General features: G+C 36.4%; 2 protein-coding genes and 2 long non-coding RNA genes across 8 annotated transcripts; all 4 read right to left on the reverse strand.

Annotated features, from left to right (window-relative positions):
* Nucleotides 1-24,442: 24,442 nt before the first annotated feature.
* Nucleotides 24,443-31,024, reverse strand: LOC132626649 (uncharacterized). The gene is made up of 3 exons (XR_009577528.1): nt 26,614-31,024; nt 25,444-25,500; nt 24,443-24,681 (listed from the first exon to the last, which is right to left on the reverse strand). It is a non-coding gene; the product is annotated as an uncharacterized LOC132626649 (long non-coding RNA).
* Nucleotides 31,025-34,687: 3,663 nt separating this feature from the next.
* Nucleotides 34,688-35,760, reverse strand: LOC132621022 (uncharacterized). The gene is made up of 3 exons (XR_009575401.1): nt 35,322-35,760; nt 34,985-35,063; nt 34,688-34,895 (listed from the first exon to the last, which is right to left on the reverse strand). It is a non-coding gene; the product is annotated as an uncharacterized LOC132621022 (long non-coding RNA).
* A 3,270-nt stretch (nt 35,761-39,030) lies between these two features.
* Nucleotides 39,031-45,736, reverse strand: LOC132626650 (uncharacterized). Of its 5 annotated transcripts, none has more exons than XM_060341596.1 (8): nt 45,543-45,736; nt 45,155-45,295; nt 44,984-45,045; nt 42,539-42,751; nt 42,353-42,411; nt 40,538-42,256; nt 39,980-40,130; nt 39,031-39,863 (listed from the first exon to the last, which is right to left on the reverse strand). In XM_060341596.1, exons 4-8 carry the CDS (start codon nt 42,657-42,659, stop codon nt 39,229-39,231), a joined length of 2,685 nt encoding a protein of 894 aa, XP_060197579.1. In that variant the 5' UTR covers nt 42,660-42,751; nt 44,984-45,045; nt 45,155-45,295; nt 45,543-45,736; the 3' UTR covers nt 39,031-39,228. The 5 variants fall into 5 exon arrangements, with proteins under 5 accessions (XP_060197579.1, XP_060197580.1, XP_060197582.1 ...); XM_060341597.1 differs by having other exon boundaries at nt 44,950-45,045; XM_060341599.1 differs by lacking the exon at nt 44,984-45,045 and having other exon boundaries at nt 45,212-45,295.
* Nucleotides 45,737-49,832: 4,096 nt separating this feature from the next.
* Nucleotides 49,833-50,985, reverse strand: LOC132621033 (defensin-like protein 19). The gene is made up of 2 exons (XM_060335191.1): nt 50,882-50,985; nt 49,833-50,255 (listed from the first exon to the last, which is right to left on the reverse strand). Exons 1-2 carry the CDS (start codon nt 50,940-50,942, stop codon nt 50,056-50,058), a joined length of 261 nt encoding a protein of 86 aa, XP_060191174.1. The 5' UTR covers nt 50,943-50,985; the 3' UTR covers nt 49,833-50,055.
* Nucleotides 50,986-72,089: the final 21,104 nt, after the last annotated feature.

Genomic DNA, 72,089 nt, shown 5'->3' on the forward strand with positions numbered 1-72,089 from the left:
ATTACCCAATCTTTCACTTGAAACTCTAAGTCCCTTCGACGATTATCCGCATAGGACTTTTGACGACTTTGAGCTGCTAATAACCGATCTTGTATGAGCTTGACCTTCTCTATAGCTTGCTGGACCAAGTCTGGCCCTATCAATTTAATCTCTCCTACCTCGAACCACCTAATTGGGGATCTACACTTTCGCCCATATAAAGCCTCAGACGGTGCCATTTGAATGCTAGAATGATAACTATCATTATAAGCAAATTCAATGAGTGGTAAGTGATCATCCCAATTACCTCCAAAATCTATCATACATGCCCGCAACATATCTTCAAGAGTCTGAATGGTACGCTCAGCTTGTCCATCAGTCTGCGGGTGAAATGTCGTGCTAAGGCTCACTTGAGTCCCTAAACCCTCTTGGAAAGACTTCCAAAAATTAGCTGTAAACTGGGTCCCTCTTTCAGAGATAATAGATGTTGGGACACCATGGAGTCGCACTATCTCTTTAACATAAAGCTTTGCATAATCTTCCACTACATATGTCGTTCTGACTGGTAAGAAATGAGCTGACTTTGTGAGTCTATCCACAATCACCCATATAGAATCATACTTACGTCGAGAACAGGGTAAGCCTGTAATGAAGTCCATGTTAATCACTTCCCACTTCCAAGTTGGAATTTCTATAGCTTGCAACAATCCGCCAACCTTTTGGTGCTCAATTTTCACTTGTTGACAGTTGGGACATTGAGCTACGAATTCCGCTATGTCTTTCTTCATCCCATTCCACCAATATATAGACTTAAGATCATGATACATTTTCGTTGCTCTGGGGTGGACAGAATAACGGGAACAATGAGCTTCTCTCAATATTTGGTGGCGTAATCCTGCCACGTCAGGAACACATAATCTGCCTCGGCATCGAAGAACTCCGTCTCCTGAAATCTCAAATGGTGACCTCTCCTTCTGAGGGAGTGTATCTCTATAATGCATTAGCATGGAATCTTCGTATTGTCGCTCTTTCACTTCCGCTACTAGCGACGAGACTGCTAAATTCTGAATGGTAGTTCCCCTGCTACCTGAGTCCACTACTCGAACTCCTAAACTAGCTAACTGCTGGAGCTCACGAGCCATTTCCCTTTTCTATGGTCGTACATCACACAAACTACCCATGGATCTACGGCTAAGAGCATCAACCACAACATTTGCCTTTCCGGGGTGATATAGGATATCAACATCATAATCTTTTAGCAATTCCAACCATCGTCGTTGCCGCAAATTCAACTCTTTCTGCTTGAAGATATACTGAAGGCTCTTATGATCTGTGTAAATATCCACATGGACGCCATACAAGTAATGTCTCCATATCTTTAATGCATGAATCACTGCAGCCAATTCTAGATCATGGGTTGGATAATTTTTCTCATGTTTCCGTAATTGCCTTGAAGCATACGCAATCACCTTACCATGTTGCATCAACACACAGCCTAGCCCAATTCCTGAAGCATCGCAATAAACAACATAACCTTCCAAGCCCTCTGAAGTGTCAGGACTGGGGCAGAAGTCAATCTATCTTTTAGCTCTTGGAAACTACGTTCACAAGCATCTGTCCATTGAAACTTAGCTGATTTCTGGGTCAGCTTTGTGAGCGGTGCAGAAATAGAAGAAAAACTTTCAACAAATCTCCTGTAATAACCTGCTAAGCCCAGAAAGCTACGAACCTCCGTAGGAGTTGTGGGCCTTGGCCAAGTCTTCACGGCCTCAATCTTTTAGCTATCTACCCGAATACCATCAGCTGCAACAATGTGTCCAAAAATGTCACTGAGTACAACCAAAACTCACACTTGGAAAATTTTCAAACAACTCTCGAGTTTGAAGAACTCTGAGGACAGTACGCAAATGATCCGCATGTTCTGCCTCGGATCTTGAATACACCAAGATATCGTCGATGAATACAATCACAAATAGATCTAGGAAGGGCCTGAACACATTGTTCATCAAATCCATAAATACTGTCGGTGCATTAGTTAGTCCAAATGACATCACCCGGAACTTAAAATGGCCATATCTTGTTCAGAAGGTTGTCTTAGGGATATCTTTCTCCCTAACTCTTACTTGATGATACCCGGACCTCAAATCTATCTTGGAAAACCATTTGGCACCTTGTAATTGGTCAAATAAGTCATCAATCCTCGGAAGAGGATATTTGTTCTTAATCGTCACCTTATTCAATTGCCGATAGTCAATGCACATTCTCAAGGAGCTATCTTTCTTTCGGACAAACAATACGGGTGCTCCCCACGTGGATGAACTAGGACGAATAAAGCCTTTCTCAAGCAAGTCCTTCAATTGCTCCTTCAACTCTTTCAATTCTGCGGGAGCCATTCTATAAGGAGGAATAGATATAGGCTTAGTGTCTGGCAACACATCAATAGCAAAATCAATCTCCCGCTCGGGAGGAAGGCCTGGAAGCTCTTCCGGGAATACATCCGGAAACTCATTCACTACGGGAACTGAATGAAGAGTCGGCGGTTCAGCTTCTACATCTTGAACCCGAACTAGATGATAAATGCAACCCTTTGTGATCATTTTCCTTGCCTTTAGATAGGAAATAAACCTACCTTTTGGTGACGCAGTATTCCCTTTCCATTCTAAAACTGGTTCTCCCAAAAATTGGAAGCGAACCATTTTCATTCTACAATCAACGTTGGCATAACAAGAAGCCAACCAATCCATGCCCACAATAACATCAAAAGCTACCATTTTTAACTCATGCAAGTCAACCGTAGTATGATGGCCACAAATCACAACTATGCAGTTTCTATATACTAGGCTAGCTATTACCGATTCACCCACAGGTGTAGACACCTCAAAATGTTTGATCGACTCCGGTTCGGCTCTAAACTGACCCGCAATATACGGAGTAACATATGACAATGTGGAGCCCAGATCTATCAAAGCATATACATCACGAGAAAATACCGATAATATACCTGTGACCACATCAGGAGAAGACTCAAGATCTTGGCGTCCAGCCAAAGCATAAATACGGTGCTGAGGACCGCTAGAACTGGGGACTCTCCCTCTGCCTCTACCATGGCCGACTAGCGCATGTGAACCTGGCCCCATAGGGCGTACAGATGATGAAGATCCAGCTACCGGCCCTGAAGGCTGGGTCCTACCTCTACCACCAACTGAGGGGAAATCACGCATAATATGGCCTGGTCGACCACATGAATAGCAAACCTCCGAACCCGATCGGCACTGACCCCAATGTAACTTCCCACACTAGGAACATCATGGTACGGGTGGCCTCGACTGATCCGAATCACCTCTGAACTGAGATCCCGAAAAACTCTGACTCAGCCCGGAATGAGTAAATCTATCGAATCTCTGGCCTGAAAACCGTGGAGGCGCACTAGTCATAGAATGGCTTGAATGCATTGAAAACTGCTGTCTGTGCACGCCTCTATACTCACTCATCGGACCCGAAGATCTAGCCCTCTTGCTATGTCCCCTATTATGCTCACGCTCACTTCTTTGCTGTTGTAGGCTTTCTTCTAAATTCTGAGCATGGGCCTGAATGCATGAAATATCCATGTTGTCCTGAAGGGACGCGGTCAAGCACCTATCCATCAAATGTGGCCCTAGGCCTTTCACAAATCGGTGCACTCGGTCACCTATATCCGCTACCATGGCCGAAGCATACCTGGCCAAAGAATTGAAGCGGAGACTATACTCAAGAGCACTCATGTTTCCTTGCCTCAAATTCAAGAACTTATCGGCTCTAGCTCACCGAACTTCTGGAGGCAGATAATGTCGAAGGAAAGCATTAACAAACTCTTGCCACACCGGGGGAGGCGCATTAGCTCCCCGTGAAGCCATCCAAATCGTGTACCAATGAACCGCAACATCCCTCAATCTATAGGACGCTAACTCCACCGATTCGGTGTCCGAAGCATGTATCAAGCGAAGCGTCCTCAACATTCCATCAATAAAATTCTGAGGGTCCTTATCCGGCTTTGATCCAAAGAATTCCGGAGGGTTCAAGCTAATGAAGTCACGATCCCTTGCACTAACAGCCCTATCACCCTGCCCTATACTTTGCCGCTATGTCTGGGCAGCAACCAACTGAGTAAGAAAATGAATGGCCTCTTTTACATCTTGGCCTGAAGCATCCGGTGGAGGAGCCGGAGGTGCTAGAGCTGGGGCTGAGGCTCCCTCACGCTCCTCAAAATTAGGTACTGACTGGGAGGACTGACATTGAGCCGCATTCTGGGACTCACTTACCTCTACAACTGTTGGCGGTGCTCTTTCAGCCCGCTTTTCTGCCGTTGTCTTGCCCTTTTGGGCTGTCGTAGCCTTTCTCTTTACAGGCATCTCTGAAATACATAACACATGGTTAAGGAGAAAAAAGTTCTTATATCATAGCTCTATCGTACGATCTTATGAAGAAAGAAGGTCAATCATTCCTAAAATGCCCGCAGCCTCTCGTTTATAAGTGTGGCGCGCAACACACCCATAACCAAGACCCTACTGGACACGGCTCGTAGACACACCCTAGGACAGAACTGCTCTGATACCACTTTTTTCACGACCCAACCGGAGGGCCGCGACGGGCACCCGGTGCTATCCCACCCGGGCACCCCTTATCATACATTCTATCCATCAATCATACTAATCCTATTGGACAATCAATACATTTATATCATCATTTGCAACTATGCCCATTCAGTGTACATAAGCCAACGAGGCCAACAAAATGATATCCAAAATATAGGCCGACAAGGCCAAACACATCTAACTATATACACATGTCTATGAGCCTCTAAGGAGAGTATGTCATATCATATAGGCGGGACAGGACCCCGCTATGCCCATAAGTATGTACACAAAAGAATCAATACCAAAAGCTATAGCTCCGAATGAGATGGAGCTCCGCTATGTAGTCCCTGAGAAATATAGCTATGGGTCAAGCCTGTCTCCCTGGCCACCTGTGGGCATGACGCAGCGTCCACAAAAAAAAGGACGTCAGTACGAAGAATGTACTGAGTATGTAAAGCATGATCAATATCAATATAGAAGCATAATAAACAACATAAGAAATAGCATAAGATGGGAGATAGTGGTATCATCGTCATAAGCACTTACTTGCCTTTCATAGGGACTTTCCATTTCTAGTGCGTGATTGTGTACATACATCCGTATCCGTATCTGTATTCATATCCGTACTCATTTACATTCGTATCCATAATCGTATTCATATACATATTCTTATTCGTATTTGTATCATGTCCGTATTCATACTCATATATATATATCCATATCATATATATATCATTTACGTAGCATACCCGACCACGAAGGCTCGATGTTTCACGTACCCGACCATAGTTAGGCTCGGTGATCATACATACCTGGCCAACCAAGGCTCAGTGTTACACATACCTGACCCTACCAAGGCTCAGTGTTATCCGTACCCAACTGCAGTGGTGCGCGCGCATCGTCATATATATATATACATCTATATATTCTACCCGGCCATGTGAGCTCGGGGTTTCATAATAGCCATACCTAGGCACACATACATATAAGCTCATAGGCATCTTTAGCATTATCACTATTATCATCGTCCTCATTATCGTTATCGCTATTATCGTCGTCATCATTATCGTCGTTCATTACATCTATCCTTATAGGATTGTTCGTCATATGAGGAATTTAATACAATCGTAATACATATCAAGAATTATAAGCTTTGTAGCTTTTTGAAGATAGAATCATTTGGAGAGCATCATAGGCTCATAGAAGAATACATATTTGGCCAAAGAACCATGCCTTATGAAAGAAGGGTTAGCCTTACATACCTTTCCGTTCAACTATTCTATCACTTGCACGTTCTCCTCCAATGCTCACGTTTCTACCTTCATTAGAGTTATACTATAATTAGAAAATCGATAGCTAGCATACATGACTAAAGCTAGAGAAAACTGGACAGCATCTCCTTTATTTATACGACTTCCTCCATATCATATATCAACTCCCAAACGACAATAATACATTCACAATATCATAACAATAGTCTTTATTCTCCTACATTATCCATATTCTCCAAATCACTTCAAGTCACCCATATCCATGGTCATAGCACACTATTACATTCGTTCGTATACAATGTCTATCCCATGTTCTTAACATCATTTACAACATGATTATAATCATATCATATCACAAATTATTACTCAATCCAAACTATTACTCAAAGATGACACTATTCCCACATTCAAGACCCATTTCCTATATTCTCTTACAATCGAAGTGTTTCAGCTTTCAAACACCTTAAATAACATAGAAATACCATAAAACTAACCTTAGATGGTGTGCGAATGAATCTTGAGTGGAAATACTTCACTTGAACCAAACCCTAGTTCTCCTCTAATGGAATTTCTTGTGGTCCTCTAACCCTTGGAAGCTTTCTAACACATAAACACTTGATTCTAGTCTTTGATCTTTGTGTTCTCTTGGACTTGAGTGGAATATGTTTAGAGAAGGGTTTTTGAGCTCTCAACACTTGTAGAATATGAAAAATGAAGTAAAAGAACCCAAGGCATCTATTTATACAAACATTGAAAATCAACCTGTCGGGACTTCCACAGACACTTATACGGTCCGTATAGTATTGTACGACCCGTATAAGTGGTCGTGGTTCACCAACTAGCAAACCAAATCCCTGTTGGGAGTTATACGGACACCTTATACGGACCGTATAAAGTTATACTGACCGTATAAGTGGTCGTATATCTCCCCTTCCCTGAAATGGTTTCCGTTGTTTCGTTCGATCTCCAATCCTTATGGAACCTTCTTAATACTTGTATAATACTTCATTAACCATACAATAGGCTCTATATCAGCCCTTTAAAAAATCACCACATAAACATTAGCTCAATCATAGCGGAACCTTTCCGAACACGACTTACGTTTCGCTCCCTTCAACGAACTAAACTTCACATATTCATAGAACTTCAAAATCTTATTGTATGAGCCTCAAGCTATCTAATCTTCGCTTAACCTCGTAGGGATTTCATAATCACCTTAAGCTCACATTAGCCTATCCACAAGGCAACACATACGGAATTTCCGAGGTGTAACACCACCAAACCCTCAATAAATCTGGAGCCTCGACAACTACGTCAAAACGGATGCGACCTTCCATCTACAAAAAAAAAAACACAGTTAGGATTTCCCCATCCCCACAGGGTCAATGGTTCATCACATATGCACTAAATATGCTTTCACATAGCGCACAAATGAGATGCGGTGTTATTCAGGTCATAGACCGTCCGAACACAAGGTGGTCTACCCTAATGAGCTTTAGGCAGGTCTGAGATACCCAAAGCTCGTCTAGGTATGAATGCTCTAGTTCAGTAGGGAATTGGCTTAGCTCTATCCTAGTTTACTAGAGTGGGTTTTTCACAAAAGATCGGAAACCCGAGCGGACAACTTGGGTTGAACCGATAGGGCTGTTGGACGACCACGAACCAACCCCGCCTCATAAAGGTTCCAAAGAAGTATTTTGATTTTATAGGGAAGGTACGACCACGTGCTCCGCGAAGTCTCCTTTGGAACAAAGTGTAAAATAAATGCCAGGAGTGGCGAAGTTATGATATGCATGCAATGACAGTTGATAATTGCGGGGAAGTAAACACATAAATAGTTAAAGCAAATATACTCACATTATATTGGAATCCTTATGGTTAGAACCTTTAAGTCCCCAGCAGAGTCGCCATCTGTAACGGTTCTCACTTTCGCGGGTGGGGTTAGCGCTTGGAAAAGCTACTTCGCAATCGTTGGTGCTCTTTCGAACCTTGTTTTAAAAGAGTCGCAACCTAATTTTTAGGAAATTAGGAAAACCATTTTTGAAGAGTTTATTCATACACCATGAAAAATCCTTCTTAATCCAAAGTTCTAGGTAAGGGTTCTGGTGATCCCCTAGGGAAGGTGTTAGGCACCTTAGTATTAAGGATTCGTACTATACGGTTGACCTTCAAATTCCAATGTGTGAGTATTTGCATGAACTGTTTACTTGGTGTTTATTTTCCCAAAAAAATCTGTCATTTTTTGGATGTCATTTTTTAAAAAGAATTAAATATATTCCCTTTACATATAGGGTATTTAGGTTTGGATTTATAATATCTGGATAAATTAGTTCCTTTCACATGTAAGGGGAATATTACTTTGTAAAGGTAAAAAGTCTTTTAAAAGTTTGGGATAAGTGAAATTTGTTCATGCTTACACTCATACATGGTCTGGGTTAGTCCGTTTAGTACGTCTTTTAGAACACCCTTTTTTAGGACTTTATTCATTTTTAAAGAAAAATAGTTTACATGGATTTGCAAGATTAGATCTATGCAATCACAATTTATTATCTTAATCCGAGAATTTTATCTTAAAAACCAATTAGTTTATATAATACAAGAATGACATTCTTCATGGGCTTAGGCCCAAAATCACGCCCTCTTTTCCTAAAAAAAAATGATTAAATTTTGCTCAATTTTTACCCAAAACATATTTGCTTTATTTTTCTAAAAAAGTTGGTTAAATGGGGCTTGGAATATGACCCTTTTGGTTTGGACCTTAGCCCTCAAGCTCTATGATTTGCCTTAGTTTATTTCCAGAAAAATAAGGCGTGTAGATCAATTAAAATGGATTACATATATATATATATATATATATATATATATATATATATATATATATAGAACCTTTTTTTCTGATTTTTGTTTAAAGGGACAAGACTCGTTTTTATAAAGCATATTATTCACATAGTTTTGAAAAACCATACTTTTGCCTGATTTTAGTTTTACAAAGACAAAACTTGTTTTGTAAAGCATTTTATTCACACAGTTTCGAAAACTCACTTCTTTTCGCCTGGACTAAAAAATAGGACTTTTGAAAAGACTGAAACTTAACTGGAAAAGGCATTTTTCTTAGTTTTTACAAAGATAAAGTCTGATTTGAGGAATAGATGACAACAATGCATTTTTCTTGTAAAGATGGAATTGATCCCTTTTATTCCCTTATTACACTAGCCATTTTTATCCTTTTTTGGAAAATGTTTACACTAATCCGGGTTTTGGAAATCGCGTTGGGGCCTAAGGTTTAACTAAACGACGTATGCACCGTTCACTTAAGATTCCTAATTCAAATTTAAAGGATTCCAATAATAATGTGAGTATATACAAATACAACATTTCAAACTGAAAGGGAAATTTGCAGGCTGAAATTAAAAGGGAAAAGTAGATAAGTTAGGGGTCTACCAAACCCCTTAAAAAGCCATTTTTACCCATGGTTGGGCCTTCGTGCCATTATCACCCATGGCTGGGCCTTCAATAATATTAGCTTCCCTTTTTTAGACTTAACAGTTTGAAAGAATATTCCTATTGGGCCTTTTGGCCCAACAAGCTGGTTGGACTCTGGCCCAAGTGGCTGTGTAGTAGGAGGGAAAAAGAAAAGGAATTGGATTAGTATAGGTTTAGCGGATCTAGTATTATCAGAATTATACATACATATATACGTATACATATACATCCCCCATTTTTTAAATCTATGTTTGATGGACCTAATTCTAACATAACCATACACACACACACACACACACACACACATATATACGTCTATATATATATATATATATATATATATATATATACATACATCCCCCATTTTTTAAATCTATGTTTGATGGACCTAATTCTAACATAACCACACACACACACACACACACACACACACACACACACACACATATATATATATATATATATATATATATATACATATACCTCCACGCTTGATTACAAGTGCACAACTAAGGACTTAATTGTTACCATTGCTTCACTGAAAAACCTCAAATCACACCATACCAATGGAAAAAGGTTGTCACCACCCTTGTTCCCGACACCACACAAGGTCCAAGGGGTTTCATAAACCCCAGGCATGGCTGGATATCGGGGAGTGGCTAAACCTATCCCCAGAAACCACCTCAAAATCTCAAAACAAAACCAGTGTTGCCATAGTATACAACTATAGTCTCAAAGCTGTGCACAAGTATCAACCTATGGGAGGTACTTTAAATATAAGTAGCTTTTAAATGAATTCAGAATCAAGACAAAAGACTAAAACAAGTATTGTAGTGTAATGATATACATTCAATATATATAACACTTTCAGAATACTTAGTCAAATAAGTGGCCCAAACAAGTCATACTTCTTTATTTGCATATACATCCTGTCTATGGTTGGCCTATTTTTGTTATAGGTATACACACAGTATATCCATGATATACACACGGTATGTATACACCAAGTGTATACCACGTGTATACTCCCTTCTTTTGTTAACCTGCGTAGGGTCTATGTCTAACCACACTCTTACACGTCCAACTACTATACAAAAGGCAAAATTAATCAAAGTGAAACTTTGATTTTCATGCACATCAAAATAAATGATTTATCAATTTCATATATTAGGATTTCTTATAGTAGGAAGTTAGAACTTGTTTAAGGTGGTCACGGAAGCACAATAGGAGAGTATAAACAAAAGGAAAGATCCTGTAACTTGTAATTACACTAGAAAAAGAGTTGGAACATCAAAAGGCCTAGACCAAATAACATCAAGGGAAACTGAGACTGTACAGTTTCCTATTCTCAGGAAAGAATACAGAAATCATTATTTTAATATAGCAGTAGCAAGATCATGTTACAACAAAGCTTCATACCAGTTGCCACTTAAGATAGACAGGGAACAGAGTCAAGTATATTTGTACCAATAAATTCCAAAAGAGAGATGGCATAAAGTCCAAAAACCAATATTCACATATTCAAACTTCTTTAAACTCCTAGTAGGGACATTTTATTGCCAATAACCTTAAATTAGTTTATTGATTTTAGAAACAAAACTAAAGACCAACTTCTGGAAATGACCAAATTCATTACTCTTAACCTTTTAAGTGCATTCTAGACCTTTGAACATACTAATTTTCCTAACCTTTTTTACCTTCAAACCTTTTGTAAAATGATGAGATTTAACGAAAAGCCAAAATTCTTCCTAAGCAGGAATGTTCCCCATGGTCTATAGGCTGGTCATAACACCCCTCATTTAGTGGGTAGCTACTATGAGTCAAGCTAGGTGTCACGACCCAACCCGCCATGACTGGCACCCAACTAAATCCTAGTGGGCGAACCAACACACAAGACATCTATCCATTCAAATCCAATTTCATATTAACCAAGGTAATCAGTTATTACTCATTCAAACATCAAATGAACAAAATAAGTCATTCCATAAAATACTGAAATAAGTGCGGAAGTTCTAACTATTACAAAATCCCCAAAATTCGAAAGTCATCATACAGGACTCTAATCTAAAACATGTCTAAGGAGTGAAATCTGACTAATAAATATCTATAATGTCCAAAATACAAAAAGACATCATAAGGAGAAGATCTTCGGGAGGCCTGGCATGGGAAAAGGCTCACCCTAAATCTATCAACAAACGTCCTCCACACTAGATGTGAGGGCGGGTAGCAGTCTCCGTATCACAATCTGTACTCAAAAGAATGCACCAAGGTAGTATCAGTACAAACACTATGTACCGGTAGATATCATAGGCCGACTAAGATTAGTATCATGCATATTTCATAAAATCAATAGAATAAACAAGCCAGTCAACAGACATGAATATCAATAAGCCACAGCAAGTCAACCAAGGATAATCACAATCAAATCAATAAGATGCCAAGAATCAAAATCACGTAAGCCACAATGGAAATAAGTTTACCACAGTAACCACACTAACTATACACACATGCTAACTGATGTCATTGCTCAGTAGTCATGACCTGCAGAGGACCTATGGTGTCCATGTACCACTCGTTCTGGAATACTCCTCGGACCCGACCACAAACCTCTACTCCGGAACGAACCTTGGACGCGGGAAATATCAACGTACCTCTCGTTTCCAGAACTAACCTCAGAACACGAGCCCAAAATCTAGGTCACACATGTGCCTTCCCATACCTCTTACGGAACAATGTTTCTTACCTTCTCAATATCGATACTCAAATCATCATTTCATGTCACAATACCCTCGAGAAGATTATATTAGCTTCTCATAATAATATATTCACTGCAGAATCAACACACAGGAATAGTGGTACGAAGCCGACATAATCACTTAATCACAATCACATAGGAGTTTAGCCACACAATATCATGCATGAAAACTAGGCATGCATTCTTCTAAAGAATTTACAAACATACAATCAACTAATCAAAGTCTAGCTTAAATAGATCGTAACCTATCTCAAAGTAGAGCTGGGAAAACGCAAGTAACTCCACTACAGTCTTTCCTTTCCTTAAAGCCTCAGAACGCTCAAAGTCTAGAAATAGAAGGCTCAATAAGTCACAATTACTCAAATCACAAGTACCAATGCAAGAATACCCTTCCCTTTACCCCATCCCAAGGGTTGGATAATTTTCTAGGTTTTAAGAAACTTATCAAGGGCCTTAGTAATCATTAATCATCAAATTATAACAACATTTTATCAATATTCCCATTACGAACAGTTTTTATGGTCAAGACACCATGTTTATAGAACCTTAGGTCTCCATTCACTTAGTTTATGACTCTAAGAGTTCAATTCATGATTAAAAGAAACTAACCCAAGCCTTTAGATGATAACTAAGGGATAATAACCATAACCCATCATGTTTAGAAGGTTTATTAATGTTCTAGGATTTCTATTTCAATTTCACCATTAAGGGCCCACGAAGGGGATAACAATCATGAAGAAGAATGGAATAGATAGAACTTACCTCTCAAGAGTTTCTTGCACTAGCTTGGAATTTCACCCTAAGCGCTTGTTGAGAAGTGTGTTGGTGTTTTGTGAATAGAGAATATGAGACTAAGTATATTAAAATCGGGCTACTGTTTTCCATCGACCGCTACATCGCTCATCACGCCGCTGCGGCAGTCCCGCTATAGCGATCAAGTGACCGCTATAGCGGACCCAAAGGAAATCTGCTCACCGCTATGGCAGTCGACTCACCGCTATGGCGGTACTGCCATAGCGATCAATCGTCCGCCACAGCGGCCACATGACATATGTGGTAGGCCACTGAGAACGGTCCACCTACCGCTATAGCGGTACTCCCACCGCCGCATCGGTCCATTTTGGGCAGTGAGCTCGACTTGTTGTCCAGTTTTTCCCCCTATCACCCAACATTTCATCCGACGCCTCAAAAACACAACACAAAGATGTACATATACATAAATACGCCCTACGAATCCACCATGGCATCGGAATTCCCAATGGAGTTCTAATTTTCTACGTCACCCCTGGACGGACTCACGACAATCAAGAAAAAACCACAAACAAATAAAATTTCAGCTCATAAACACATGATTTAGTTTCTACTGGCTCGTTCTACCCTTGGAAAAGTTACATTTGGTGGGGTGATCCTATAATTCCCATAACGACTGGAAGGGTCGTTACACTAGGCTTGGATCTTCTCTGCCCCCTCTTTGAGGTGTCTTGAAAAGACCATCCCAAACCAAGTGGCCCATACTGCCTTGAAGAATACCTACCATACTCTCATAATCAACATCAAACCAATTCCAATTTAACACCATTCATTTTAGAGCACAGACACAATACATCAATTATTTCATCCCCCTAACTCTATGTATAACAACATTTTCAAAACACTGATAATATAGAATCAGATATTACTAGACAAATCACAATTTTATTTTTTTTACTTTAAGCTATACTATAATGTTCAGTAAAGTCTAAGTGACAGTCTAGTTTAAGTAACAAAAGACTTTTACTAACTCAATATTAACTAAATATTCATTCCTAAGTTCAGATTAAGATAAGTGCCTTCACATGACCAAGCCCACACATAAATACATCACACCAGTTCTTAAACATGTTTCTCAAGGAAGCAGACAGACAAGCAAATAAGTCAAACTCCAAAAAGGAAACATGAGTTCAGACAACTAAGTGAATAAATTATTTCTTTGAGATTTAGAAAATGGCAAATTTGATGAATCTAATCATGACAAAGGTATGACAGACCCTTACGCCTTTTATTTTAACTCAGTTTTAGGTAACATGAAATTCAAAAAATTTCCCCCAAGGCAAGACAAACCACCCTTGACCAATTTCCAACTCTCACTGAACCCCACAGTCATGAGAACAAGATCTAGGTAGTCAAGGAAGCCTCAGGGTCCTGAAAGAGGAATAGGATAGGGTGAGGTCATCACCTTCCCATCTTTTCCTGGACCTTACTTTCAGTAGAAAGGGATCAAAGGCCCCACTGGTCATCACCTCCAATTCATGCCTAAGCTCACCTTGGGAAGGATTTATAGGGCTCCATAGATGGTTAGTGAAGTGTTAAATAAGTGCCAAGAAGATTCCACAAGGATTAGAGGTCAAACGAATTGACGAAAATAATTTTGGAAAAGGTGAGTTATACGACCACTTATACGGTTCATATAAGGGTCTGTATAACAGTTTTAGTGAAGGGTCATCACTAGTGGTATTATACGGTCACTTATGGACTGTATAAAATTATACGGACCGTATAAGTGTCCGTATAATCACGTCGGGCAGCTTTATTTTCATGTTATAAATAGATGGCCCAAGTTCTTATTTTTCATTTCCCATCTTCTCTACAACTCTGGAGAGCTCTAGAATATTCTACACATCATATCAACACAAATCCAATAGAAATCAAGGATTAATTACCAAGGATCAAGTGAAGAAAGGCTCACTAGTGTTGATAGCAGTCAAGAATTCCATGGGTATTGAAGTTGGTGTTTCTCTCAACTGAAGTATATTCATCCAAAGTTCATCCTTACATGATCAAAGGTGAGTTTTACATCTATTTCATGTTATTAAGAGTATTTGGTTGTTGAATAACTTGAATGAAGGAAGGAAAAAGAATATGAAGCTCAAACATGGATTTAATGATACTCTTGAATAGTAACTTGACTTGAGTCATAGTTCTTGGTATGCCTTGAGTATAATATTGTTGTGGATGATACTAATGATGTTGAGGAAGTATTATGTGAAAATGAATACAGTATTATGTTGTAGCTATGGCTACGAATGACTTTGCAAAGGAGTTTTGAGGATTGAACAATGTTTAACTTGAAAGAGTCTATTGATTATGGTATTATGGGTGTTGCTATTAATGTTTGAGAGTTGTTTATTATATGGAGAAAGTTGTCGAAACAAAGGAAATGCTGCCCAATTTTTGTTAGCTCTTAGTCGCTTTAGTTTAGACTTAAGCATGTTTTAAATGATCTAATTTAGTACGAATTCTCTTGAATGTAGAGTTGTGAGCCTGGAAGGAGAACATTTAGTCGTTAAAGAGACGTAAAGGGTATGTAAGACTAGTCCTTAACTTCTAAAGGCATGACTCTTATATCACCATCTCCTATGTATGTTCTCATGACCTTCTTACATTCCAAAAGTTGAAAGCCTAAGATTATTAAGAGCTTCTTATGAGATAGAGATGAGATGTGTTCTATGATAATAATGGGGATGATGATGATTCCATTTCTAGAGATTATAAAGCTTATGAATTGATGCTATTATGAGACTAATGATCTAATTTTATGATTCCTTTAATGTTATTCAATGTTGGAAATCTCACCTCATGATACTAGTTCCTTCAAGGTGAGACATAGTGACGATGATTATTTCATAATATAATCGGAAGTTACTGACCTTACGTCACTTCGATAGATTTGTAGCTTTCATTTGGGCTCTCATGCATGCTCTATGTTATGTATATGTATGATTACGCCTTGCCTAGTTGGCCGGGTAGACACCACTACGATGGGTGTAGTATGCAGCTTATGATTACACCAAGCCTAGTTGGTCGGGCAGACACCACTAGTGGGTGGCATGAGATGGTTACCCCGGACGCGGGTTAATGATGATCACACCATACCTATATGGTCGGTCAGTTTATGTATGTCTATATATGATAGGATGTTGTTTTAATATAAAAGTTAGCATGCGTGACTCCGCCTTAAGAGGCAATTAGTTACAGGTTATCCCTTCATCTTGTGCTCTCTTATTTCTTATTTATGTTGTTATACATGCCTTACATACTCAGTACATTGTTCTTACTGACGTCCTTTCTTTTATGGATGTTGCGTTCATGCCCGCAGGTAGACAGGGAGACGGCACAGACACCTAAGAGTTTTATCAGCAGATATACAGGAGCACTCCACTACTCCGGAGTTGCCGCTTATTAATATATCCTTTGGTGTACATATTTGGGGCATGGCGGGGTCCTATCCCGTCCTTATGATTTTAGTACTCCAGTTAGAGGCTCGTAGCTATATATGTGTGGGTTGTAGATGTTATGTGATCTCTTAGTGTATATTATCCATTTATCATTTTGTAGCCTCGTGGGATTAGGTACATATATTGTTTGAGAGATATTCGAAGATCATTTCATGATAAGCTTGTGTTGGGAATGGCATACGTTTAGGTTGAGTTTGATGATAAGTCTAGCAGGTGGTGCTCGGTATGCTAGCTCCGGTTACCCGTCATGGGCCTCCAGTTGGATCGTGACCCCCTCCCCCCAAAATGAGTCTCACCTAGACCCCTAATTAATCACATAAATTAACAGTTTCTAGTCAACTTCAGTTCAAAAACCCTACTATGTGAAACCATATTGAACACCTTTAGCCATTAACACTTTAGAAAGTTGAATAATTAAATCACTAAAGAGCTTAAAAATCAAATTGAACATGAAACTTCAGGTTCAAAGCAGTTCATCTCCAATTGATCAAGCATTTTATAGACAGTTAAAGCAACATCAGGACTCAAGTCATCTTTTGAAACTATCTTAAACTTCTTTTGAAAATTCAGACATGAACCAGATAAGAGAGAAAGTCTGATAATATGAATGCATAGTTTGAGCTCTATTCAAATGAAACCAAACATGATACTTAGTCCTGCTAATAGCATATGGTATTCCAATTTATTTCAAAATAATCTCTACAGTTTTATAGACCTTTATTGACTCCTAATGGACCCTTTGACACCTTATTATCTTATGAGTGATCTTGAATCTCAAACTTCATTTTAAACTTCTTTATCCTACTCTAGCATGTTACTTTCTTTAAAATCCTCCTTAGTGCACAATATACAACTATTCAAAATTACTTGACTAACTTAAGCACATTCAAGCAAAACATGGAAAAATTCAAACTCACCCAAATGCAAGCAGACCTCCTAACCCTGAATGCCCTAGACACCTACCAAACACTTCTTGTCACGACCCGACTAGGGGCAATGATGGGTACCCGGGGCTAACCACCGAGCACCACTCATTCTACTACTTATCATACTCATTAAGCGTTCATTCATCCAATTCATACTCAAATCATAGGAAAATCATTTTTAATTTGGAAACATAATTACCTTTATATACATAACCCCTTCGGCTATCAAAATAATACACACATACATATATACACGTGGGAGATCGTGAGACCATACTACCCACACATACGTATCTACGAGCTCCTATTAGAATACTAGACATATAGATGGGACAGGACCCCGTCGTGCCCAAAACATATATCTACATAAAATAGTAAGTCAATGGCACCTCCGGAATAATGGAGTGCTCTCAAAAGCCTGCTTATCGGCTTCTATAAATCTGGGTCGCCTCCCTGTCTACCTTTGGGCATGAACACAGCGTCCAAAGAAAATGGACGTCAGTACGAACATTGTACTGAGTATGTAAGGCATGAATGAAATGAATATAATAGAAAAGTCATGAGACATAAGATGAAGATATAACCTACGTAACTTTTAAGGGAGGATACCTTTCATGCCTATATCGTATATTATATAATCATAGTACATGTATCATCGTAGCGCATACATCATCGTATCATACATATATCATAATACCGTATCTGCTCATACACATTAAACATTCGTATTCGGCCACGTAGTGGCTCGACAATATCACACACATATCTTTCGGGCTTTTCATACATTAGAATACAAAGTAGTATCGTGCCCGACTATATAGGTTCAGTGTCTTACGTACCCGGCTATAATAATGCCTGGTGTTATACGTGTCTGGCCCTACCAAAGCTCAGTGATATCCGTGCCTGGCCCTACCAAGGCTCAGTGTTATCCGTACCCAACTGCAGTGGTGCGCGCGCATCATCATATATCTATATATACATTCTACCCTGTCGTATAAGCTCGAGGTTTCATAATAGCCATACATAGGCACATATACATAAAAGCCCATAAATATCTTTAGCGTCATCACTATTATCATCGTCACCATTATCATCATCACTATCAACATCGTCATCATTATCGTTATCACTATTAACATTGTCATCATACTTATCATAGGCCTATCAAAACCTTATCATAACTTAGAATAGAGCATGCACTTGAATTTAAAGACAATCTATGAAAATCATATCATATTCATAGCATGAACTTTGTAAAAAATATCAGATGATCGGCTTTATAATTTCTAAACTTAGGCTCATCATTACCATTTTCGTATCTATGGCGTATCTCTTACCTTTATCTCATATGAAATCCTCTATGAACGTAGACTCGTAACTTTTCGGAACATTGGTCATAGGACATGCATTAGAGCTTATAGACAATCTATAACAATGTCGGGGTGACATAAGGTCGAGAACCCCCGACTACATTATGGAGCAATCATATTCATCATATCTCACCTTGAAGGAACTAACATTTTAAGGTGAGTGTACACCATGAATAACATCAAGGGATCGTAAGTAGGATCTTTACTTCATCGGCATCATATCTTGCTTTAAAATATCTAGGCTTAAACTTACCATCATTGTTTTGTATTCATGACATATTTCTCATCTTTATCTCATAAGAAGCTCTTTATCAATATTGTCTCATAGTTCCCGGAATGTAAGAAAGTCATGGAGAGGTAGGAAAATAATATCATAGGAATCATGTAAGGGTCATTAGCTTCGTAGGAATATCGTATCATGAGCTTTAGGACTTCTAGACTTAGATTCACCCTCGGTATTGTCATGCTCGTAAAGTATCTCTTTTCTTTATCTTGTATGAAGCTCTTTATATTCGTAGACTCATAATTTCCGATATGTAGGAAAGATATGGAAATATAGGAGAATTCATGCCATAAGAGTCATTCCTTAGAAAGAAAGGACTAGCCTTACATACCTCTTTCGTTTAACAATTTCCATCGCTTAATTGTTCTCCTTTAATGCTCACGTTTCTACCTTCAAGAGAATTTGCATTAACATTAGCTAATCGATTATATGAATGTGCTTACTAAAGCTAGAGAAAATTGGGCAGCATTTCCTTTGTTTATAAAACCTTCCCCATATGGTATATCAACTCCCAAACATTTATAATAACGTTCACAATATCATAACCAACTATCTTCATTCATCTACATTACCCTTATTTCACAATTCCACTTCAATTCATCCATAATCATGGTCATAGTATACTAGTACGTTTTCTCACATATAATGCTTATCTCATGTCCTTGATATCGTTTATAACATAACCATATCACAAGACATCAAGAATCATGACTCAATCCAAGCTATTACTCAAAATGACACTATTCCCACATTCATGACCCATTTTTCTATATTCTTTTACAATCCAAGTGTTTCAACTTTCAAATACCTTAAACAACATGGAAATACCGTAAATCTTACCTTAGATGGTGTAGGAATGAACCTTGGGTGGAAATTCCTCACTTGAGCAAAACCCTAGTTTTACCTTCACTTGGATTCCTTGCCTTGGATGAACTCCAATGAGTTTCTTACACTTGATTTCCTTGGTTTGATGAGATTGATCATGAATATCCCTTGAATTCTTGTGGGAGAAGTGTAGAGAGATGTTTTAGAGAGAAGGGGAGTGAAGGGAAATGAAATGAAATAAGACTTGGATCCCTTATTAATACACAAAATCTGACCCCACCAGTTTCTACGGACCAACATACGGTCCGTATAAATTATACTGACCGTATGTATGGCCGTAGATTTGGTCCAGAGAGGGATGCTAATCTGAGCTGATTATACGGTGGAACATACTGCCCGTATGTTTTATACGGCCAGTATGTTTGGCCGTATAATGCCCAGTTTTCCGAAGCTTGTTCTCGTCGACTCGTTTGAGCTTCAATCCTTATGGAACCCGCTTAACACTTGTTTAACACTTCATTATCAATCTAAGGGATGTAATAACTTTTCTTTAAGACATCATCAAGTCATCATTAACTTGGTACCTTGTGAATCCTTTCCGGTACACCGCGTATGCCTTGCCTTTCGTGGTAAACTTTCTTCTATCGCCTCGAATATCTTCGAAATCTCATTTAGAATCATCAAATGTTATTTCTTACTTATCAAAACGTTGTATACGTCGTTCCCTTCATCAGTCTATTCACTGTGCATGAACGAAAAAAAATTCGAGGTGTAACATTCTTGGGAACATTCGTCCTGGAATGTTAAACTATCCGGGATTCTACGCAAATTTCGCCATACATTTTCCTTCAACTGACCCGGAGTATCATGACCTCACTATTCTTGCTTACCTCTTACTCCTCCTTTTGAGTACCCACTTGGTTTCATTAGCGACGTATAAATGCTTGCAAGTTATTTACACATCGTATCCATTGTCATATTCATATACATAGCATATCCGACCACGAAGGTTCGGTGTTTCGCGTACCCGACCATGGCTAAGCTCGGTGATTATATATACCTAATCTCTTTTGCCTATCTGTAGTAACTTATCTCGTCATGCTCTCTTCCTTACTTTATTTTTTTCCCTTGATTATCATATCTTAGGTTCTACTATAGAAAACCTTAGGTCCCTTTCTTAATTGTCGCTTATAAATCGTAATATCATTAATTACGACTTTACCGTTAGTGCCTTTGCCTCTATTCTAGTATAACATCTCCATCCTTTACAATACCCCTTGAGTTATTTGCTTTCAATATCATGTGGTTCAAGGTCTTCGCGAATGGTTCCAGTACAGTCTCAGGTGCTCGCTCAATTCGTGTTCGTTTATTTACTAGTCATTCGACCCATTTCTGCGTGACTCTCACTCTTTGTTTTAGAGTCTATATATGTCACATCTTATGGTCCATTGTTCCAATCTCTACACTTGTATTCCCTTTACTCATCCCCCCCCCCCCCCCCCCCTTTAAGGGTTTTACTTGTACCATTCTCAAATCCGTTGCCTCACCTTCAAATCTTGAATTCAATATCCCTTACTCTACTACATCTTATTCATGTTGTTTCCCATAATTTATAGCTACGATAATTCATGTGTGAAGTCTCAACATACTCATCTTGCAGTTTTGTAATCAAGTAATACAACCGACATAGCAATCCGAACAAGGATGTAGTTTACTTAGCTCATCTGGTAGTTAGGAGTCAATGTCTAAATCTGCTCCAATTAACAACTTCTGTCCCATAAGGATACTCATATAGTAGTCTATCTAGCTATCCGTACCATCCATGAAATGTCACTTATCCCGTTCTTCGATACCCAGAGTTCACTTGTAGCGTCATCTTTCCGTTAAACCCTCCATTTTTGTTTTCAAGGATCTAAGTCTCATGTGCCACTAATACCTCTTATGCCTCACACTATTTTACACTTGTGTTGCACTCAGCATTGATTTCAAAACCAATCATAATCATGTCGTATTTGTCGTTGATGATAGCCTTACTTTATTGCTTTATCATCGTACGGTAAACTCATAATTCATGGCCACATTTTTCTCTCCAACTTATTCCTTTATGTACTTTACTCGTTCTGTCTTAGTGTAGGATATTCGTAGGAGATGCATCTTCCTTTAATCATAACACGACTACTTCTTAAGTGCGCGTACTTTGCAGCGCATTTCCTTCTCTTTATATCCCCACTCTTATTCCTTTACATTCCTTCCTCTTCAATTTATCTTATTTCCTCCCATTTTATAATCAATCCTTTATTCTTCGCACGAGGAACCCTATTCTTAACTTAGTACCGCTTTTTCCTTTAGAATATACTACCTTTGTACAATCCATTCTTCGCATCAAAACTTATTCTGTTCATTTTGATCATCCCCTCTCATCCTTATTGTGTTGATCCTTTTTCTAACAATCTTCCTATTTCGTTATTCATCTTTCTGTAGTCTTGGTCTTTTACATCCAGCTAAAGATACCACTCACACTCTCGATTATACAAATCACAGACTACTATTACTTTGCCATATCGCTTTTCTCTGATTCCTTTTTCGAGTTTGCTTGCTATCATTTCTGTCATTGAGGAACCCCTATATTGGACTTTCCCCTAACAAGGCCTTATGAGTTTTCTCATCTACTGCCCCATGGCTCGCTTGTTGGCTTCACACTTGCGTTCACTCTTTACTCATGTAGAACATGTCACATCTTTAATCGTTTCCTCGCTATACTTTGTCTTACAATTCTTGTTACATTCTCATTATACCCTGATCATAATCAACTCTATAGGGTGACACTTCTCGATCTCATTCGCAAGCCTGCTTATAAAATAGAATAAACCCCGTAAAGTAAGCATACTCAACCTGTTACTCTTTCTAATCAGCCCTATTACACTTACCATATAAGTTGTCTTATCACGGTATCTTCATTCGTTATACCCCTTTGTACTTCACACCCCTGTCTCAATCATGTTTTTACTCTATTTTGTCAATAACTTGTCGTGTTTTACTTGTACTTATCCATCCAATCGATACTTCAGTATCACACTCTATTGGGGTTACCCTTTCTCTTCTATGTCATATTCTAGTACTACCAGTCTTCTTAATTTACTCCAGCATTTCTCTTTACCGTTTCAATGTCGCTCTTATAATTACCATTACTATCAATTCAATAGTATTTAACTCATCTCTTGTAGTTGTTAACGATACTCCTAACTTAATCTCGTTCTGCCATTACCTTTTTGCACAACATCTTTTCTCGTTAGGACATATAACAAGCTTATATCTTATCTCCTTTAGATTCTAGGAAAATTTCGGCAGAGTTTCCTCTATATTTCTTACTATCCCAAAACCTGCACGCAGCAAATACCAGCAATGCCTCACAGGGACAATATATATATATATATATATATATATATATATATATATATATATACGACATATCTCAGTCACACAAGGCTCCCTCTTTCAAGTAAAAGCACAAAGATGTCGAAACTTACCTCATATATCACGCTTCGTGATGTACCTATTCCTTTAGCGATCTGCCCTGTTATCCCCTCCTATTTACTTTCTCTTTCATCCTTCAGCTTTACATTTCAATCATATCTCGATATTCTTACCTTAATCGACACACATCTTTCGTACCGTCGCTTACCTTTGTTCTGATTCATTCCATTTTGCTTAGTTCTCAACTTATAACTGGACTTATCATCAAGAGACACATTTAATCAATTTCTCTGTCATATGAACACTGACTTGCCTCTATGACAATCAATTCATTATCATATAAATACATGTTCCGATAACGTAGCCTCAACGAAGGGGCTTACCTCCGTAACTTCAACATCATTAATCACTTTCTTCGGTCAATATCGTTCTTCTGCTGCAATCAGGGGTTAGTATAAAGAATCTCATTTCCTATGGCTTAGCTCTATCGCACGATCTTAGAGATGAAAGAAGAGTAACCATCCTAAATGCCCTGTAGCCTCCTGTTTATAGATGTGGCGCGCAACACACCATAAACAAAACTCTACTAGATACGGCTTGTAGACACTTCCTAGGACTGAATTGCTCTGATACCACTTTTGTCACGACCCGAATAGGGGCCATGACGGGTACCCGGGGCTAACCACCGAGCACTACTCATTCTACTACTTATCATAATCGTTAAGCGTTCATTCATCCAATTCATACTCAAATCATAGGAAAATCATTTTTCATTTGGAAACATAATTACCTTAATATATATAATCCCTTCGGCTATCAAAATAATACACATATACATATATACACGTGGGAGATCGTGAGACCATACTACCCACACATACGTATCTATGAGCCTCTATTAGAATACTAGACATATAGACGGGACAGGACCCCGTCGTGCCCAAAACATGTATGTACATAAAATAGTAAGTCAATGGCACCTCCGGAATAATGGAGTGCTCTCAAAAGCCTGCTTATCTGTCATGACCCAGCTAGGGGCCGCGACGGGTACCCGGAACAATTACCGAGCACCGCGTACTCTACTGCTGGTCTCGCTCATTTAATACTCTTTTATCAATTTTACATACCAATTGTAGGAAAATCATATTTAATCAAAATATAAATACTTTATATACATTTGCCCCTTGGCCATCAAAATAATACACATACATATGAAAACATCTTGTGAGGCCATCTAACCCACACTGCGTATCTACGAGCCTCTACTAACATAATGAATACATGGACGGAACAAGACTCCGTCATGCCCAATATATGCATATATGAATGTACATCAAAAGAATAGTCATAAGCACCTCCGAACAATGGAGTGCTATCTATCAGCTGACAGCTACTGAGGACCTGGGCCAAGCTCTCCTCCCTGTCTACCTGTGGGCATGAACACAGCGTCCGAAGAAAGGACGTCAGTACGAATATTGTACCGAGTATGAGAGGCGTACATAATGAAAGGAAACATCAATAATATAAGGATAACATCAACATGAGACATCTAGATCTGACTGATAATCATAAATGAAGTAATGCATGTTATCTTACTCATACTCATCATCATGACATGTATGCATCATATGCAAGCTGCCCGTCCATGTCGGAACGGTGTGATAATCAATAATATTAGCCCGCGTCCAGGCCTCCCGCGTCCGGGGTACCATCTCATGCCGCCCACTAGTGGTGTCTGCCCACGCCCGTAGGTCGTGGTGTATCCGTATCGCCGCCCGCCGAAGCGGTGTCTGCCCGGCCAACTAGGCCAGGTGTGAAATGCTCATGACATGCTCAATATAAATGCTCATAGTAATAGGCTTATCATAAAATACTTATCTTATCATAATACGTATATAAGACTCATGATCAACTTTACTCTATCAGGGTGACGTAAGGTCGTGATCCCCCGATTACATTATGAAACCATCATGGACATTCCGCCCCACCTTGAAAGACTAGTACATAAGGTGAATGTAGGCAGGGAATAACATCATCATCATTCTAGTGTCATCATATCGTATAACTCATCTCATATAGACATTCATAAGTATAAGCTTTTAACTTCTTAGAATGCAAGAACTCATGAAAGGAATAGGGATTCAAGTTAAAGGATTCATGCCATTAGAAAGAAGGACTAGCCTCACATACCTTGGTCGTTTAGCTAAGATATCGCTCACTTGTTCTCCATCGATATCACGTCGTTACCTTCATAAAAAAATTCGTATCAACATTAGTAACTGACTATAAGAACGTGTCGCTAATTCTAGGAGAAGTCGGACAACGCTTCCTTCGCTCATACTAATTTTCTCACGTTCTATATCAACTCCCAATATTCATAATATTATTCACAATATCATAATCGACAATCGTCATTTACGTGCGTTTGGCAAAATCCACCATTTTCCTCCAATTTTCCCTTATTTCTACTTCTAGCTCATCCTTGCGTTTTCATGCATTTAATGCCTGTTTCATGATATAAACATCATTTATAACGTATTAGTACTCACAACACTTCAATATTCATAGTCCAATTCCACTATCATTCATTTATGTCACTATTCACTCAATAATGACCCATTTCTATGTTCTTCTACATTTCAAGTGTCTAAGCTTTTCAATACTTCAAACAACATGGAATAATCATGAAACTTACCTTGGATGATGGTTGAACAATCCTTAAGTTGAAATACTTCACTTAGCCAAAACCCTAGTCCCACCTTCTTGGGAATTTCTTCACTTAGATGACCCTTTATTGAGTTCTTACCCTTGATTCCATGAAATTAGTGTTGTTGGTCTTGATATTCCCTTTAATTCTCTTGAATTCTTGTGGAGGAATTATTTGGAGAGTTCTAGAATGTCTCTTGAGGTGTATGGATGAAAATGAAGTGAAATGAGGCTTAAGTCCCTTTTAAAAATCACAAAATCTGATTTTTAATGAATTCTTGTCGGGGTGAATAGTGGTCGTAAACCACCATATACGGACCGTATTTTGATTTACGGTCCGTCCACTGTGGTCGTTTTTAAGCATTCCAAAAACAGAAAGTTTGGCTGGTGGACATGGCAGTTTAAGACCTGGTTTACGGGCCGTAAACTGGGTCGTATTTAACCATATTCAACATTTACAGAAAGTTGAGATTTTTGACAAGCTGGAGGACGACTGCACTATACGGTCCGTAAATCACTTTACGGGTCGTATAGTGCCATATACGACCACTGGGCTGAAAAATTTTCCGCGACTTTCTTATTTCCAAAAATTCTTAATTAGCCATTCCCGACTTAATAAAACATCATTCACTCAATTTTCATAATTCCACTCACCATACAAGTACGGAGAAATTTCCGAGGTGTAACATTATCGGCTTCTGTAAATCTGGGTCGCCTCCCTGTCTACCTGTGGGCATGAACACAGCGTCCAAAGAAAACGGACGTCAGTACGAACATTGTACTGAGTATGTAAGGCATGAATGAAATGAACATAATAGAAAAGTCATGAGACATAAGATGAAGATATAACCTGCGTAACGTTTAAAGGAGGATACCTTTCATGCCTATATCGTATATTATATAATCATAGTACATGTATCATCGTAGCGCATACATCATCGTATCATACATATATCATAATATCATATCTGCTCATACACATTAAACATTATCCGTATTCGGCCACGTAGTGGCTCGACAATATCACACACATATCTTCCGGGCTTTTCATACATTAGAATACATAGTAGTATCGTGCCCGGCTATATAGGTTCGGTGTATTACATACCCGGCTATAATAATGCCTGGTGTTATACGTGCCTGGCCCTACCAAGGATCAGTGTTATCCGTGCCTGGCCCTACCAAGGCTCAGTGTTATCCGTGCTGGGCCCTGCCAAGGCTCAGTGTTATCCGTGCCTGGCCCTATCAAGGCTCAGTGTTATCCGTACCCAACTGCAGTGGTGCACACACATCATCATATATACATATACATTCTACCCGGCCACATAAGCTCGAGGTTTCATAATAGCCATACATAGGCACACATACATAAAAGCCCATAAATATCTTTAACGTCATCACTATTATCATCGTCATCATTATAATCATCGCTATCAACATCGTCATCATTATCGTTATCACTATTAACATCATCATCATACTTATCATAGGCATATCATAACCTTATCATAACGTAGCATAGAGCATGCACTTGAATTTAAAGACAATCTATGAAAATCATATCATATTCGTAGCATGAACTTTGTAAAAAATATCGTATGATCGACTTTATAATTTCTAAACTTAGGCTCATCATTACCATTTTCGTATCTATGGTGTATCTCTTACCTTTATCTCATATGAAATCCTCTATGAACGTAGACTCGTAAATTTTCGAAACATTGGTCATAGGACATGCATTAGAGCTTATAGACAATCTATAACAATGTCGGGGTGACAAAAGGTCGAGAACCCCCGACTACATTATGGAGCAATCATATTCATCATATCTCACCTTGAAGGAACTAACATTTTAAGCTGAGTGTACACCATGAATAACATCAAGGGATCGTAAGTAGGATCTTTACTTCATAGGCATCATATCTTGCTTTAAAATCTCTAGGCTTAAACTTACCATCATTTTTTTGTATTCATGACATATTTCTCATCTTTATCTCATAAGAAGCTCTTTATCAATATTATCTCATAATTCCCGGAATGTAAGAAAGTCATGGAGAGGTAGGAAAATAATATCATAGGAATCATGTAAGGGTCATTAGCTTCGTAGGAATATCGTATCATGAGCTTTAGGACTTCTAGACTTAGATTCACCCTCGGTATTGTCATGCTCGTAAAGTATCTCTTTTCTTTATCTTGTATGAAGCTCTTTATATTCGTAGACTCATAATTTCCGATATATAGGAAAGTCATGGAAATATAGGAGAATTCATTCCATAAGAATCATTCCTTAGAAAGAAAGGACTAGCCTTACATACCTCTTTCGTTTAACAATTTCCATCGCTTGATTGTTCTCCTTTAATGCTCACGTTTCTACCTTCAAGAGAATTCGCATTAACATTAGCTAATCGATTATATGAATGTGCTTACTAAAGCTAGAGAAAATTGGGCAGCATTTCCTTTGTTTATACAACCTTCCCCATATGGTATATCAACTCCCAAACATTTATAATAACGTTCACAATATCATAACCAACTATCTTCATTCATCTACATTACCCTTATTTCACAATTCCACTTCAATTCATCCATAATCATGGTCATAGTATACTAGTACGTTTTCTCACATATAATGCTTATCCCATGTCCTTGATATCATTTATAACAAAATCATATCACAACACATCAAGAATCATGACTCAATTCAAGCTATTACTCAAAATGACACTATTCCCACATTCATGACCCATTTTTCTATATTCTTCTACAATCCAAGTGTTTCAACTTTCAAATACCTTAAACAACATGGAAATACCATAAATCTTACCTTAGATGGTGTAGGAATGAACCTTGGGTGGAAATTCCTCACTTGAGCAAAACCCTAGTTTTACCTTCAGTTGGATTCCTTGCCTTGGATGAAACTCCAATGAGTTTCTTACACTTGATTTCCTTGGTTTGATGAGATTGATCATGAATAACCCTTGAATTCTTGTGGGAGAAGTGTAGAGAGATGTTTTAGAGAGAAGGGGAGTGAAGGGAAATGAAATGAAATAAGATTTGGATCCCTTATTAATACACAAAATCTGACCCCACCAGTTTCTACGGACCAACATACGGTCCGTATAAATTATACTGACCGTATGTATGGCCGTAGATTTGGTCCAGAGAGGGATGATAATCTGGGATGATTATACGGTGGAACATACTGCCCGTATGTTTTATACGGCCAGTATGTTTGGCCGTATAATGCCCAGTTTTCCGAAGCTTGTTCTCGTCGACTCGTTTGAGCTCCAATCCTTATGGAACCCTCTTAACACTTGTTTAACACTTCATTATCAATCTAAGGGACGTTATAACTTTTCTTTAAGACATCATCAAGTCATCATTAACTTGGTACCTTGTGAATCATTTCCGGTACACCGCGTATGCCTTGCCTTTCTTGGCAAACTTTCTTCTATAACCTCGAATATCTTCGAAATCTCATTTAGAATCATCAAATGTTATTTCTTGCTTATCAAAACGTCGTATACGTCGTTCCCTTCGTCAGTCTATTCACTGTGCATGAACGAAAAAATTTCCGAGGTGTAGCATTTCTTACAGGTATACTTAGGTCCCTTAAACTCTGTTTTAACCTAATCATGACCCTTACTATGTTTTATCCCAATCACAGCTCATGTCCCTTAGTTGACATCAAGCAAGTATGCAGGCCCACAAAATAACAATTTAGGAAGAAAACACAAGCCACGTTCTTATTCACCAAAAAAAAAAAAGAAAAAAAAAAAGACAATCACTTCAAATTCTTCAAACAAATATCACATCACTTAAATGTTCTACTACATTCAACAGGATTAGTATTAACTTAAAAGTTCATCAAATTACTATCATGACTTATGTGATCATGTCCTTGTCAGATTTAAGCATTGAACAACAAAGGTAGGAACCTTCAACATCTAACAGAATACATGAAATCTATTCCATCATATTTAAACAAACAATGCATTATTTGGGCATACACACTCTGTCTACTTCAAGAAATTACTTATTAATCTCAAACATGGCTTTGAAAATAAAGAGAGGCAACCTTCACATCTAAGAAACTAATACATCTTAATCAATACATAAACTCAACTGAACCGCATGCAAAACAACAACTAACCAACATTAATAAGTTATTATCATTTAGACTAATACTAAACAATACCAAAATAAGTAAATAGGATAGAACATTACCTTTTTATGGTGCAGCCCTGATAAAAAATGAATTTGAAAGCCTTAAGTGCTTCCAAAAGCCACAACTCAGCCACACAGACTCGAACAAAAGAGAACAAATAAAAGATTTCAACTCAGAGAGACCTCACACTTAATGAAGTCTTAAAATTTTACTAATAGAGGCTTAAAAAATTCGAAGTTTTAGCCTTTCTTTGAACTTCTCCAATTTTCTTTGAACTTCTCCAATTTTTCTAAATTCTGAAAAAACTCTTTTAAATTTTTTTGACTTAGAGACTCAGACTTTCTTTCAAAAAAGCCTCCTTTTTCACTTTTTCCAACTTGTTCTGTAAAGGGGGGTTAGGGTTATATAGAACCCCAAAAATCATCTAACCCCCAAAACTATCGATGTGGAACAAACGTATTCCCAGAAAAATGAACTTTAAGACCAGATAGAACCCCAAAAATCATCTAACCCCCAAAACCATCGATGTGGAACAAACACATTCCCATAAAAATGAACTTTAAGACCAGATCTAAGCCTTTCATGGCCTCTTAAGCATATGAACGGTCAGATCTGAACCTTACTCGGTTCGATCCAACCTTTTCAAATCCAACCAATGGAATTTAAGCAAGGTACAATAACAATACGTGTAAATCTCAGCATAATAAAGTAAAATAAAGCAACAAATTCGATTCATTACCATGTTTGGATTTAAAATCATAATTTCGAGTGCAACATTAAATGCTTTCATCATAATAGACATAATAAAGCTGCATGCGACGACTATGTTCTGCGAATTTGCCATTTTTGGCATAGAGAGAGGTGGCGATTAGGGTTGCATAGAAAGGGGGAGAGAGAGAGAGGGGGGTCCGGAAGGGAGGGGGGAGAGTAGGGTTTTTTGCTGAAAAGGGGAAAATGAGGGTGTTGGGGGGGGGGGGGGGGGGGAGTATACCCCCTTAAACATTTTTTTTAAATGATCTGGGCCAGGTCTCAGCCTGGTTTGGGCTGGACTTGGTCCAGATTTTAAAGAAATTAAAAAGGGGCCTTTGTTTTGGTATACACAATATATGTATATTAAGTGTATACATATATATGTATCCCAAGCGTATACATATATATGTATACCTGGTGTGTATGTGTGTGTGTATATATATATATATATAGTTAGTTAGATAAAACTAGGACATAATTATTTCAAAAATAGTTTTAAAAATTGTCCAGATTATGTTAGTGGGACCAAAATTACGAACATGGCCTTAATGGATCCTGACCCAGCTAATCGTTTCAATTAAGGGCAATTTTGGCCTTAATTGATTTTAATTCAGCTGGTAATTTCAATTATGGCCATATTTGGTCTAATTAGCAAGTTTAGAAATTAAATTGCATTAATGACCTTGATTAATTTGAGCCAATGAATTTGGTTATTTCAATCAAGGCCATTAAAATACTAATTTTATAAAATTGACCCAATTTCCTTGAACCATGGACTGGTCATATTAATTGTGGCCATAACAAAATAATTTAAACCTCAATTTGCAATAAGGACCACTTAATTAACTAATTAAAATATTTATAGATAATTATACATAAATTTTGACAAAACGCACAATCATGCAAAAAATTAAAGATTAGGTGAAATGGTCAATTATTTAGATTACTCAAAATCCATGGATTAAAGGGAATAAAGTATTTATTAATTTTGACAATTTTAATAATTAAATTAATTATTATTATTATTATTATTTTAAAACAAAATGCCCTTTCCTCTTTGATTAAATCAAATAAGTACCTTATAAATGTCATAAAATGTCAATTAACTTCTAAACAACTTTGTGATGTCATGAAAAACCTTTCATCAATTTAAAAGAACAAAATATTGTTTTGACCAATTTTATAAAAATTATTTAAACCCTTTAAGGTGCATAGCTTATTTTACTTATTTTTCAAGGACTCTAAGTAATTAAATGGGAGGTCAAAAATTAGGTGTCAACATCATGTAGGAGTCCAATGGTTCCTAATATGCATCTAATGAAAGATGATGGTGATCCTTTTGACGATCCAGAGAGGTATAGGAGATTAGGTGGTAAATTAAACTATCTCACTGTAACTCGTCCAGATATTGCTTTTGTTGTAAGTGTCGTTAGCCAGTTCACCCGCTTCTACGGTCAAACATTGGGTAGCTTTGGAACAGATTCTATGTTACTTAAAAGGAGCTCTCGGACTTGGAATACTATATAGCAATCACGGACATTCTCATATTGAGTGTTTTACAGATGCAGATTGGGTTGGATCCAAGATTGATAGAAGGTCTGCCGGTTATTGTGTCTTTGTAGGTGGAAATTTGGTATCATGAATAATTCTGTCATACCTTTGTATTTTACAATAATAATACAATGATTGATAATAAGAGAATTTTTATGCAGTGATTAACAGTGAAGAAATTATTGTTACCTATGCAGGGAGCCTAAGGGGTCCAGAATATCATCAACATCATTTACAAAGTAATCCTATTATAAAAATGAAAAGTTTAGGTGAAAACAACGCAAAATGCCTATAAAAATTAAAATATTTACCTGTTTTTACCTCATGTAACCTTGTTACAAGATATACTTACCTAACTAAAAATAATTACCCATCTAGCATCCTCCAATCCTCTTTGACCATTTGGTAACCTTTCCTTCCCGTTCCAAAGCTATACAACCATGTAAACACCACCAGGGGCGGAGCTATAGTGTAACGTGGGGGATTCGGACGAACCCAATAGCTTTTGTGTAAACCTTGTATTTTCATTAGAAATTTCGGTAAATAATGTACTTATTATGGTGTGAATCCACGTACAAAACCGAGCAGATGGTCTAGTGGCAAGGAAGAGCGATGAAAGTCCGCCGTGTCTCGAGTTTTGGGTTTGAACCAGCTTTCAACAGGTCTTTCCTTTTTGCTAAGAAAACATAAAGTTGCATATATGTGCTGTTTTGTTTTTAAAACATTAACAGTTTTCTTTGAAATAGTAGGAGTGCTGATTTTGATTTATTTATTTAAAGCTTTATCTTGTATTTCTTAATTCTATCAAACTGAATGTCCTTTAACATAAAATGTTAGCTTATTGATCTTTCTTTTCTTTTTGTAGAAAACTGTAATGCAATTCAAAGTATATTAAGGAATGAATTTCATAATTTTATTATATATTTGAACAAAAAGAGAATATTTTTAGTGGTTTATGAAATTATTTAAGGAAAATTAAAAGGCAAATTATTTGAAATTGCTCGAAAAATAAACATTATGAAAAATTAGAGTAGACTAAGTTTCTCATAATTACAAATAACGTTTAAAATGCTACTACGTACACTAAATATTTATTTAATATTAACAACAAATTAAATATTTTGAAATTCATAGGAATAATTTCACACTTTTTAATATAAAAGAGAGGACTAAGGAACGATGCATAATAAAATAAATCCAAGCCGAATATTATTTTCTTGTACACGTGGCGGATAACAAATCATGCATTGAGCATTATTGGACAATGGTATTGGAGGAGATCCAATCCCGCAATAGATATAGTGTTTAAGTGGTTCGTTCTTTTTCAAAGATACTATTTTCGGACTCACGCGTTGCACGTGTGTCCTTGTGTCAATGAGTATAATTTTTTTTTTTAAAATTACATTTAGATTACAAAGTAAAAATTTAATAGGAATGTGTAAATTTCTGAAAATGGTGAATATATATCATATTTAGTAACTACATAAAAGAAGAAACTTTTTTCTGCAAAAGTCCTAGGATGCCCTATTGTGTTTTGTATACATAAGTTATGAATTTGCTTTAAGAGCGCAGACAAAGTAGCACAAAAGATTGATTTGCATTCAGTTTGGTTTCCACAATATTTCAATCTTTTATGACCTTAAAGATTTATTTGATGAGACAACTTGGAAAAACAAGCTATAATGTTGCAAGTCTAAACAAAGAAGATGGAACAATATCCTTAACACGTGAAATATCAAACTATGATGATATGGAACAATTTCGTTAAGTTTATTCGCAACAAATGTCAATGTCGTCAAAGCATCGTTTATAATAATATTGATGTTCTTGCGAATAGTATATCATATTCATGAGGATAAGTCAATCAAGCCTCATCCGGCTGGAATTTAAAATGGTGCTCCTTCGCCCAACTTACTTCTCTCTTCCTCTGGTTCACAAAAAGCTTACTAAGTGAATTAGAGAATTTGAGGTTTGCTTCTAAAGGAAGATAAAATAAATTCGCAATTTAATTGAAGTTTTCATGGAAGACTATCTTTATAGTGATATATAACACAAAAATTTCTAAAGATTGTTGTTAAAGGAGAAAGATTTTAGATACATGTGCCATAATACAATCTTTTTCAAAACAAAATTCAAGATAAAAATGTTCAATTTACTCTACATTATTTCTCAACCATCTAATAATTACTATATATATATATATATATATATATATATATATATATATATATATATAACTATAAAGAGTTCATAGAGCTAATTAAAGACGCCGCTATAAATTTGTGTAAAGCGGACAATCTATTGATGGGTTCAAATAATATTTCACTGCTCCATGTCCATCTTCATACATTAATAAATATACAAATCTAATGCATTCACTATTTCACATACAAATATTTTACTATTCCCTGTCCATCTTTCTTTGGCATTGCATATACGATCTAGCGCTTTCCTTACTTCATCCTTTCTACATCAACATTATTAACCAACACAATCTAGTCAAAATAATTTACATAGTAACAATTGTAAAAATACTAAAACTGTGACCTAACTTACCATCTTCCTCATCATTATTGCAAGAGCCGTGAAGAGCCTGAAAAACTCAATCCCATTTGTTGAAAAGAAAATCGTAAATCTATGGAATGAAGAAAAATAGAACATATTATTAGTGAGAACGGTAGGAAAAAGAAGAGAAAGTGCGCCTAAAGTCAAATAGAAATCAATAATTATTAGTGATAGCAAATACAAGTGTAACAAAAATATAATCAGAATAGCGGTTAGTTGCAGCAAATGAATCCTTAAGGACGAACAATCCATCAAAGGGGGGAAACAAACGCGTCAAACAACGAAATGGCTTGCGTGAGAAATGATAGGAAAAAAAAATTAGACAAACCTACAATAAACTCAGAAAGCATGAATTTGTTTTAGTTGATCATCTCTCACTATTGGAGAAGAGCTTGCTTGGCCTTTTCTTATATCAGAGGTTTTTGGTGTTGTTCTAATAGGATTTGGAGTTTAGATTAGATCTAAGTAGATGAATAGATTTGAAGTTACATAAACATTTTCTTTTCCACATTAACTTTAAATTTATTCTTCTTAGATTTTATCTAAACTTCTATCCTATTAAAACAACCCAAATATCTCTTATACAAGAAAAATCAAGCAAGCTTTTCTGCAACAGTGAGAGAGATAATCAACCAAAAAAAAATTCATGCTTCAGAGTACGTTGCAGAAGAGCTTGCTTGGCTTTTTCTTATATAAGAGATTTTGGGTTGTTCTCATAGGATAGAAGTTTAGATAAGATCTAAGAAGATGAATAGATTTGAAGTTAATGTGGAAAAACAAAAAGTATTTGATAACTGATAAGAAATTAAATGATTTTATTGATTAATAGTTAATAAAACTCAATAAATAGGATAAAATATGGTTATTTAATTAATTAGAAAATATAAGAACATCCTTCAATTAATGAGAGATACATAGATTATTCATTTATTTATTAGTCCTCAACACTGGTTGTAAATAATGATAGTATATACTTAAAGAGAAATGTAACGAAGTTCAAGAGATAGTGTCAAACTCATTGACATAATTTGTACATAATTAAAATAAGATTTGGATTTTTTGAAGCAACTTTGACTCATTTTCTTGCCAGTCGAAATAAGTTGCGCAAATGTCATAAAGGTATAGGGAATTGAAAATGTCTTAAAAACTTTGGTCCTTTCATCTTTCCTTTTCTTAAATTCATTGTCATTTAATTGAGTAATGTATGTGAACACTTTTCAAAAATTTAATATAAAATTGTTAAACCAAAAAGATCAGGAAAAAGTCAAGAAAAGAAATGTTTTTGGCTTGTAAATTAAAGGAGAATATGAATTCCCTCACCCTAATTAAAATTCATAGAACTGGTGTGAGCATTTAAGTACTATTGATTCACTCTCAGTTTACCCGGTTCAATTCATGTAATTCAATTGAAGGTTTTGTTTAACTTAAGGGGCAAAATAATACTCCTATTTAATTAGTTAGATATTTAATTAGATTTTAATTAGTGTAGGGGTAAAATGATAATCTAACTTTGGAGCTCGGAGCTTCCTATTTTTAGTATAATATGATATTAAGTATTGGTACACGTTTATTAGTCTAGTAGTTGTTACATGATAGTTTGAGGTCATTGTCCTGTCATAAAATCTCGAACCCACAAAACTCAAAAATCCTGCCCCACCTCTGAACACCATCATAAACCTCTATTGAGGGTACACCACCGACACACTCTTTATCAACTGACTATCTTATCTCATCACATCAAAACAGTGGATATAACTTTAGAGTTAAAGAAAAAATAACTGAAACTTGAAAATGATGCTCAGCCAGCAATTCTCATCACGATCGCAATAGGCATCAGATGACAACAAATACTGTGATTGTTCCAGAATAAATGAAATAAAAGATATCAAAAGTGGTTTCAATGATGCCGAAACCCACCTGAGCCACTTCGGCCTCAATTCAGACATACCAACAAGTCCCAAAACATAATACCAACATGTACAAGGTCTAATTTGGACAAAATAGTAATATCTTTTTTTCGATTCTTTTAATCCAGTTCATATGTTTGTTTTATGTGTCCCTTGAGGAATTCTATCTCGTAGTACCACTTAAATAACTATGGCCATAGAGTCAAATAAGTCCGAGGTTGGTCGGGCGACATACATCTTGATTGGTTCCAGCATCACTAGATATTACTACTATATATAAGTGAGGATAGTGAGTTTTTGTAGTCCTCACAACTCTAATAAGACACTTACATGTGGCTTCTCCAATTAAATTTTCCTTACATATTTTCATTTTTTTCATTTTCTTAAGACCATGCACTCCACATGGATTTTTATAATTGGTTTGTTGCACAATTTTTTTAAGAATCTCTTCTTGCCGCTTATTCAGTTATTCCTCCGGTCCATATTATATGGTTGTTTTAGCTTTTATGTTTAGTTTCATATGAGATATTTTTTATATAATCAATATGGTATTATTATTATTTTTCAAATTTACACTCATTTAGATAAGTGATTTTTTGTATAACCAAGACACCATGTTAAATTGATATACCCTCCATCCATTTTTACTTGTCCATGTTTGAATCGGCACGTCCCTGAAGGAGCAACAAATGAAAATGACAATTTTACTACATCGCCTCTAATTATTATAAATTATCTGATTAATTAAAATCAATCAAACATACTTTAAAGGTTGTGCATTCACTAGCAATTTCTTGATATTTCCAATCCAATAATTAATAATGAGGGTAAAATAGGCATGAAAAGGTATATTATCTCTTGGTTTTTCAATCTGGACAAGTAAAAATGGACATTTATTTTAGTATATTGGGCAAGTAAAAATGAACCGAGGGAATAGTACTTAATTAAGGATAGTTTAGTGAAAAGACTTTTAATTCTAGGTGTGAGTGATTTTTTAAAGGATGTGCCCAGACTAAAAACACCATGGGATATGGATCGAAAAGTTCCTTTTACATTATTTGTCCTTAGACATTTGGTAAAATTTAGGTAACTTCAAAGCCAAATTTTATTTTTCCAACTAAAGTATTTATTAGGCTTTACTTTTCATTTAAAAATGTGTCACGTCATATGTTCCTCTCCAATTCCTCTCTATACATTTTACTTATTTAGTGAAATCATATGTGCTTACAAATCCAAAAATTAAAAGTTATTGAATGATATTGTATAATGTTGAAAATGAAGGTAGTGTTATTATTTTTAAGATCTCTTGTTTGATTAACTAAGAATAAATCTTTTTAAGCATAACGTGTATGTACGAAGAACTGACTTGATTCTTGAGGTTCATTTTATGAATTAAGGTTATTTATTGAATTTCATCAAAAACTAAGGTTAAAAATCACATTTGACCAGCGTAAAGCCTTGACACATATTATGAAAACTTATCAAGAAGATATGGTTAAGATGCAATTATACTAAATTAATTATGTAGTAGAAAAATGTGACGCAAATTATACTTATTTGATAGAATTATGTAATATTTTTATATTTTGAGTTTGGGCCCGGACTTAGCACGGGCCTCTAGCAACTAGTTGGACATATAGATAGGATGTAGATCAAGTGCAATAAGCTAGAGGAGTGATTATTTCACTTTGGAAGGAAAAGATATCTCAAATAAGGCTTCAACCTGTACAAGGCTTCAAAACATGATTTTGACCACAAATTCTGGAAACAGAGGGTTGAGTTGTTACAGTACTCCAAGGTCATTAAAATAATAATCCTTTAAGTTCCTTTTAAGCTTGTTTAAATTAGGAAAATCTTCGAGGCCTTACAATTATTCCCTGAGGTACAAGATACAATTACACTCATATTAAGTCTAAATACCTCTATGGCCACCATTCAAATTTATTTCACTTTGCATGTGTATGATATGGAACTTACTGCCCATAAATGTTGGGTACATAGGCTCGTAAGAGATATATTGACTTAGGGTTTAAGTTATACTCCGTACAAGGTACAACTAATTTAGGATCCTAGCCCCATTGACCCTCAGAAAAATGGATTAAAATAAGGAGGACAAATGGAACAGAAAGATAACAAACTGATAAATGAAATTTGGATGTAGACATTCTGGTAACATCACCTCAAACAAATAATCTATAATGGAAGACATGAACATCCAAAAGCTGGGGTCAGTTTCATTTTTCTTTCTCAGTGACTACTAGGAAGAAAGAATCTTAAGAGATGTAAGAAAAAAGCATACACACTTTCAAGGGGGATGAAGATAATCTTTTAGAGTACCAAGATGTCAGCAACTACTTCATCAATCAATGAATTTAGCAATCGTTTCTCGATCTGTATTCCAAGTTCAAAGGCTTCAATGTCAAAGTCGAGCCATCTTCCAAAGTAGCTGCTCATGTCCTTCTCTACGAGTTCATCAACCATGCAGTTTCCCATGACACTCCACCCTGAAATTTCCCTATATACTTCTTCTGCTAGCCTCTCCTTGTTTCTGACCACCAATACACCTTTTGACCATCTATCATATCCACCCTTCACATACTCCTTATATCTTAAGTCCAAGCATTCACCCACACAATCAAATACAACCTTTCGTCTTTCTTTTAACTCATCATGTCCACGACCATTTACCCTTTCCAATTGATCAAAAAGGTGTGGATTGATGATCTCGTGAGACCTGCCCACTGCAAAATCCATGAACATCGACTCAATATTGCATAGTATATCCTTCACATATTCCAGCTCCCAGTTTGGTGATTTCCCAGGATCCATCAACCTTTCCTTTTTACCAGAAGTTGAAGAGGCAGAGTCTAACAAATCTACATCAGGCTCCATAGAATGGAACTTTTTCCGCGAGCCTATACCAAACACTTCTTTAGCTTGTACTGATGAACTTTGCTTGCTAGCTGAAATTCATTAGATAATGTTCAGATATATATCTATAGTTTCAATCTATGTTCATGAGTGAATTTTTTCATGCATAAAATAAAAGGCAGGCACTAGGTCGGTCTGCTGGTCTTACCTCCAGTATTGTTACTTTCTGCAGTATCTGAAGAATTGCAACTGTCAGTAAGAAAAGAATGCTCAAGAACAGATATAGGGCTTGGGAACCGACTGCCAAACACCTTCCTGTCAGTGCTGCCATACTCACTACTCAGTTCCTCTTCAAACCCCTGAAATGAAATGATGAAATTAATAAGGCTTTCCATCAGCTCTGTAAAGATCTTTCTATAACTTATCATAAGAGAAGTTCTTAAACAAATAGAGTAACTTTCTGCAATGTGCTGAAAGTTTTAGTCAAAGATATCCAACACCATACAACTCAATTAAAAGCAGGAGGAGGAAAACATTTTAGTCAAAGATGTCAAACACCACAGAATGTCTCATTAAAAGGCATAAAAAGGATAACAAGAAATGCAGGTCAACATAGAGTCACCTGAATGGTCTAATTAAATTACAGGCAAATACATATCAATTGGTAAAATTTAGAGGTATCTACAACATACAAAACAGAGTGGCAAACTTAATAAAATAAAGATTCAATTGTAAAACAGAAATCTGCAAAACCTATGATACATACCTGATGCCTGTGCTGCCCAGTAGAAGAAAATCCGGGGTTGCAGCAGCTGACCAAATCATCCACTTCCATGTTATCATGGTTCCTGGTGGTCTTCAATAAGCCATTCGGAGCTGGTGACAGATCCTGGAAAATTGATGAGGAACTACTGGATGTTCCTGTTTTCTGGCTTGACGACTCAACTACGTAAGATAATTCTCTTAACTTTTGATCCAAAAGACTGCTCAAAGCATCCCCTCCACTCAAGTTATGCCCAAAAGGAGCCTTTTTAATTCGAAAATCTGTGCTAAACTCGTGACTTTTCTCTAATGCTTCTCTTGGGGGCTCAGGGGTGGGTATCGATCGTGTTAGGGGAGCATTGAATGTAAAGGAAATAATGTCTGTCCCTTTCCCTTTACTGTTCTCACCCCAGCTTATTTCCCTATCCATGAATGTGCCAGACTGAATCAACTTTCCACTTTTATGAGTAAACATGCTCCCAGCGGCCTGATTTTTCTCATATTGGATATCACCGTCACTAGGCCGTTTCTTACGCGACACACTTTTAGTACAAGAATATGTTTCTTCCTTTGTATCGTCTGCCTCTCTGCTCAACCTCCTAGAACTGACCTTAGAGTTTTCAGCCATTTTACCTGAGCTTCTCTGTCGCGTAAAGGAAGAATCACCACTAAGTGTTTGTTTTCCTTGTGAGTTGGAAAGAAATTGCTTAGAAGGTGACTTCCCCCTATCAGCTATGCTATTTTGTTTTTGATTATTCTGCCGCAGAACACTTGAACTATAATGTACAGATGGCTTCTTGTGCGTGTTCTTTTCTGTACTAGGTTGGCTTGTAAATAACTGGTTTGAATTGCCTTTACTTGGTTCTTTCTCGACAAGTACAGTTCTGCTACTGCCTTGATATAGACCCTCTCTTTTCTGGACATTGGCTTTTGCTTGCAGAGCTAATGAAATAGATTTTCCTTTAGTTTTATCTACAACAAAAGATTCATCAGAATCTGAGAAATCCTTCTGCCTGGTTGTTGTTGTATCTGCCGATCCATTCCAGCTCTTATTCATGGGTTGCCCTTTAAGGCACTTAGAAGCATTAGACTCAGCTGGCCTTCGAGAAGCTTCAGCAATCTTGGTTACTATCTTTTGAGAAGCTTCAACCCTTTCTTTTAAATCTTTTACCTTCAAGGGAGCTGAAGAAGATCCATTTAGGGACAGTTTTGCTTTCGAAGTAGCTTGATGAGGTCCTGCGTCAAGTATTCTGGCGGCTGCTTCCATTATGTGAGCGGCATTCTGAGGTGGGATATAATTAGCACTTTTGATTGGCGATAGAAGCTTACAATGAGTGATTGGGATTGATTTAGCCGACTTAGGAGGCAACATCTCCGATTGAAACTTCTCGATGGGCCTGCTGATTATCTTCTGGTGCTTTGGCTCCAATGAGTTCCTGCCTAGAGCCTCCATCTTTTCATGGAGGTTGCTGGAATATACTGTTTGAAAATTTTGGTGGTACTCGAGGTTACTTGAAAGGCAAGGAGCGCTTCTTAGAGACTGGGAATCGAAAAACGGAGTAGAGTAAGGCTCTGAAAAATTAGAAGATGGCATGCAATCCAATCCCATAAGCCTTGCAACAACACCAGCAGGTTTGATTCCATAATATTCCTCGTCAGTCACCGACGAGGCACAACTGTAATCACTGCTTCCTTTGACACTGGACCCAGCATCCTCATTGTTCTGCAATCAAAATATTTTCAGTTGAAAAAGTACAACAAGAAATTGTAGGTGGAAACAGAGAAGATGAGAAAGATTAATTAAGTATTGAATACGGACCAGACGAACCCGAGTCACAGGCAAGTTCCCATCACATCTCTTCTTCTGTTTGGGTTGCTCTGCAAAAAGCATAGGATTATGCTTATTCAGCCATTATAACACTTAACAGCGTAGTTTTCTTGAAGTTCTACCACTACATGCACATGGAAGAATCAGTAGTTTTAACCATTGTTCATAGACATTTACCTGGTATGTCAGACTTGCTAGAGAACAATTTCTTCCGTGATTTTGCATTCCAATCAAATAACTGCAGGAAACCACCAACATAACCTCCTCCACTCTTGGAACCGTGTTTCTCAGCACCCATATTCACCCGCTGATCTCAAGCTCTCTTCAAAATTTGTGAACTGAAAAAACAGTTATAACAGCAAGCATCGTCGTTTCCAGACCCAAGCTCATCTGCAGAAAATTTTAGAAGCATGAGATACTGTTTAAAACAAACCTTGGGACAACTAATAGGGCGAGTAACTTTTAGAGATTTGTTCCTCTATGCTACTTTGTTTGTCAGCGGAACTTGTGAATTTCAGTAAATGGAAATGGAGGAGATATGCTCCCCCACAGTTACTATGAAGATCTTATCTTTTCTTCTTCTTAGTCTTCCAATTTGTCCACCAATTTGCCTTACTCCTTTTCCTTGACATTAAAAACTATCCTCTGTCAAGAATTTAAATGATTATGCATTGAAACTACTTTGCGTTATCTAAATCTTGATGTGACATCTTTCCAGCAAATTTCTCCATTGTTTTAATTTCCTATCATTCGATCAACTTTAACTATCTTTAACATGATAACCAACTCAAATTCCTTTTCTTGGTATCAGCACTAGTCGAATGAGGCCACTTACTGAGGACCAGTTGGAGAATCACTACACAGAACATGTTACAAGTTCTTTTGAGATTGTTACTTCATCTTGTTCAGTCTTTACTCTGTAGTAGTGAAACCCCACTCTCTAGTTGGCATTACATCATGACTTCAGACTTAAAAGTGGCTTGCAAGATTAATTTAGTTGCACAGAGTTCCCTCCGCGCTCCCTATAACACTAAGTCAAGTTACTAATTCCTTCATCCAAACGTAGACCACCTATTCCCATTGCCCCACTTTCCCGACCCTGACAAGATCCTCACTTCTCTCAAGTTGTCTATTTTGAGTTGATTACTGGTCTGCATTTTCCGAAGTTCATCTCTAATATACAGTAGCAATATGACCTTGTTAGTTCAAAGTTGTGCCTCTAGTACTAAGGAAGCTTATTAATTCAGTATGAGAACAAACAGGTCGCAGGACTAAAGATTTGATTTCAGAAAGAACAGAAGATCTTCAGGACCTTATGTCATTAACACTTTACTAAAATCAAATTAGCTCCAAATTCCTACTTCCATCAGGTTTGAAGGACTTGTTCCCATGACCTTTAAATTGCGACTCACTTTGTGATCTAATAACAAAATATGGGAAGCCCATAGTCATAATTAGGGGTGTCAAATGGGCGGGTTGGACTGAAATTGGCCCAATTAAAATGGGCTTAGGTAATAAATGGGTTGGGCTAACATTGGCCCAAAAGTTACTTGGGCTGAAATGTGCTAAAAATGGGTTGGGTCATGACCCGCCCAACTTGACCCAATTTTTTTGAATGGTCTATTTTCTAGAAAAACATTTTTCGCGAAAAATATTTTTCTTGAAAATTATTTTCGCGGATTTTTTGTGAAAAATATTTTTGAGGAAAACATTTTCCGTGGTAAATATTTTCAAGAAAAACACATTTTTCGTGAAAAATATTTCCCTTCATATTAAACATATTTTCGTGAAAAATATTTCCCTTTATATTAAACATACCACAAACTTATAAGATACATGATACAAGAAAAGTGTATACATAAAAAATAAAGTAAATCTCAAGTAATAAATTCAAATTTAAGTAAATCTTAAAAATGGGCTAGAATTGGGCATTGGGCTAAGTTGGAAATCACTTTAAAATGGGCTATGTTGGGTTGGGCTAAAATCAGCCCAATATGAAATTATCTTGAGCCCAACCCATAAAATTTTGGGCGGGTTGGACGGGCCATCACCTTTTGGGTCAAATTTGACACCCCTAGTCATAATAAATCAGCTCATTAGATCGTTTCAAAATCGAATTGCAGACAAGCAGCCACAAACCCAGTCTTGGATTTGCCAAATCATTCCAATGCAATCACTGTGCCTTACAATTACAGTCAATCAAAGACTTAAAATAAAATGTGAGCTCGAATGTCATTATTACCTCCCCCTAGTTGTCTAAAAACACTCCAAACTGAATCATTTCTAAATAACTTCTTAATGTGGAAATTGTTTTTCTTACATTCCTTTCTCTTCTACTTTTATAACAAGATCAAAAGGTCCTAATTTTGAACTTTAAATATGGGTCAAACTATAATTGAAGTAAACAATCTGCAAAGCTAACGAATTGAAGACATTCAACCCCAGGGAATCAAGCATTCCCATACATCACTCATACAAAGTTAACAAGAAAAACCCTACTATCAATACCAATGAGAAGCTAAACAAAACAAACCCAAATACTAAAATAAACTGACACAGAAGAAATCAAGACTCATTAAAGCTCATACTTAAAAATAAAGGGTTAAAGGAGAAATTTTCAACCCCTCCGAATATTCCATTGAACAAAAATAGTACAAAATGAAGTGTTCTCCAATGTAACAGTCCTACAAAAACAACAACAACAACCCAATTGCCATCACCATTTTATAAAAACAGAACAAAACAAACCCAAATATGAAAAAAAAGAAAAAAAAAAAAAAACAAGTGACTCACAAGAAACCAGACAATGATAGGGCATAAACATGGTAAAAAATCAATCTTCTTTTTTACCCGCAGCCGCTACCCTTCTGGTGAGTACATGCTAAACTCCGTTCCAATGTAATAGCCGGCAAACCAAATATCAATCTTTACCATCTATAAATCATACATAAAGTGAACAAAAAAAACCCAATTACCATCACCATTAATAAACTAAACAACCCCATATAAGAAAACTTACATGACACCCAAATGAAATCAAATGTTAAAACATACAAGAGCACCAGTGCTTATGTGTCTGAACGATAAACCAAAAACATAGTACAAAAATTAAGCATACAAGACCACAAATGAGAAACTAAACAAAACAAAACAAAAAAGAACAAATATGAAAAGAACTTACATGACTCAGAAAAAATCAAGAACTCTTTAACTCTTACTTTCAATTTTTATGATTGAAAATATTTGATATAAAAAAGGAGGGTTTTTAGGGCTTAGGAGTGGGGAAGTGAAAGATGTAATCTTTGATTGGTGCCAAACACATATAGCATAGATGACATTAAATGAGGAAGAAAGAGAAAACAAAAATTAAATTTTTGAAAAAAGTAAAATCAGATTTTAATAATATATTTGAAAGGATAGAAAATAATTAATGGGGTTTGTCTACAAAAGGTTAAAAAAGGGTTCTAACGTCTCTTTTTGTGATGAGAGGGAGGCATTTCAAATTCTCAACGGAATCCGCTCCGATTCCCTGCTTCGCAGTCCACCCTATCAACTATGAGGAATAAAAGGAGTAATTAAATAAAGTCAACGACAAAAGTTGTAAATCAGAGAGATGTTTTAAAAGCATTTACAGCTCCTGTTAATTAAAGTCATTTGCAAAGAGATGTTTTTAAAACATTTACAACTCCTGTTAATTAAAGTCCTGTATATCTTATCTTCATTCTTTTTTCCCATGGTCATCGTGAGGAAATTATAATTTGAACTGTAATTATCAGATACAAATGTTAGTAGCCAATTAACTTCTCATACCTATTTTATTACTCAGTAGAAAAAAATTGGGTCACTTGCACTTTTGGCCCTATCTTGTGTTAGTCTTTAATTTTTGCCTCTCAAGGCACACAATTTTTTCGCATGACATAAATTTATATTGTCGCATCATTATATTCCACAAGTTATTTTCACACCCTTATAGAAATTATACCCTAAGTTTTTAGAGGGAAAAAATTAAAGACTAATCCATTTGAAGAACAAACTGTGCAATTTCTTCAAATATTCCTTTTTCCAATTCCTTTCCATCATTCCATGAGTAAGATCCTCCTCTTTCTCTCTTTTATTGTATTTTATTTATCTCAATAAACTGATTCAATTCCAAAAAGAAAAGAATGAAAAATACAAAAATAAGATTTTAAAATGAATGTGTGGGCTTCTCCCAATTTATGAATATATTTGAAAGACTAAAAAAAGCATTTGAATTTACATTTGGTTTTCATTTATTTATCTAAAAACTAGTTTTGGGAAATAATCTGAGAAGAAAAAAAACAAAAAGGTTGCATGTGAATTAAGTTTTAAACACATGTGTTTGATTTTTAATTTCTTTACTTCTGTTATTTCTTTTTCGGACTGCTTTGGTTTGTTTTCTTTTGAGCCGAGGGTCTATTGAAAACAGTCTCTCTACCTATCGTGGTAAGGGTAAGGTTTGCGTACACTCTACCCTCCCATGACCCCACTTATGAAATTACACTGAGAATGTTATTGCTGTTGAGTCTGGTTTTTATGGTTTTATGTTACCACAGACTTTTAGGGTCTGTTAGAAAACCGCTTCTTGCTTTTGTTCCTCTCTGACCTGACTACTCTGCTTGCTTAACACAAGTTTTATTTCATCGTCATGGACCGCTTCACTATCCAACAAGCTCCGCTCGAAAGCAAGAAGCAAGGAAAACCACCTTGTAATTGGATTTGTGTAATTACTACTCTAGTAATTACACGGCTTAGTAATAACACATATTGTAATTATCCAAAAACATGTTTGTTTGTCATGCTGTAATTACAAATGTACTTGGTTGCACAAGTGTAGTTGCAATTAGCTTTTTAAATTCTAAAATTTAAAATCAATTATAAGAAAACTAGACGTTAATGTTTTACAAATGTGTCTATATAAGAAAGTATTACTAAATTTTACCTATCACCAGGTATTCAAGATAATTTTTTGAAAATACAGTATTGGATAATTATATTTTTGTAATTAATATTGTAAAATAGTTGATATATAATTTTCAAATAAATAATATTTAAATGAAACAATTAATAAACTTTGTAACTAAGCACATATTTTGCAAAAACGTCGTGAATTATTTATTTAATAAAAAAATTAATATTTACTATCATAATTTGATAACATTGTTCAAATGTTTAATTAAAAGTAAATCTATCAATTCTAATATCACTCAATATTAGTCAAGTTTGTCTATAACCTCATACAACAACAATGTTCAAATTTAATGACATCACTCGTTATAAGCCAAGCTTGTGAATGGCTCATTCTTTATAGTATTAGGAGATATAGTTTCAAGAAACTAGAATATTAACAAGCTAACGAAAATGGAGAAAAGAAAAATTAAATAAAAAAAGAAACAAAATATAAGAAGGTAAATGGAAGCACAATAACATAAGTAATGGTTTGAAAATGAGAACTAAAACATTGAAAGATAAATTATGTAATATATATTACATTTGAAATTTTTTAAACAAGAATTTAAAAGTAAAAAAATAAAATAAAATAAAATATAAATTAAAAAAATAATGTAATTAAAAGAAATTAATAATAAATAATATTGTAGTTACCAGCAATCTCAACCCCCTCTTGAGAATTGAAAAGTGTATTTACTCCCCCTACATTACACCCAATTTAATGCTACCAAATAATTACGTAGTCAGACAAACATGTAAAAATTGTGTAATTACACCCAAATCCAATTACGGATGGCTTGGCTCCTCTCAAGTAGTTGATCCCTCCGATCTTCCCCACTTTGGGCTTAAATTAGTTATATGTGTCCTCTTAACAAATAAATGGTCCAAAATTTATTTAGTTAACCCAAACGACTTTTTTTTTTGCACGGATTGACCTTCTTTTGGGGTGGTTTTTAATTTTTATCCCTCAAATTACTGGTCTTTAATTTTTGCCCTTCGCTTAAAAAGGTGGCCGACGATACCCTGAGGTACTGGGTTCGAACCCCCATTCAAAAAAAAAAAAAAAATTGCAAGGCAAGGCTTTGCAAAAAGTCTGCATTATGCGGCAGACTTTGCCTTAAGGCAGACTTATGCAAATCCTTGCTTTGCGATTTTTTACTTTATTTTTATGACTAAGCCGGGGTTCGAACCCAGAACCTCGGGTATTTTAGACGAATGACAAAAATTAAAGATCAATAATTTGACGGACAAAATTAAAGACTACCCCCAACGAAGGCCAATCGTGCAAATCGCCCCCCAAATGATTAAACCGTGGTTAATACTTCAATTTACTCTTACCCCCTCTCCTCTCCATAGCCAAACAAAACTCCTCTTTCCACACAAATCTTTCAACCAGGAGAGAATAAAAAATGTTCAATGCACTTCGGTTATAAAATCTTCACCGATGGAGGTCCATAATGGGATAAATAGATTCTTGGAACCATGACATATTTTTTTATTTGTACATAATTTCTTCCCACAAAAAGAAAGGAAATGGTTCATTCCACAAAAATAAAAAGTTTTTTTTTTATGAGGTACAAATGTTACGAAATCGGTCATCTAGTAATTCCCGCTTTATTTAGGAGTATTGACTACACTTTATTTTGAGCTTCAATCTCAATCAAGGTGTCATTCGTACAAATTATGTTCTTCACAATTTATTTCTAAATTTTAAAACTTCGATAATAAATCAAACGTAGTTGAAGATGAATACACTATTAACAACTCAAATTAACTAAACTTGAACTTGTGTACCCAGTAAATGAATTTGCGGTTAAAATTAATTTTCTTATAGCTCTGTTAGTTACGATTTTTCCCTGAGATTGCCATGCATTGAGAGTGATTGAAGCAACTCTTGACAGATTTGAGAGGGAAGAATGGATTATCATCTAATAGTTAAGAGAGGAGAAAATTGAATATATTTGATCATGGCTAACTCTTTGGGTAAACTAGATAAATCTGAATTATTTATTTGGGAGACATGTGTGACTAATTTAAACCTCAATCGAGTGCAATAGAGAGAACAACTACTGGAGAGGAGTCAAATCCGAATTTAGATTACGATAATCTAATTTAGAAAACTAACAGTATCATTTAGTTTTGTTCTAAAACTATCAGCGGATCAAGCATTAATGAAATTCAATTGGCAGTGGGCAATAGTAGGCATACTCATTTCTTTATCAAATGTAATTGTTAGTTTTAACTAAACCACTATTAATAATCATCAATTGACACATGCAGATCAATTCTTACAAAAGAGGATGAATCAGTCAATCGTGAGAGAAGAAAAGTGATTCTTACGCACGTAATAAAACGCATATGTACGATTAATTGCTAGTTTTTCATCCACAAAATTCTCCATCGTTCATAGATCAAAACATGAAATTGTGTAATTTTACTAACATTTTAGATGTTTAAACGGTTAGATTTAAATTCTTGGTCCATAATTAGCACAGATCGATATTTCAAATAAGAACAATATTACTTATTCGTAATACCATGTGTGATTCACAATAACACCAATGTAAAAATTAAACATACAATAAACTGAAGGCAACATACACAAACACACAATAAAATCACACCAACTGCTTCTTTATGCAGTATTTAGTACTCTGCATTTCGAAAGTCAGCTTCTCTTATATAGCAGTCCAAACCAAAAGTTGAGACTTTAAAGTTCCTTATGGTTAATGGCAAGCAGAGTAGCAATAGCAAGCATAATTTGCCCAGTGATGATGTTTGTGTCCCCATTGGTATTTTTTACAAATACCATATTCAGCTCCAAACCAGTGTTTGCAGTGCTGGCTACATTTGTAAGAATAATGACAAGGCCCATTCCATTTGTGACTTTTCTTCCAACAGTATTTTCCTTCTGCCATTTTCATTTCTGCATAAAAAGGAAAAGTGGAAAACATGGCTAATTAGTCTTTGAGATATTGTACTCTACAGTCTCATTAATTGTTGATGCTACATAATAATAAACAATAATAAATGTGTTTTCTCTAACACCTTAAGTTTTTAGATGAGATGGTAACACAGTTCAATATGCATGACACTATAACAGACAAGAGCTAACGCACATCTATCCACCACTCAGAAAATGTATTTCCACTTGTTTAACCAATGCAGAAGAACCAGAACCAGAACCACCTTTTTTTTTGGGGGGGGGGGGGGGGGGGAGGGGTTGGGGTGGAGGGGGGGGGGGAGTGTTGAGACATAATACAGGCAAGAACGCAAATCTCAGTACCGTGCAAAAGAATGTGTTTGCACTTGTTTAGTCAGTGAAGCAGAATTAGGCTCACACATGAAAGGGTATTTTGCGACATATTGTAATACTTAAGTCATTAAATAAAAGTATGTTCTTTTTAACCGTTTAAACTTTAGACTCGGTTCAATAATAATGACTTATATACTATACTTCGGATGCATGTTTATAGAACTCAATATTCTCCACTATTGACTTAAACATACTAAATGGCAAAAAGTTGGGCACTCAAGAGGTTCTTGACTCACCAGTGGCAGCAACAAGGAGAAGACAGAAGAGGAGGGCGACAAAGGCTGTGTATTTAGCCATGGCTACTTAGTTTTTTCTTTTGGATTTCTTGGTGAGGGAAGTGGCAACAGGGAAGGGGATATTTATAGCATATGAAGCTCACAATTGTCAACTTAATTCCCTTTTTGACAGGTTCAAGTATAAAGTTACTATCAAGTTGTACGCATAAGCTAACTTGAATAGATCAAGTATCAAGAAAATTATGAGACCATATGTGGACGTGTTCAAGGTTAGAAAAAGCACGTATAAACCACAAATGTGAACCCGAAATAAATACTAAAAAATTTACACAATTAAATTACTTATAAAGTAATTACACGTAATTCTCTATATAAATATTACTCCCCCTATGTAGTAGCCTGATAAAATGATAATCAACCTGCTCTAATAAGTTATACTAAACTGGTAGAGTGAATATTTTAATTTTTACTTTAATTTTGTCAGTGTATATATCTTATAAATTCTAATTTTCAGGAGTTGTTCAATGTTAGAAGTTTAATCACCTAAAATTAGGGGGGGCATGGTACGGTATTTGAAACTTCGGTTCGGTAATTTCGGTATTTAAAAATATTATTATATTACCATACCAAATTAATTCGGTATGGTTCGGTATTTTTAAGTTCGGTTTCGGTACGGTAATTCGGTAACCATAGTTTGTTCGACTACGACTTACATATATACATATAATAAAGAATTATGACTTCGGCTATTCAAGAAACGTCTCAATTATATTATATAACACCTTACACGTGTAAAAATATTTAAAAGAAAGTACAAGTAATGCTCTTTGTTAATCAATTACACAAAAAGGGCATTTCAATCAAGATATATACAATTCGGTACACAAAAAAGGCATTTGAACCAATTATATCGTACTAACATTTTACACATGTAAAAATATTCAAAAGAAAGTACAATCAATTCCAACGTCTAAACAATTATCTTGTACTAATACTAATTATATATTTGTTAGTATTATATATATATATATATATATATATATATATATATATATATATATATATATATATATATATATCATTAGGACTCGCCCCGGGGCTCGCCTCTGGGCAAGGCAGTGGCAAAACGCCCTGGGGTTAACGTGCGGGGCTTAGTTCCTATGAGGCTTACGCCCTAAGCGCCCAACCGTACGCCCTAAACACGCCTAACGCCCAACGCCCAGGGCTCGCCTAACAGTTCTTACACAAATTATATTTTAAATTCCTTAATTAAAATCATTCACCCTCATAATTGTTTAACAAAATAATGATACTTAATAGTTTTTCATCTATAGAAATAGAAGATTGGGTGTAACTCATATAACAAGTCGTAGTATTGGATATTTACTATTTGAGAACGTTGTGAGGGTGAATATCACTTAATTTTTTTAAAAAAAACACATAGCGGAATTGTACATTTTCACTTATCATTGGTCATAAGTCCTATGTATCAGAATTTTCATATAATTTTATTTTTTGTTCATGAAGAAGTTATGTTTTAATTGTAATATTGATAAATTTTATTGATTATTTGCTTATAGGGAGATAAAATGAATAGTATGATAGTAATAGTGTTTTAAGAAACTGTGTTTTTTTCCGTGTTTGAAAGTTAAAATGTTAGAATTGTTTTGCATTTCATAATAGCTTTTATTTCATTGTATTGTTTATACTTGTAAAATTATGTTATATATAATTACAAGTTATAAGCGGTGTATAATAGATTGCTTTGATCATTTTTTTGTGAGGATCAAGCGCGCGCGCTCACACACACACACATATGCATACATTTATATATATATATATATATATATATATATATATATATATATATTTCATTTATTTACAGTTTTCTTTTATTCTTTTATGTAATTTTACCTATTTAAAAATATTTATTGTAATTATATTATTTTAAGAAATACTAAAAATTAAATACCCATGGGGCTTACGCCCCGTGCCTCGAGGCTTACGCCTCGTCGAGGCGTATGTAAAACGCCCCGCCTAACGGCCCCGCCTTTTAAAACACTGATATATATATGAATTGCCTATGTAACTATATGGAATACTTTGGTATGGTATTCGGTATTTTCTTTATCAATACCGAATACCGTACCAAATACCAAACTTTTCAAAAATGCATACCAAATACCGTATCAAATATCATAATACCGAAATCGCGGTATCAAAAATTTCGATTTCGATATGGTAATCGGTATATACCGTACCGTGTCCACCCCTACCTAAAATGATTTGTATAAAGACATAATCAAGAACAATTTTTGAGGATCTTTGATTAATATAAATATATAATGCTTCTAATTTAGCAGTTTGAACTGATCAAGCTCAAGATTAGTTGCTTCTAGTTTTAGAATTGGTGTGGCGACCCAGTACAAGTAGAAATGGGAAAACAAAATAGTAAAATACAAATGTTTAGAAAAATTGTACTATCTTCCTCAAGTACATTACTCATGAATAGAACAGTTAAGCGTGTATCAAGATATAATATAATAATGTTTCAAATAAAATTATTAGGCCTCCTTAACCGATATTTCTATAATTAAATGTTAAGTGATTCTTAAAAATTGCCACTTGGTCGTGGTAAGAAATTTAAGTTGAGCCACAAGGTAGCTTTCTATTAAAGAAACGCCGTATCATTGACTTTAAAGGGCAAATTTCTCATTACTTTTTATAAAAACACGTTTCTTTAAAAGAGAAGCCATTGAACATTTCTATGAAGAAAGTACTACAGATTTGCTCGGAAGGGTACTGTTGCATTTTGATGAGGTCGTATTGTATGCGTTTTTAATATATGGTTTGTCACTTAATCAATTATATGTATACATACTTTAATCTCTCACTTAATCATGGTAGATTAACAATTCCATCTAGCACAAATAAGAAGCTCCATTTTAATAACTCGTATTTTTGATATATCGATAATTTTGATGATTAGGTAAGTTTCGAGCTATTTGGAGCTAAACCGGATTTAAACGAGCAAAGGAATAAACAAAAATGATCCGGCGCGGCACCCAGCATATCATGGGATCACATTTGACACTCAAGCCATATTTTGGAGAAGTTTTGGGTCGTTCTGTAGGTCGAAAACGCGCGGGTGGCACATTGAAAACACCCTGCGAAAGTACCAACGGGCTGGGTGATCATGGCCAACTCTAGTCCTAAAAAGGATAAGCGGTCACCGTAAATATAATCCGGTCAAAAAGTCAGGAGTTAATTCCCACAGAAAACTAACGTTAGCTATAAATGTTCAATATTACTAAGAAATAAGTTCGGACAATATTCTGAATTATAAAGATTAATATTTTTATTTTAAACTACATAACTAATAAATAATAAAGCAGTAAAAATTATCAACTAATTAGAGAAATGATAGAATTCAAGATTAAGGATGCCTAGGGTTATGAAAGGATAGAATTCAAGATTAAGGATGCCTAGAGTTATGACTTCCCCAATTGCCGGAATCCCTCTTGCTACATTAGCTATAATCTCGCCAATCTATTCTCTACGGATCGTGAGCACTCAACTTACCGTAATTCTCTCTCGAGTAATCACAATAATTTACTAGATGTATTCCTCGAACTACTCTAGCTAGCAATTCCTCACCGCTCGCTATGACCACGTCAAAGCTTCGTTATCTCTAAACGAGCTTTTAAACCCACCGTATTGATCTCAACGTTTTAAACCCAACGTTATCTCTAGGGAGTTACGTTGTTCAATATATATATATATATATATATAACAACCTAAATATACATTCTTTCTCAAGCAACACATGATAAATAGGCACAATCAATCAATGACCATCTAATCAACTGAAATAAGCACGTAGTTGAACAGGTACAGAAACCCAAAGGCTAAATTATATTAAAACATGACAAGAATTCATCCTACAAAAGGCTTCATCAAAACCCTAGATCGAAAATTAGCTACTCATAAAAGTATGTGAACACACAATACTAAAATTCATAACCAACAGTGGAAGATAGAAAAAAGATAGGAAAAACTCGTTGCCGATCTTTCGCTTTACTCCTTGGCGGCTTCTCGCTCTCCTCCTTAGGTCTCCAAATTTCTTATCCTTTCAAAAGTAGGCTTTCTAGGGTATTTTATAAGACCTAGATGTGTAGGGAATAAAATAAGCTAATCCAAACTTGTTGGGATATTTTTCTCGCTCCGCGAGGACCACTGACGAGCTCGGCCAGCTCTAAAATTTCTCTTGTTCTTGGTTCGCCTAAAATCTCGCTTTGCAAGGATCACAAGCGAGTCATGCCATCCTTCAAGCTTCACTCAATTTGCACCAATCATTCCTTTTCAGTCCATTTTCACCCTACACACATATAAACGTAACATTAAGCACAAAGCACTATAAATAATACTCAATCAACAATTAAAATACTAAAACATGAGGCAAATTATGACTAATTATATGCATTTTAGGCCGAACATCTCCATCCCACACTTAGAGTCTTGCTCGTCCTCCAGCAAGCTTTAAACCAACAATTAGGCCCTATAACAACTCAAACCATCAAATATACACTTCCTGATCATTATGCAAGATATACAAGTCAACTCAAGTAAACAACAAACTTCTAACCTCCTCACCTCAGAGACGGACTCTAACTCATCAAATTTAAGTTTGCTCACCCATTCTGAATATAATTTAAGGACTTAGCATAAAAAAATAATCTCTTGCACTCACAAAAGAATTCACATGTATGCACAAAGAAACATAGGATGCTTATTATGTACATCTCTACTAATTAAGCGTGCTCGACTAGAATCAAATAGGACTTTAACGGGTGTAATGTTGGTTAGGGTACGGGTAGGACAACTGTACGATAGTGACTTACACTTCCCTAAGCACTTTTATTATACGATAGTGACTTACACTTCCCTAAGCACTTTGCACTTTTAGACTTCATTGCCTATTAGTTTTTGCTCGTTATTTTTCAATCTTCTCTTCATCAATTATTTCACAAGTATTTTGCTCATATCAAGAACGTTGCAATCATATGTTTTTCAAGCATTATCATCCTTTGTTTTCATCTCACATTCTTTTTAAGAGCGCATTTTCATCACCTTGCAGCTATCATCGGTCACCTTTCTACACTTGATCATCTCTTTCTTCAGATTTATGAATTATATCACAGTCTAAGCTAAAGTGCTCAAGGAAGAAGGGTGCAAAAACTAGAGATTCAACAAATGGATCAAGGCAAAAGTAGGGCTCAAACGAAAGGCTACAGCTCAACGGGCTAACTAGTGGTAACAATATCTGAAAAGGCTAAAATTCATAAGACATATCAAATAAAGCCTATTATCATCTTCCAAATAGAGTAACACTTATTATTCCGCTTTAATAACATGCAGGGCAAGTTCTAGGCTAAGATGCAAAACATGAAATACATGCAAGAAATTCTCACTTCACATGGCACAAGTATCAATCGAGATGGATCCAGTTTACTCTAAGACAGACAAGGTCGTCGCGAACCATAAATTACGAACGAGCTATATACATAGTTATTACCCTGAGCGTAGGCGTCAAAAAATTTGCTATTTTATTAATTACTCAACCACTCACAAAAAAGTACTACTAAAGGTCAGGCCTAAAAATGGTGTCATCAAACAAGTCACAAGGTCTTTCTTCTCTCTCTTTTACTACTCCTAAAAAGAAAAAAAGCTAATCTTAAATTTTAAAATTTCCAGGTTCAAGCTACATCCTTCGGAAAAGAATAAGTACAAAGAAAAACCAAGAGTGGGTATTAATTACTATGAAGGCTGAACATAGAGTATCTACCCACCCCACACTTAAAATTGTGCATTGTCTTCAATGTTCACAATACCTAACAAGAGGGTAAAAGAAGCTCCCTGGAAGGCCAAAGGTTGTAGAATAGCAGGGTCTGGGGTCCTCAGACTTCCCCCAACAAGATATGGTCCTCCGTGTGGGTACCTCACACTTAGTTCCAACTTTATGGTTTGCTTTTGCATCATTCCAATGGCTTTGTTTCACATGCTCATACTCCTACAAAATAAAAACACACTAAATAAAATAAAATAAAATAAAATAATATAGATAAATAAAAGCAGTGAAGCTGGGTTGCCTTCCAATAAGCGCCTTATTTAACGCGACACGACTTAAACCACTTTTTCCCTCCACTTTGAACTTATTAATTGTACCCCTAGTTTTGATTCCGCTCTATGATTATGTTTTTGGGGCGGCATAAATTGTTGGAAGCTAAAAATCAAATAATTCCTTATGCACTTTTTTACTCTCAATCTAGGAGTATTGCCTTGCCTAGATGTCACGACCCAAATAACTTCGATCATTAATCACACAATTATGAAATCCGCTAAATCACGACATGAATACTCTAATGAAGACACATGCAATTACCACACAAGTTACCCTACCTAATAGTACAACAAGCTCTATAATGATCAACTCAGTACGTATGCGAATCCCCACCTTCTAACTTATTCACCCTAAGAACATAAACACCACCATATTCCCTCAAGCATAACAACTACTCACTCAATGGCGACAAGCCCATGTAATTCAACAATTTATATCAACCTATCAAATATCCAACCGAACTCCGCGTCCGAAGACCTGATCATGCTTTCTCCCGTCAATTCTATAATATATATATGTTTCGCTAATCAAAAGTCTAACTCAAGTAAATCATAACCTACCTTGAGGCCGAGCAGGTGCCACGAACAATCATGGAGTCTTCATCCTTTGCTTCCAATTCGGAGACCACGACAGGGAAGTCTAGGAGTAGCACGAATTTCAATAAGGAGAGTCAAAATAAATCATGCCCAGTAATCTAGATTCTATAATTGACTACCCCTCCCTCTATATTTCTCATTCAAGAACTCGAGTCCCAACCCCTCTTTTTAATTACCGACTATCTGTTCTTTGGGTTCTGTTTATCAACCTAGAAAAATAATCTATAATAAGATTTAGCGAACTACCAGTTTCCGATTTTATTCTGCCTATTTCATCCCTCTAATGTGTGAGCAATTTAAGAACTCCATGTTTATTATCATCCGGAGGTTAAACCTAGTGGTGAGGAATTAACGGTAGAAAAGATAACAAAAGAAAGGGTTAGAAGGGTTACCTTACTCAAGTCTCGATGTGCTCTGCCCAGAATTTCTCCCAAGTGATGGCTTAGAAGAAGGTTTGGTGGAAAAAGTGGGATTAAATCACGAAATAAGGTTTTTAACTGGGTCCAGTTCGCATCGATCGCTGCAGCGGTTAAGAGCGGTTCTTCGACCGCCGCAGCGAAGCGGCCATATCCAGCCCCACCGTTTTTTTTAATCCTTAGCGATTTTTCTATAGTCTAAATTACGCGTAAAACTTCCATGTGGACCAAACATATGACAATTCAACTCGACTTTTACATACAAGTGGAGGAAAGTCTTCCAGATAGGTCATTATACTAGACAACCTTGAAAATTTTATAATGAATGGCTCATCTACCTCTTCCTGTGATGCTACGAACCAATTTTCATATCTCCTTCCAAAAAAAATGTCGAAAAATGCTTGGAGTGAGGACCAATGTGCTCACACTGAAAATTCAACTTATTATCGACCTCCTCTTCTTAACACAAACTACAGCCAATTAAAATTTCATCTGTAAGGTCCTTGGTTGACTCTAGTACCACTTCTTAAACATTGACATCATCAAATTTTGATTGGTTAGATTGTTGGTGTTTTCCTCTAAACTCTTCCATTAGAGTGTCAATTTCTTCTTGCCATTCAACCTCTTCTTGGCTACGATCCATAATATTAGCTTGTTGAGCATTAAAAGCTTCAGCCAATTGGTTCAATTGACCTCCAAGTTGCGAATAGTTGCCTCTTCCCTTTGTATCTATCGTTGTTACTCATCATCTTTCTCCAGTAGTCACTTTAACATATCCTCGATCTCCTTTATATCAGCATCCCTTTATTCTTTGTTCCTATTAACTTCACGGAAAAAGTAGAACCACCATAATAAGGTGTTGGGGGAGGATAAGAAATATAAGCACAATTATAAAACTGATCATCTTGACCACCACACATATCACACACATTACGCACATAAGATTGAGTTGTGCACATAACTCGCTCTCGGGAACGTTTTGGCAATATTGTCCTGGGTGGTTTCCTCCACAATATGCACAAGGAAGATCAGAAGTAGAATTACCAATATCAACACTCCCATAATTCCAAGATGTCATATTTCTCAAATTAACAAGTAAAAAAACTAAAATAAAAATAAAGCAAAATAAATGTTCAAACTTGAAACCTAGCAATATTTACAACTACAACTAAACCGTTAGTTCCCCGGCAATGGTGTCAAAATTTGATCACGCCCAACTCTAGTCCTAAAATGGATAAGCGGTTGCTGTAAATATGATCCGGTCTAAAAGACGGGAGTCGAATCCCACAGAAACTTTAGCTATAAATGTTCAATATTACTAAGAAAATACGTTCAAATAATATTTTGAATTATAAAGGTTAAGATTTTTATTTAAACTACTTAACTAATAAATAATAAAGCAGTAAAAATTATCAACTAACTAGAGAAAGGATATAATTCAAGATTAAGGATGCCTAGGGTTATGACTTCCCCAATTGTCGGAATCCCTCTTGCTACGTTAGCTATAATATAGCCAATCTTCTCTCGGGCAATCACAATAATTTACTAGATGCATTCTCTCGAACTACTATAGCTAGCAATTCCTCAGCGCTCACTATGACCACGTCAAAACTTCGTTATCTCTAAACGAGCTTTTAAACCCACCGTATTGATCTTCCATATACGTAGGGATTTACGTTGTTAAACACAGCCTAAATATACATTATTTCTCAAGCAACACGTAATAAATAGGCACAGTCAATCGATGACCATCCAATCAACTGAAATAAGCACGTAGTTGAACAGGTACAGAAATTCAAAGGCTAAATCATATTAAAACGTGACAAGAATTCATCCTACACAAGGTTTCATCAAAACCCTAGATCAAAAATTAGCTACTCATAAAAGTATGTGAAAAAAATAATTCTAAAATTCATAACCAACAATGGAAGATAGAAAGAAGAAAGAAAAAATTCGTTGCCGATCTCTCGCCTTACTCCTTGGCGGCTTCTCGCTCTCCTCCTTAGGTCTCCAAATTTCTCATCCTTTTAGAAGTACGCTCTCTAGGGTATTTTACAAGACCTAGGATGTGTAGGGAATAAAATATGCGAATCCAAACTTATTGGGATATTTTTCTTGGCTCATCTAAACTCTCACTCCGCGAGGATCACATGCGAGCCCTGCCAGCTCTAAAATTTCTCTTGTTTCTTGACTCGTCTAAACTCTCGCTTTGCAAGGATCACAAGTGAGCCAGGCCATCCCTCAATCTTCATTCAACTCGCACCAAATCATTCATTTTCAGTCCATTTTCATCCAACACACATAGAAACGTAACATTAAGCACAAAGCACTATAAATAATACTCAACTGACGATTAAAATATTAAAACATGAGGCAAATAGTGACTAGTTATATGCATTTTAGGCCGAACAATGGGTGCACCACTTGCTGATAAAATGAACATTGGACCTAACTTAACCTAAATGATGTAGGACTCAACCCTCTCCGACTCTAATAAGATGGACCGGACATCTGGAGCGTGGACAATATAAGATGGGGGCCTAACATCGACAAATGAATTGGGATGAGCCCGACTCTGATACCTTAATAAAATGAACCTTGGGCCTAACTCAACCCCAAAAGCTTGCTCATGGAGAGAGGATTGCCCAAAGCAACACCACTGCGCCACCCTTGGTGTCGCGCCCAAGTCGACAATTTTTCCTGTTTCGGCTGGGATTGGGATTTTAGGCCTAGTCCATTTTGTACTTCATAAATACATCTAAAACACGTTTTTTAAGCAACCGTGAATTTTAGCTTTTTTCTTGAAACGAAGAACTTTTATAAAAGGAGGAAAATAAATTCTCTTTACCGAGCTGAGGTAGATCTAAACGATACTATCTCTAAAAGATCATTGTTTAGACAGTATAATGTGAAATCAGGAGGAACGTTCCAAAAATTTATTTCTTCTAGATTCACGATTACTTCCATGTTCTGAGTTTCCATAGTTGGTCAGGGTTTATTGCCTTCGCGATAAGTATGCTTAATGGGGTTCTTCAGTGCTTCCAGTAGGAATCTGCAATCATTAACTAACTTTGCATAAGGAGAATGCGTAGAGGAGGATGAGATTAGATTGATCAATGCTAGTTCGAGTCCTTTCTGTATGTAAATTTCTACTTGTAAGGCAGATAAGACATAAGACATTGACTTTTCAAACAAATCCTTCCTTCCGATAATCATTTGAATCTCTGTTCCAAACCTTCTTTTTTGTGTCATAGTTAAAGGAAATATCAATGTTAAGCTTATAATGGTCACGTGGTGGTTTACATTTGACAGCTATCAGTTGTGTAGCAGTGTAGGGGTATCATCTCTTGTATAGTTAGTGTCCTTGGCAAGGTAATGGAATTCGATTGCCTTCAACTCAAACGGCAGGTAACATGATTAGTGTATCTTTTTGTAATTAATTGATGGTAATCTTTTCTTGTTTTTTGTTTTTGTGAAACTTGAATTCTACTTATAGGGAGCTTCGAACTCCAACACAAATTCACATGGAAAAGCTTTGAATTTCATGATAGTTTTCCCAATATTCGGAAAAAGTGGAGAAAATGAAAAAGTTGGTCTTTATTGCTTTTTTATGTTGTGGTTATTTTTCAAATGGTTGCAAATATATTGTCACGACTCAATTTATGGCGTGCGGGCACCTACCTTATTCACACCTACCAGGCCAACCTTTACCAATCAACCCGTTATTAAACCCCGTTTTCAATTTAACAATCGGTAGGAAGAACATTAATTAAGAAAACATAATGACACTCTGTCACGACCCATTTGGACTAAGTTGTGCGGGCACTTACCTTTCCCACCTTGGTAAGCGAACCCTCAACCCAACGATAAGTAAAGACATGAATAAATAAATAAAGCAAGCGGAAAAGAATAATTACGTAAGTTTGACAATAATATATAATAGAAGTAGTCCGAGCAAGGTCCGTTTACCCAAAAGTCACTTTGGATCAAAACTTTTTCGCTTAAAGCCAAATTTATCAGAAAGTCACCCAAATCAACCCCGAATATCTCAAAAAGCGTGTCAACGGTTCCCTCGTGTCAAAAGTGAGCTAACAAACTCGGAAAAAGGTCAAAGAGCGCTGAAAAGACTATAACGACCAAGCGGGTCGTTACAATCCACGTATCAATAACTTGTTGTTACCCTTTGAACATAACTACTTATTTCATAGTGTTGGGTAGGGTTGCCATTATTGTAGGACCTAATTAAGGAGTTTTAATTTAATCTATTCGAGGTTGGTTTTCACCAACTTCTTTATAAGAGTTTTAGTAATTGGATCACCGAAATTACTTTTACTCCACAAATATGAGAAAGATGATTCCTTCTTGAATTAACTTTCTCACATAGTCATGTTGAAGATTTATGCGTACTGACTTCCCATTATATAATTTTATATGCTCGAGCTAAAGCGGCTTGATTTTCACAAAATCAATGGACTTTCTTTGTAGAAAATTCCCCAACCACTCAACTCCTTTCCTCGCTTCTACTAATCCAAGTCTGTTTTTGATTTCAAGAAATTTCACCTCCTCCCAAGGTAAACACTCATCATGTGATAAATTTGTTTTCTCACATGCTTGATATCCAACTTGAACCGATATATTCTTGTAAAATAATAAGAAACTTAAAGTTTCTCAAATTTTTAGTTTTCTAAAGAAAATCAAGAACGTAATTTGACTATTGACCCTTCCAATAGCTTGTTTACACAAATTAAGCCACAATACTTCCATCATTATTATTTAACTCGATCTAGGATCAAATAGAATATTACCTCTTTTATGTTTAAGTGACTAAATTTATTTTAGGCTGAAGTAATGAAAACACTCCTAAACTTGGCACGAATTCGTAGTTTAGTACCTGAACTATTGCCACACTTAAAAACACCTCTAATCTTGACTAACTGAATTTTAATTCACCCCCGAATTGACATGCCACAGCCAATGGAATGCACTCGCTGTCCACTTGGCATTTTCGTCCTATGTATCCTCCACGTAGATAAATGTTTAAAAAAAAAAAATGGTAAAACTGATTTATTTTTTTTAATAAAAAATCTGAAACAATGGATTTTTTTTTAATCTGGAAAATTTGAAAAACTAGATTTTTAATTAAAATATCTTTAAAAAATGGATTTTTTTAAGAAAACTTGATATTTTTTTTAAAAAGTGTCCTAAAAATTCATATTTTCATGATTCTTTTAGGACAATTCTTTAAAAAAGAACTAGAAAACAGTGGATTAAAACTGGAGTTTTATACAAATATGGAAAAACTAATTTTTCTAAAAATGTGTAAAACCCATTTTAAAAAAAAATAAAAAATTCTGGTAAATTAGATTATCTTTAAAATCTAGAAAAAACGATCAGTTTTCCACTTTATTCTTAAAAAAATCAGTATTCCAGACTTTAAAAAAGTCCATGTTTTTAATTAAAAATTCAATTTTCCAAATTTATTTTTTAGAAAAACAGGTTTATTTAGTTTTCTAGATTTTAAAAAAGTCCAGGTTTTTTAATTAAAAAAAATCAATTTTCCAGATTTTTTTTAAAAAGGGGTTTTGCACATTTTTTTTTTAAATTCAGTTTTATTTAAAAAGTTCTAGATTTTTATAAAAAAACCAGTCTAGATTTATTTTTAAAAAATGGGTTTTTCACATTTTTTTAAAAAAGTAGTTTTTTCTGATTTTAAAAAGATCCACTTTTTAATGGAGGAAGGGGATGATTTAGATGTTGGAATAGGAAAAAAAAATAAAGGGAAATGTAAAAAAAAAATGATTCTTCTTGCTTAAAAAAAACAAAGCTGATTTGGAAGCTTCTCACGCACATGTAGGAGTTTGGGCACACTTGCCGTGCCATGTGTCAATTCAGGGGTGAATTAAAATTTAGTTAGTCAAGATTAGGGGTATTTTTAAGTGTGGCAACAGTTTAGGGATTAAACTACGAATCCGTGCCAAGTTTAGGGGTGTTTTCACCACTTCAACCTTTATTTTATTTAGCACTTTCTCAATGTATTGAGATTAACTCAATACATTATCCCTGCTATTTCGTTTAATCTTGATACCCAACATAGTATCAACTTGTCCAAGATCCTTTATTTTGAATGTGGAAGAAAAAGAAACCTCATCATTTTCATTATGCCATATTTCTATTATACCGTAGAAATCTCGTTCTTTCTATTATGTTCTTCATATCATTGCTTGCATAACATATATGAACAAATTAACTAGCACAAATAATTACCACATACTTTGGTGCACATACAAATTTTGCAAAAATTCATGATAGAATACTATTTTTAAATGACACCCATTCATGAAAGAACACAACTTTTTTCTTTTTGAAGGCATAAATAATTGTCTAATGTTGTCTTCTAATCATAAGCCAAATACCCCCATACTTTGAACATATCAAGTGTCTTTTCATATCAAATTTAGTGTAAACTCAATTCACTAACTCATGCTCTCTAGATCTCAAATTCTTATAACTTTTCAAGTATAGAAACGACCCTCATAAATAAATACTTATTTCATATCATCATTCAATTTGAAAGTAAACTTCACATATGATTTTTATGGAAGAATAACGAATCACAATGATCACCATAAGAAAATGTTGTTCTTAAAATTATCAAGCATTCTGAAGTAGATCATCAGAAAATCACAAAGAGAAGAAATTTATAAATAAATAATAAGTAGGGTTAAGAAAGTAAAACCCAATTTTATTATACTCTATCTGTGCTTTGATCTGATCACTTTTATCATATCAATAATGAAAATCGTTGTCTCCAAAATAAACCATGAGAAGAGATCAGTTTGATTAATTAGCCACATTCTTTGGCCAAACTTGAAGAGTATGCCTTTTTAAGATCCAATTGTTATATTCTCCGTTGCTTGAAAGCTTAGTTCTGATAAACAAAACTTCAGACCAATTATTCAAAAGCTTACTCATGGTAAACAAGACTTTCTTAGAGCCATCTTCAGAGTAGGGCAACATTATATTCTCCCTTGAGTTGCAACGTTTCACATACAATAGGAAACCAGGAAATTAATTGTAAAAGGCGACAACCAGAAAATCCGCTTCTAATGACGTTTCAAAATAACATGATGGTAAGATCTCCAACTAAAATCCATTCAATATCCTTCAGAAAGCCACTCAACTTTGTTTTCTAACCAGAAAATTATTCAATTACTGGTGTTTCACCTACAAAGTCACTCAACCTATTCAAGTGATTTCTTAGTTACATTTTGCTAATTTTTATTAAAAGCCAAAATTGTAAGAAATAAACAAGTACCCATTTTACCCATTTATTATTGGTGATGTATTTGAATTATTTGTAGAATTTTGATGAAAATTTTACCTTTGCTTACTTTTTAGTAATAAAATTATAAAATTAAAAATATACACCCCGTAGAACCATGGGACTTACGCCCCGTGTCTCGGGGCTTACGCCTAGCCCCGTGCCTCATAGAACGCCTCACCTCACTCCCCCGCCTCTTAAAACACTGCTAATAATAACAAGAGTAACAAAGACCCAATTGGAAATCCGAATTCTAGATTATTTTGGAACAATCCATTGCTACTTTTTATAATTAAGATATACTCCTTCCGTACATTTTATATTGTCTTATATACTAATAATAGATATCCACTTTTACTTGTCTAGTTTGGAAAACCAAGAGATAATTTACCATTTTATACCTATTTTATCCTTATTATTAATTATTGAGTTGGAAACTTCAAGATACTGTGGAAACTTCAAGGAATTGTTAGTGGTTGCGCAACTTAAAGCATGTTTGATTGATTTCAATCATTAGATGACATAGTAATAAACTAATAATTATGGGTGATATTGTATAAATATGACAATGATTCTGTATACGGTAAAAAACGGGTCGATGTGTGACCGGTGAGACCGGAGCTAAGGATAAGTCCAAATAAGCACGAGCGTGTTCGATCTTTTTCACACCGGGGTTTCGTACCTGATGTAATGGACCCGAGACAAGAAAAGTGTGCCCGTTGGTCCGGATACGCCGAACCCAAATCAACGTGTCCGTTGGTCCGGATAACCGGTTGTAAGGTTTCCACGCGTCAGAAAACCGTTATGCCATTTGCACTGAAGATCGTACGGGTATCAGACCGTACGGTCATACTTTATCTTTTTAGGGTTTCTCTATTCAAAAAGGCTTTTTGTGTTGCATTCATGGCCCACAAGGCATACCTATAAATAGAGGATATTCCTCCCCCTTTTGGAGGTTACCTTCTTTTTTTCATAACTCAACATTGTAATAGTCAACTATATAAAGCTCTCTTTCAAAGGATATTGGTCCGGATCTCCTAGTATTCTTCATTAGTTTGCTTATCCTTCCAATATTACTTAATGTATTTGGGATAAATCAATCACCATTACACGCGTATACGCATATCACAAGCACCTATTTATATAAATATAGCTACAAACAAGTCCATCGGCACTTCACGCTAACCTAATAGATCAAAGTTCATCCACATATCCTATACCTCACTTACAAATTTAATTCTTACTGAAATTCGGGGTAAACAGTTTGGCGCCCACCGTGGGGTAGGATAATAGTGGTTTTTTAATCTTTGTTTCTTCCTTATTTCACCCGTTGATTGAAGAATCTGCAAATTTCCACAAAAAACGGACAAAATGGCAAGCAGCGGACATTCTGGTCATGTGAACAACAACGAGATAGTAGCTGAAAACGAGAAAAACAGCGAGTTACGAAACCTACTTACAGATCCAATCGACCCAAACTCTGTTGACTCGAGAGAAGGCCTCAACCGGCAGAATACCGTGAATCAGGAGAATGCCGCTTTTCCGGCCCCCGATCTCTTGAATACTTATAGCTCAATTACTTTGTCCCGGGCTCAAGGCCGGAAAACAGCGGATACTCCGGATGATATTAACTTATGTTTAATATTTGAAATATTGCAGGAACAAGGGACTGCCATAGCCGAACAGGGGATTGCTATAGCTCAGCTTCAGAGCAAAAACGACAAGGCAGCTCCGGTAAGGTCAAAAGGGGTCACCGAACCAAGGAGGGACGAAACACGGATAGTCGAGAGTAATGGATCCGGAGCAGGTTCGTCTACCGAAGTTCTGAAGATGCTCGATACCTCGAAAAAACGGGTAGATTCAACGGAGAAGAGGGTGGAAACGTATAACTCTCATGTGGATCACATCCCGGGAGCTCTACCAATTTTGAAAGGGCCAGATTCAAAGAGGTACATTCAAAGGCCTTTCCCTCCTAGTGCGGCTCCGAAGTTAATCTCGAAGAGGTTCAAGATTCCAGATATTCCGAAATACGATGGTACAACGGACCTGCAGGAACACATGACTTTGTGCACCCGTGCCATAAAAGGCAACGATGTCGAAGAGGATGAAATTGAGTCCGTGTTGTTGAAAACATTTGGGGAAATACTATCGAAAGGAGCGTTGACCTGGTATGACCATCTGCCCGAGCATTCCATCACTTCCTTTGAAATGCTCGTAGATGCGTTCATCAAAGCCCATGCTGGAGCCAAAAAGGTGCAGGCCCGGAAGGCGAACATCTTCCGGATAGCCCAAAGGGATGATGAGTTGTTACGAGAATTTGTGAACAGCTTCCAAAGGGAACGGATGGAGCTCCCTTTTCGGTTTTGGAAGACTGGGCTGTGCAAGCTTTCACCCAAGGGCTTAATCCTCGGAGCTCGACTGCTTCATTCAAATTGAAGGAGAACTTGTTGGAGTATGAGGCTGTAACCTGGGCAGATGTCTATAACGGGTATGAATCAAAGATTCGGGTAGAGGATGACCAGCTCGAACTTCACCTGGGACTTATAAATATGAGCAAAAGCTCTGAGAGGTCGAGAAAAAATTACGACCCGGAGACGCGATCATCGAGAGAAAGGTACCGACCATACTCTCAGTCGGAAAAACCGAGCTTCAGGTCCGAAAAATCGAGGGTCGGCCCCAATCACTTCTCGAGTAGGGGCAATAAACGAGCCGAACGTCCGTCAAACAGTCGAGGCCTATCATTTAGAAGTGACGCAGGGAGTTCGGCTAGCAATAAACACATACCGAGGATATCGGAATACAACTTCAACATCAACACCTCGGACCTCGTCTCAGCTATCGGCCGTATCATGGAGGCTAGATGGCCAAGCCCATTAAGATCGGACCCAGGTCAACGGGACCCAAACGTGGTGTGTGAGTATCATGAGACCCATGGGCACAGAACTGAAGATTGTCATCTATTAAGGGAGGAGGTGGCTCGTTTATTCAAGAATGGCCACCTTCGAGAATTCTTGAGTGAACGAGGCAAAAACCACTACAAAGAAAGGGAGAGTCACAAATGAGCCGAGCCGGTGGAACCTCAACATGTAATCAATATGATAATAGGGGGAACGGATGCTCCACGAGGGCCGATGATTAAAAGAACAAAGGTCTCAATTGTACGAGAGAAGCGCACCCGGGACTATGTACCCGAGGGTTCCATATCCTTCAGTAATGAGGATGCAGAAGGCATCACTCAACCACACAATGATGCATTGATAATTTCTATCCTTATTTTCAAATCACAAGTTAAACGTATTTTGATCGACGCAGGTAGTTCGGCCAACATCATCCGGTGGAGAGTGGTAGAACAGTTGGGACTACTCGACCAGATTGTGCCGGTAGCCCGAGTACTCAGCGGGTTCAATATGGCAAGCGAAACCACGAAGGGTGAAATTTCTTTGCCGGTCAACATTGACGGCACCATATAACAGACGGTGTTCTACGTCATCGAGGGAGATATGAAGTATAATGCTTTGCTTGGCAGACCATGGATTCATAGCATGAGAGCGATACCATCAACACTACACCAGTTGCTAAAGTTCCCAACTCCGGAGGGGATAAAAACTATCCGAGGCAAACAGCCCGCAACAAGGGAAATATTCGCGGTCAAGGAAGCACCTCTCTTTCCAAAGAAGCTGGATCGAAGAGATGATGAATCAATCGAAGGCAAGGACACAAAATAACAATTAAATAATACGGGTTCGAAAGAGGAGCAGAAGGAATCAGATCCGGGTGGTAAAGAGGACGATTTCGGCGTGCCTAGATCGTTTGTATTACCGGATGACTCGGATGCAACCAAATCTACCGTGGAGGAACTGGAGAAAATCATCTTGTTCGTACATTGTCATGAAAACCGGAGGCCCGCGACGGGCACCCGGTGCTAACCCACCCGGGCACCTCTTATCATACTTTCACATTTACATCTAGGTGAGCCACATAGCTAAATTATATTTTCCATCCATTATTCATACTAATCCCATTGGGAAACGATACATATATATAAATATCACCATCAATAACAGTGCCCATATCAATGTACATAACCCGACGAGGCTAACAAAATGATGTACGCAAGACTAGCCGACAAGGCCAAATACATCTAACCATATACACATGTCTACGAGCCTCTAAGGAGAGTATGTCATATCATATAGGCGGGACAGGACCCCGCTATGCCCATAAATATGTACACAAAAGAATAAGTACCAAAAGCTATAGCTCCGAATGAAATGGAGCTCAGCTATGTAGTTACTGAGTAATAAAGCTATGGATCAAGTCTGTCTCCCTGGCCACCTGCGGGAATAACGCAGCGTCCACAAACAAAAGGACGTCAGTACGAAGAATGTACTGAGTATATAAAGCATGATCAACATCATTATGAAAGCATAATAGACAGCATAAGAAATAACATAGGATGGGAGATAGTAGTGTCGTCGTCACAAACACTTACTTTCTTTTCATAGGGACTTTCCATTTCTAATGCGTGATTGTGTACATACATCCAAATCCGTATCCGTATTCATATCCGTACTCATTTACATTTTCATATTCATATCATATTCATATACATATTCATATTCATACACATATTCATATACATATCATTTACATAGAATACCCGACCACGAAGGTTCGGTGTTGCGCGTACCCGGCCATGGCTAGGCTCGGTATCATACATACCTGGCCCTACCAAGGCTCAAGGTCATACATACCTGGCCTTACCAAGGCTCAGGGTTGTCCGTACCCAACTGCAGTGGTGCGCGCGCAATATATATATATATATATATATATATATATATATATATATATATATATATATATATATATATATATATATATATATATACATTTTACCCGGCCTTATAAGCTCGGGGTTTCATAATAGCCATACATAGGCACATATACATAAAAGCTCATAGGCATCTTTAGCATCATTACTATCGTCGTTCATTACATCTATCCTTAGAGGATTACTCGTCATATGAGGAATTTAGTACAATCGTAACATATCGAGAATCATGAGCTTAGTAGCTTTTGAAGATAGCATCATTTGGAGGACATCATAGGCTTATAGAAGATTAGATATTTGGTCAAAGAACCATGCCTTATGAAAGAAGGGTTAGCCTTACATACCTCTTCATTCAACTATTCTATCACTTGCACGTTCTCCTTCAATGCTCATGTTTCTACCTTCATTAGAGTTATACTATCATTAGAAAATCGATAGCTTAGCATACATGGCTAAGGCTAGAGAAAATTGGACATCATCTCCTTTATTTATACGACTTCATCCATATCATATATCAACTTCCAAACATCAATAATACATTTACAACATCATAACAATAGTCTTTATTTACCTACATTATCCTTACTTCTCAATTCACTTCGAGTCACCCATATCCATGGTCATAGCACACTATTACATTCACTCATATACAATGTTTATCCCATGTTCTCAATATCATTTATAACATAACCATAATCACAACACATTAAGAATCATGACTCAATCCAAGCTATTACTAAAAAATGACACTATTCCCACATTCATGACCTATTTTCGATATCCTTCTACAATCCAAGTGTTTCAACTTTCAAATACCTTAAACAACATGGAAATACCATAAAACTTACCTTAGATAGTGTAGGAATGAACCTTGGGTGGAAACACCTCACTTGAGCAAAACCCTAATTTCACCTTCACTTGGATTCCTTGTCTTGGATGAACTTTAATGGGTTTCTTACACTTGATTCACTTAGTTTGATGTTGTTGATCACTAATATCCCTTAGATTCTTGTGGGAGAAGTGTAGAGAGATGTTCTAGAGAGAAGGGGAGTGAAGGAAAATGAAATGAAATAAGACTTGGACCCTTATTAATAATACTCAAATCTATCCCGACCCATTTCTACGGACCAATATACAGTCCGTATAAATTATACTAACCGTATGTCTGGCCGTAGATTTGGTCCAGAGAGGCTGGCCATCTGGGCTGATTATACGGCCAAACATACAACTAGTATAATTTATACGGCCAGTATGTTGGGCAGCATAATGCCCAGTTCTTCCGAACTCATTCTCGTCGACTCGTTTGATCTCCAATCCTTATGGAACCTTCTTGACACTTATTTATCACCTTATTAACAATCTAAGGGACGTTATGAATCTTCTCAAAAGCATCATTAAATCATCATTAACTTGTTACTCGTAATTCCTTTTCGATACCTATCGTATGCCTTGCCTTCTCTTGGCAAACTTTCTTCCCTTACCTCGAATGTCTTTGAAATATTAATAAGGGTCATCAAATGTCATTCGTTACTTATTGAAATACTGTATACTTCGTGCTCTTCGTTAGTCTATTCACTGTGCATTAACTAAAATTTTTCCGAGGTGTAACATTTTTCCCCCCTTAAGAACATTCGTCCTCGAATGTTAAGTCCTTGGGGATTCTACAAAAATTTCGCCAGAGTTTCCCCTGTAATATGGCACTACTATCACACCCCATTTTAACCGGGGTTCTGATTTAAGGGGTATGACGTATTGGTGATTCCTATTTATTTGTTTTATTTAAGGAGTCGCCACCTAATTAATTTTATGGTGAATTAGGACACCTAGAGGTTAACTAAGGCAAAGTTAAAAACTAAACCTCAA

This window comes from Lycium barbarum, chromosome 2 (genome assembly GCF_019175385.1).
Source record: "Lycium barbarum isolate Lr01 chromosome 2, ASM1917538v2, whole genome shotgun sequence".
In the NCBI taxonomy this organism is placed as follows: Eukaryota; Viridiplantae; Streptophyta; class Magnoliopsida; order Solanales; family Solanaceae; genus Lycium; species Lycium barbarum.

Coding starts and splice junctions, on each gene's coding strand:
- LOC132626650 (XM_060341595.1), bottom strand. CDS start 42,659: ATGGGTGCTGAGAAACACGGTTCCAAGAGTGGAGGAGGTTATGTTGGT. Junction 42,412..42,538: donor TAGCAAGTCTGACATACCAG/GTAAATGTCTAT, acceptor TGCTTTTTGCAG/AGCAACCCAAACAGAAGAAG. Junction 39,864..39,979: donor AGAAAGTAACAATACTGGAG/GTAAGACCAGCA, acceptor AATGAATTTCAG/CTAGCAAGCAAAGTTCATCA.
- LOC132621033 (XM_060335191.1), bottom strand. CDS start 50,942: ATGGCTAAATACACAGCCTTTGTCGCCCTCCTCTTCTGTCTTCTCCTT. Junction 50,256..50,881: donor TCTCCTTGTTGCTGCCACTG/GTGAGTCAAGAA, acceptor CTTTTTATGCAG/AAATGAAAATGGCAGAAGGA.